Raw genomic sequence first — 56095 nt, 5'->3', positions numbered from 1 at the left:
AACCGGAGGACCCGGAGAAAACCCACGAAGTTGGACAGGCGACCCTACTCTTTGTCACGTACAAGCGGAGAATCGAAACCACGCCAGTTGACTCAATGACAGACCTTGTGATACAACGCGGCGCTAACCATTCGTCCACCCAACCTCCATCTTTCAGTCAGTGAATAGGGACCTGACTCACTTAGCAGGATGTTTATGTGTTCTTTTTTTGTTTTTTGTTTTTTTAATCAGTAATTTATTCAAAAATTGAAAGGGATTAAGGAACATGTATGGTGTTTATGACCTCTCTCCTAAATACACGAATGAATATCTATATTCATGTATAAAAGGAATGAGTGAATAAACAACAAAACAATACAACGAATTCTTACTCAACAACATTTGTATATACATATTTACACGTTGATATCCCGGTTTTGGCCAAGAAACTTCTTGGGTGTCTCATCTGAGTGGTATTTTTTATGGATTTTATTTATGTGTGGCAATCCATGCTGATGTCTTCTTCCGTTTGTACTGCCAAATTTGGATATTGGTGCATGCGCAGAAGATGGCGTTCTGAATAATAGTTCTTCCGTCGTCATTTTGAAACAGTCAAGTGACATATAATTTCTAAGGGGCCAATTTATGTTTTCTAAATCGCAAAACGACACGATTTGAAGAAACTATAGACATAACTTCAGTCAGTTGTAAGAGCGTGTAGACCGACCTTTTCCCCAGCAGCTATACCGATTGGCGCCATTTTTTTTTTAAGTCGCTCACAAATAACTAGTTGTACCAGTCAAATAGGCTTAAGATTTTGAATTATTTGCCAAAATACCCGGATTTTCTAATGGGAGGTAATCTAAAAGGGACGTGCGTCAAATACAGCACCTGGAATAAACGAAACTAAAAATTTCAAAAAGAAAATACAGAAGAAAATCATAAAGTTCTCACAAATACTGAAATTTAAATCAAAGGAACTGAAATCTCAAAGCTAACACAAATCATACTATAAACCATCAATTTTTATAAAAGTTAAAATTCCTTTGAATGTGACTAAGATGCTCAAAATTATGACATTGCTGTCACATAATTTGCCTTTCTTTGCTGCAGAAAACAAATATTATTCTTGTGGTATCTTCTTTTTGCATATTTCAATGTCGACTGCTAAAAAAAACCTAACAAGAATTTGAATAAAAATTCAAATAGAAATAATCAAGAAAAGTTCCACAATATTAGCATTGAACACGCGCATGCAGCTTTCTGAATTCTCCGGTTGCATTTCTGGCTTAGACGAGTGTATTTTAGAGGTGTTATGCAAGAAATGTTCCAAAGCAGGATTTATTGTAATACTCTTAATCTAAAACAATAGTTTTCTCACAAATTTGCAGTCTTTAAGAAGGGTGTGTATGTTGTTTTACAAGACTGTCAAGATGTTTCTTGTGTCGCTTGGCAACTAAACGATCTCTGTCTGAATTTAATGTCCGACTCCACAGAAGATCAAACTATTAGACGGGTCTAGATGTCACTTTTGGAATGCCCTCAACAAATATATAGCAGAAACACAGAATACATTTGAACAGCCATTTTTCTAGTTGTGGATATTATCGACATTATCAAATTCTACTAAATTCAAGCTAACGATTTTTAAGGGATAATCTGCCTTTGACAGTAATGTAGCACCCCTTTAACTTATATTCCGCAAATCTGGTAAAAAAGAAACCGCCCGAAAGCGATGTTTCAACAATATACGGATGAAAGATTCATTTGCAATAAATAAATTTTCCGAAATATGAACCGTTTCGCGTCGAATTGGAAATGGTTATCTGAAATACAATTGGGGAGAAACAGCTGACGGCCCCTTTTTGAAAATATAGAGAGAGTGAAATGGGGTTTAACGTCCACTCGGCACAAACTAGGTCATTTCAGGACTAACATATGGTTTTAATATAGGGAAGAAACCTGAGGACCCGGAGAAAACCCACGAGGTTGGACTGGCGACCCTACTCCTTAATTGTCACGTACAACCGGGGAATCGAAACCACGCCAGTTGACTCAATGACAGACCTTATGATTCAACACGCACGCGCTAACCACTCGGCCATCCAAATCCCCTTATCAGAATATATTATAGTTCGGGTGTACTGGTAGATGTTCTTATCAATTTAAATTTACACCAGATATTTGGCTCAAGTATCTACTGAATAAAATTCAAAAAGAAAAAGCTGTCTGGTGAAATGGTTTAACTCATCGGGATCTTTCTCTAAACAGATTCCTATCCATATCTTGATCTGTTGTTAGGAGCTGTTTGTTTGGCATTCTTATTACAAATACCATGCGATATCTGAAGTTGTTTAAGTTGTTTGAAGATAAGGAGCCACGGTGACTCATTGTGTAAGACACCCAGCCACCAAACCAAGACGTTGGGGATTCCATCCCGATGTTTGCGGATTTTCCAGTGTGGTTTAATTCTCCTTATCAGTGGTGTAGGACGGAAAGGCTGACAAAAAACAGCGTCTAGTCGTTTGGATGGTCCAAAATTTCGAGGCCCCGTATACACAGTGGTATGTACGTAAAAGAACACTTGGCAGTTCGAATTTGTAGTAAGAGTATGCTATAGCGCCGTTATCCAGGTATAATGTCCCTCGTAGCAAAATGAATGACATATACACCCTTTTTCATTAGTTCTCTGCATGGTACACAGAATAGTAGACCTTTCAATCACGGCTTATTTGGGTATCTGGATTGCTAAGTGGGTAAGACGCTGGCTCGCTAACCTGGAGGTCGGGTGTTCGATCCCTACATTGGCCAAGAAAGTTCATCTAGATTTTCCGGCGTGGTTCCCCTTTACAGTGATGCAGGGCGGGGGGGGGGGCTGACAAGGGCAGCTGTCTAGTCGTTCGGATGGGACGAAAAACCGAGGTCCCATTTACACATTGGGGTGCACGTAAAAGATCCCTTATCAGTTGGAATTGGATTTAAGAGTAGGCCTCAGTGCGGTTGTCCCTCGTAGCACACCATCTTCATTAGCCTAGTCGGAGCAGAGCATTCATTTCATTTCCCAGTTTATTTCTTATTAGCATAGCAGAATCCCTGGACAATGACCCCTGACACATTCACCAAGTCACGTTGTCGGTTCTTAAATCAGATATCAGGTACGCTGTTGAGGCCCTGCTAAATATAAACACAGCATGTGTAATACTTGATTTACTTGTAAAAACTCTTTGTTTCATCAGAGATGGGGTTGGTTTCAGGTTATTCAGAGGCTTTACGGTTAAATAAAATGATTGCTAAGTACGGCAACTGACAAACATCAGCATCCTACTTTCCGACTCGACCGTTTGACTTGTTACATTCCAATCACTGACAACATGTGTTTAGTTTATTTGCCGGTAAAAAGAAAACTTTTGATAAACTTAATGTTTCTGTCAGAAAATATAAGAAATGACACATTGACACATTCCCGAAGCAATGGTTTCGAGTTTCTGACAGAACAATATAGGTATTGACATATTCCCGAAACAATGGTTTCGAGTTTCTATCAGAACTATATAGGTTATGACATATTCCCGAAGCAAATCTTTCGAGTTTCTGTCAGCGCAATATAAGCAATGACATTTCTCCTCAATCGGAGTAGAACAGTCGGATGCTAAACTCCATTTTATTTTATTTCATTTCATATTTCCTAAGCAATGGTTTCGAATGCCTATCAGAAATGGCATATACCGAAGCAATGGTTTCGACTTTCTGTCAGAAAAAGATAGGAAACGACATATTTCCGAAGCAATGATTTCGAACAGTATCAGACTATTTCAGACTATCTGATACTTTTCGAAATCAAATCATCTTTTACTGTTCGAAATCAAATCATTTATCTGCACTTAACAGGACTTGGATTAGTTGTCTTTCGGTTGAATCAGTATCAACTGAAAGGCTTAACACGAAAACAGACTTTGTCTAGGGAACCGGGACCAGAACTACTCCCAATTTATCTGCAGCTTAGATTATATGGACAATAAGCTGATAATTCTGTAAAGCTGGGTTGATGCTTGTTATGTTTGAATCACCAGAGAATGTATCGACTATTTTGATAATGCACGCAGTGCTCGTCATCATTGCTTCCTAATCATTGTTTCAGTAAGTCAATAGTGCTCGTAATCATTGCTTTAATGACCTAACAGTGTTTGCAATCACTGCTTCAATGACCTAAAATATCAGTGAAAAAATAGTACTCGTGCTACCGACAGACCACTCGACCACTCAACCCTGCAAATCTTAATGGACAAGTTTAACAAACGACTCCCACAATGGAACGCAGTTTCGGTTTGTCTAGAGAGGGGCAAGTACCCTCTTCACCCCTAAATATATTGTCATCAAACCAGTGTGAACTAGTTGAATATGACACGTCTGACAACAGGGAGACGGTATATAAGAACAAGGTTTGGTGTTACAGTTAATCGATGTCGGTTAATACCCGGATCAATAGCGTGGATTTAAAACCCCAAGTCAACATCCTCTTCCCCTCTCTTCAACTTACTCGGGTCGATATATATATCTGTAGTTAGGGTGACCTAACATTCCATATATGTATATATAAATGTCACCCTGTCTGATCTGCAGGTTTCGATTGTAGTGGCCATTTTGACGCATGCATCGCCTAACATACCAAATAGTCTAGGCTTCTGAACTCCAGGTCCAAAACACATATCCAGAGCCATTAAAATAAATCGCGATCGACCGGTTTCGTTTCTGGTCGTCATTTTCTTAAAACCACCGCCTACCATACCAAACAGTCTAAAAACCCAAACTGTACCTAACAGATCCTTAGGGTAACTGAAAACAAACGATTTCACAACGAAAGGGCCAAATCGAGACAATAAAAATAAGTGCAAAATCATTAAAATACACGAAGTGGTGAAGGTATCCAAGAAAGAGAACGCATGTAGCACCAGCTACAAAAATATCACAAACATAGTGAATAATCAGAAATGAATTGAAATGAGGCCTACGTTTTTTAACCTTCCGAAATAATGAAGGCAGGCATGCGCCATATGTAGTGTGCTGTAAGATAATTTGACCCGGACAGCGTTTCCGCCTATATATCATTGATATTATGATTTTCTTTTCCTAGCTAATTCAGAAATAAATTTGGGTATATTTTAGCGTTTGTTAAGCTAAATTAATATTTCCTTAAAAATGCTAATGACATACATTTAAATATATATTTTTGGACCGGGTTGACATAATAAAAATAGGAAATGGGATGGAGTTTAATGTCCTACATATCTGCAAAAACCTGGGGCCTGTTTTACGAAATTTTAAATAAGATAAAATCCAAATTTTAGTAATTTGTTTGGATAATATTAGATTGATTTTAGTGCTTAGCCAATCAAAATTGAAGTATCTACTAAACTTTGTGCTTAGCCAATCAAAATTGAAGTATCTACTAAAATTTGGATTTTATCTTTAGTTAAAATTTCGTGAAACACGGCCCTGGTTAATAAACATTCAGTATACGTGCAACAATGACAATTTGTTTGCATTGCGGCGGTTCTCCTTGCATGTCTGGCAATGGTTCTATTACAAGAACGTCAACTTGTATACACGGTACCTCCTGACTAGTGATCAAGCGTTGGATAGTCTGATGCGTACGTTTTAGACCACAAGGTCTGTTTTTGCATGTTCATCGGGATTTTCCTATGTGGTTACCCCTTGTCAGTGATGCAGGACCGATGGCCTATCTAGGACGATGGGACGAAAACCCAAGGTCCCGTGTATACATTGGCATGCGCGTAAAAGATCCCTGACAAGGACAGCGGTCTAGTCGTTCGGATGGGACGACAAACCGAGGTCCCGTGTATACATTGGCATGCGCGTAAAAGATCCCTTGGCAGTTGGAATTCGATATAAGAGTAGGCCATAGTGCCACTGCCCGGGCAAAATTTCCCTCATAGAACACTGTATGGCGTATGTCCGTCTTCATTAGCCCAGCGGAGCAGAACAGTAGGACGTTAAATCTTATTTCATTTTATTTCTGTTTTTGCGTGAAGTGACATGGTTTTCTCCCACCGAGAAATGTCCTAGTTTGTGTTGAGTGGACGCTATGATAAATAAGATTCTGGTACCAGATTTCTGGAACTAGATTTGGGGTTGTTAAACTCGATATCAGTATCATCCCCAACTGCAAGTCAACATTGAAACTGTGAATATTTTCACTCCACTTTATTTACACTGAAGTTAAATATTGTATTTTACTGGTTACAAGTGAGTGAGTTATTCCCCCTGCTCATTTCAGTATCAATAACATCGAGACCAATTCAAACCCTTTACAACAATATCAGAAATATTTGACAGAAATGATGTTGATTTTTCGTGTGCAAGAAGCTTTAATATGTTTTATTTGGCTTTCGTCAAACAAGATGTTGGATGTTGAAATAGAGCGCGGAATTCCCTGTTTACGGCACGTAAAAATATTAAAACAATTTCCGATATGAGGCGAACTTTATTTTAATATTGTATAATGTTTTAACGTGTCTCTGAGTTTAAACTAATAAACTAATAATTGATATTTACCATTGAACCGTTTACATATACATGTATCTCTAAGATACTTTTATGGAGTTGAACAGTTCTTAGTGATATAGATCTTCACAATAGAAATGCAATGGTTAATTTACCGTGCACACGGGACCTCGGTTTGTCTTCCCATCCGAACGACTAGGTGCTATTTCTTGCCAGGAACTCTGTCTTCCCCCACTGACAAGGGGACGTCACGCTTAACAATCCCGAAATGTTTTCTCGCCAAACACCGGGATTAAATTACTCACTGAGCCACCGTGGCTACGTTTCACAAAAGAAACAAGCATATTGAGAGAGAGAGAGAAAGAGAGAGAGAGGGGGGGTGCTGTTTAACGTCCACTCGACACAAACTAGGTCATTTCAGGACAAACATATGGTTCAATATTATTTCATTAATCCACTAGCATGTACGGAGTCTTTGGCAGTGGCAGGAAACCGAAGAATCCGGAGGAAACCCGCGAGATTGGACAGGCGACCCTACTCCTTGTCGTGTACAAGCGGGAAATCGAAACCACGCCAGTTGACTCAATGGCAGACCTTATGATGCAAGGCGCGCGCGTTAACCATTCGGCTACCCAACCCCCATATGTTTAAAAAGTGAATCAAGCGTATGCAATCAATGTCAACAAGACATATTTTTAGCATCTGTTTTATTTTTAATTCTGGTAGCCGGACAGGTAAACAAAAAACAGCATATCATTAAAACAAGGCTTTGATTTCATGAACCCGCTGAATCGCATGTTACTTGGTATTTTTTTATACAGAACAAATTACGCATGTTACAAGGATAGCAGATCAAATGTTTATTCTTGCCAATTCACCTTTTTTGTCGACCAGGAGCTTTGTCAAAATTTCTTTGAAAGGAAAGAGATTTTATTCTAAATGTAGGTTTATTTGTATGGTTAAATATTTAGATACGGTTGGATTATCCGTTTATTTACCTACATTTGTTAATTTAATCGCTGGTGTTTGTTTTTAATTGATATAATATCTTTCGTGTTTGTTTTTATACGCCCATATTTTCATGTGGGCATATTATTGTCGTTGCCCCTGTCCGTCCACATTTTGTTTGTGGAGACCCTACAGCACACAATTTTTATCCGATTTTGACGAAACTTGAAATACAGGTTTACATCCCAAAGATATTGCTTCGTTTCGATATTGGCGTATATCGGACTGTAACTGCATGGATTATGACCCCTGATTGTACAAAAAACGCGTTTTGAATTTGCGGACCCTCTAGCGGTCACAATTTTTAATCAAGTTTAAAAACAGTTCAAATATATCACTGTTACACCATAATGACGAGTGAGTTCGAATTTCGTGAAAATTGCCCGACAAAATGGCCGCTCCCCGTACGCAAATAGTGTAAAAGTATGTAATGCCATATCGGACCGTAACTTCCTGGATTATGGCCCTTGATTGTACGAAAAATCACCTTTTTAGCTTGTGGACTCTCTAGAAGTCACAATTTTTATCCGATTTACAAAAGCGTTTAATTGTATTACCGTTACACCATAATGACAGTTGAGTTCAAATTTCGTAAAAATCAGCCCAAAAATGCCCGACAAAATGGCCGCTCTCCGTACGTAAAAAGTATTAAAAAATATGTAATTCCAAGGTTGTGGAACCTGATTGTACGAAAAATCACCTTTTTAGCTGCTGGACTCTCTAGAAGTCACAATTTTTATCCGATTTACGAAAGCGTTTAAATATATTACCGTTACATCATAATGATAGTTGAGTTCAAATTTCGTAAAAATCAGCCCAAAAATGCCCGACACAATGGCCGCTCTCCGTATGTAAAATGTATTAAAAAATAGGTAATTCCAAGGTTTATTTTTTTTCAATTGATATAATATCTAGATTTAATTGGTATAGGGTTTCGTATTTGTTTTTAATTGATATTAGCATTTTTTTTTTTTAAATTGATATTAGCATTTTTTAAAATTGATATTAGCATATTTTTTTTTAAATTGATATTAGCAATTTTTTAAAATTGATATTAGTATTTTTTAAAATTGATTAGTTTTTAATTGATATCATCATTTTTCTTAATTGATATGTTATCTTGTAATTGTTTTTTTATTGATATAATCTCTCGTGTATGCATTAATTGATATTGTATCTTGTATTTGGTTTTCATTGATATTGTATCTTGTATTTGTTTTACATTGATGTATGCTCTTGTATATGATTAAATTTGTATGTATTGTATTGTGATAATCATATGTTTAATACATGTAAACAGGTTGGTGCTGTGTGTCATTGAACTCCCATTTTTGAGAGAGAGAGAGAGAGAGAGAGAGAGAGGGTAACGTCCACTCGACATAAACTAGGTCAATTTAGGACTAACACATGGTTCAATTTTATTTCAATAATTCGCTTGCGCGTAGGGGTCTTTATCAGTGGGAGGAAACCGGGGGATCTCCCATTTTTGATATTTCAGTTTCGTTCATCATAATTTACAAAGTTTGTCATAAATTTAACGAGTGTCAACCAAGACTATAAATACCCTTTGGACAATCGACAGAATAAAATGGCGGGGATTAGTTTTGTTGGTTTAGCTGTTAATCTGCTTTTAGCCTCGTTTCCATTATTTTCCTAGTCCCCACGTGTTGTCCCTCGGATTGGAGAGTAAATCGAGAACATCTAACAAGTCTTGTCGTTGGTGAATTAACGGATTATCTCCTTGGATTACTGGCGCTGGTTTTCGTTAATTCCACCAAAATAAACAGAAGAAGAGAGAAAAAAAAAGAAATGGATTTGTTTGCGTCGGTGTCCACGATCTCCTCGCATTCCCCATTTTTAAAATAAAACACATTTTTTTTTCTCAGAGCGACATGGCAGTGGGTTGGCAGTGATTAGGTGAACAATGGGTGTGGATTGAGTTGACATTGAACAAGGACTGAGCTGACAGAAACTGGGCGGATTGTGGACATAGATTAAGCTATCATTGGACAGGGACTGATCTGACAGAGACTGGGCGAACAGTGGACTGGGTGGACAGTGGACATAGACTGAGCCGACAGTGGACATAAGCTGAGCTGACCGTGGGCAGAACGCCCAGTGGACAGAGATTAGGTGGAAATTGGGAAAAGCGGATAGTGGACCGAGACTGGGCGTACATTTGACAAAGATTTAGAGGGCAGAGACATGGCTGACAATGGACAAAGGACTTGGATGACCGTGACGGGTGGACAGAGGACGCAGACAGAACATACAATGGCCAGTAGGATTAGGGATCTGCAAAAACACACAACCGCGGTAGATTATCATCAAGTAGTGAAATCCACAATAAACAATCGATACAATAAATGTTCTGAATTCTTGTTGACCATCTTGGTTATTTTTCACTACTATAATAGACTGTCTCTCTGACTGTGTCATGGTTAGAACCAGACACCCAATGACCGTTCCCTCTTGTCGCCTCGATCAGATGTAACACAGTTGGTACTGAAAAGATTGGCATTGCATTTAAATCTGATGAAACTTAAATCGACCCGAATGCGACTTAAGGCCACATTGCTGTTAAAAAAAATGCTTAGGTGTATTGTACGGACGGGACCGTTAATACATAGAAGTGGGATGCTTAGGGGCCAATAGCTATTGGGTACCCTGTAGTATCCCGGATAGAACCAAGGTTTAGGTATTTCCTATTAAATTGGACGCGTGAAGGATTTTTGTATTAATGTTGTTGTTTTTTTCGGCCATTTGTTAAGACGTTATTATAATGTTTAATTTTTTTTTAAAAGATGGGTTGCCAGGCAATGAAATATACGACCACATCAGTTAAATCCTCCGGGCAGTCGACCTGGATTGCCGTATATTTATTCTTTTGTATGCAATGAGAGCATTTACAAGGCACTGATATCAATTTCTTATGGATCGGATGACAAGTTTTGTCGTTCGAGCGTTCGCAAGGTTCTACAAAGTGAACCAAGAGCAATACCTCTAGAGGTAATTGACGGAAATTGTTGATATTCGATAGGCCTCTCCGTTTTATTAACTTAAATTATGCATATAAATTCCATACAGATGGGGTCATAACTTTTATCATTAGGGCGTTCACAAGGTTCTGCTTCTACATGTGGGCGTATAAAAATTGTCACAGAACAACCCGACTAAAGAAGATAATAGTGGATACCTAGATGACAACGCTGGATAAAAAGGGCCCCTATAAAATTGCAAGCTGTAGGACTTAAAATAAGTAGGTCTGACATTGCCTCTTTGCAATGAAAGTTCGAGGAGATTCCGCACACAAACTGCTGTCTGGGCAAAATTCAGCTCTCGTGCATTGCAAACGTATATACGCACATAAAATACGATTACACATGTTTTAATTGTTATAACATAACCAAGATTGATGACTAGAATCGCAGGTAATGCACAACGATGAAACAATGAAATGAAATGGGGTTTAATTTCCTACTTTTCTGTACCTACTGGGCTAATGATGACGGGCATACAGAATGCAGTGTGTTATGAGGCACATTATGCCCGGACATTGGCGCTATGGTCTATTCTTAGGCGTATATCGAATTATTTTACGTGCAGGCACGTGCAGGCCAATGTGTAGGTTGCATGACTGACACGGTGAAACAACACCGGAAAATCCCGAAAACGTTCTCCGCTAACAACACTAGGAGCGAACTCGAGACCTCCAGGCTATCGAGTCAGCATCTTACTCACTGCGTCACTACGACAACCCACAAAGATCAGGTCGAATCAACAACGGGGATGAATAAACACTATACTTCTCCTGGTTTATTAATCCCTTGCAAACTACAATAGTGTAAAAGGAATACCAGTCGGTACAAAGACATGAACAATTGAAAATTTGTCAAATTCCGGCGTCTGCTGCAGACGATATATAGGATATGGTCAGCATAACCTAGTGGGAGGGAGGGCCTAGTGGTCTAGAGTGCCGCGCTTCGACCTCTAGCTGGCCGATCACCTCTGGCTTGCAGCTGTGGTTTCGATCCCTAATGTGAGCGTATGTACCATGGAGATAGGGGGGGGGGGCGCCTTCAAAAACCTCGTGGGTTTACTCCGGGTACCCGGGCTTCCTCCCACAGGAAAGACCCCTGCGCGTGAGCTAAGATAATAAAAATAAGACTTGTCTGCGATATTTCCTTCGGTGGAAGCGGATGTTAAACACTAAGAACACCAACATAACCCAGCGCCACCTATGATTTTTGTCGAACTTTTAATTGATAGGCCACGATTTATTCCGTTTGAATACAAGTCGGAAGATTATCTACCGTTGTTTGTAGTTTTTACAAGATGTGTGCATTGTGGTATATTCGAGACTTAGCCTCGCTTTTCAAACTTTTAAATTAAATTTTTAAATGGCGAACCGTTCGAACCTAGTAAAAATCTCGAGTATCCGATGCCATCGAGAGTTGATTATGGCCTGGATAAGTTCAACATGCATTATGCAAGAGCAAAATCTGCTTATTACAAGTCTTTCTTTAGGCCTGAAATGTTATCTAAATTATCAATTAGACATTAATTAACTTATCCAGGCCATAATAAACTCTCGATGTGAAGGCTAGCCTTCGATGTTGGCTGGATTAGATTCCTATATGCCGCTTACGGCCAGTGATAATTAAATCAATAAAAGTGGATAATCGAGACTATGCTGTTTATATTAATGATTTTAGTAATAAAGACCGAGACTATGCAAAAATTTCACCCGCTTCTTTCTCGGCTCATAGTGGATCAATTTGACTTAAATTTTCAGCAAATTACCTTTACACTATCTAGTTTTTAACTATTATAGCGAGAACTGCCATCTCTTTATCTTATCTCCCATAATGTATCTTTAATTAATGTTTAATTAATAATTTAAAAAACATTTCAAGCCTAAAGAAAGACCTGCACTAGGCAGATTTAGCTCTTGCATAATGTATGTTTAATTAAATGTTAAATAAAATTAGATATCCCGAAAAATCCAAATGACACACATGTAACAATATCAGTGATAACAAAGATCAGTTTCGTACATATAGGATTTATTTACATCGGGAACAGAATATGAAACAACTCAACTACATAAATACAACAGGAATATACATACATCAGGAACCTAAACCAAACATGAACACGGTGCATCAAAAGTTTAAGATATCCATTCAGCTCCCGATGTTGACCGAGAAAGTTCATCAGAATTTTCCAGTGTGGTTTCCACCTGTCAGTGGTGCAGGACGGAGGGCCTGACAAGGACAGGTGTTTAGTCGTTCGGATGATACGAAAAACCGAGGTCCTGCACGTAAAAGAACCCTTGGCAATTGGAATTCGATATAAGTGTATGCCTTAGTCCCTCCGTCCAGGCAAAATTTCCTTCATAGCACATTGTATGGCTTATGCCCGTCTTCATTAGCCCAGTCGGAGCAGAACAGTAGGACGTTAAACCCCATTTTTATTTCATTTCATTTCATTTCAGTTAATACTGAATGGAAATTAACCATTTTAGGGCTATTTCTTTTAGAGACTCAACTTTCATTTCATTTCATTGCATCTACATAAATGCTAATATTTTATATGAGAGAATAAAGTCTAACTTTGATGAAAGTAATGGAGCATTTTGTCACAACAAACTAAAATTTCCAACAGTCAGTATACATTGATCAGCATAGTGAAAGGCGTGCGAAATATTTTTAAAACTGAAATTATGGACTGGAATGTCTTACACAAAGATTATTTTAGGGCTCAGCACACTTCAGTGTGGAATGTATAGGAAGTAAAGACGACTGAAGATAAAACGATCGTTTGTTGACCTTACTGTAATCTTGTACAATTCGTCAGCACATTTTCCATACAAATCATATTTTCAAGCAAAGCTGTGCATTCAATCATAAATTCTTTTAATAATCCGTCATAGTGTTAGAATAATCTCGCTATACTGGTCGAATAGTGTCGACTAAACATAACATCACGCGGGATTGCTACCAATGGCGTAGCTTGAAGGGAGCGCATGGGGCGCCTTTGCAAAAAAATTCTTTTTAGCTTTTCTGGTCAAATCTCTTTTTTTTTTTTTAAGGGGGCGGGGTCTTATTTTTTTAAAGTAACGCCGTTTCAAAAATGTTTCTAGCTCTTTGGGGTGGGGTGGGGCGCTGTTGATTGCATGTGGATGTAGCAACTATGTACAATGTACTTCCTTTAAAACTGTTTCTTTCTTGTCTTTAGATACAAAATAACAATTCCGTAAGTCATTAAAAATTATATACTCAGGGCCGTCCGTAACTAGCTCAGAGCAACGAAGGGATCGGGAAGTGTTCTCAGGGGTGATGTAAAATTGACGGACAATGTATATCTCTTGTTTTTATTGTCGACAATTTTTTCACATGGGGGCGGGGGGCGAAACTTTTTGCGCCCCCCCCCCCCCTCTTAGTTACGAGCCTGTACTGTATGTTCCCTATGGTTTGATTTTTAAAATGTATAAAGGATTCAAAATCTATACAGAATTTAAAATGCCATGGCGCCTTTATTTTTTAGTTCGCTCCTCATGGCCACACCCTTCATTCAAAATCTATACAGAATTTAAAATGCCATGGCGCCTTTATTTTTTAGTTCGCTCCTCATGGCCACACCCTTCATTGGTACTATACTTTCATGGTTTGAAAATCGATAAGAATTTGGCAGTGAGATTTATCGGTCAGCTGATGTGGTAACCGGAAGTTTAGGATCTGAAGTTGGCTTTAAGGAAGAATTACACTCGCCTTAAACTGCATACGCTAAGCTCAATGCAAATGACGAAAACAATTAAATCGCTTCTAACATCAAGACTGTTTTAATCCCTGTGCCTATAAGATTAGCTTAATATGTGAGCAGGATCGGCACAACAGTATCGATCAGTAATTGGTTTTAGTCAAACACTGCCCTTCGCCTAGTAGGTGTTTGACATCGGGTGGTATGACCAACAAGAACGTTAATCTCTAAGCTAACCATTTGTAGTACAGTAGAGCAGTGTTTAATAGTAAATAAAAGTAATATAGACTCTTGGGGTAAAGACGGTGCACCCCAATCTGTTCAATAGCGGTAATGCGAAATCCTTTTTAACTCTGTAGATAATGACTGACCTCTAAGTTCATGTACATAGGTCGACGTGTGAAAGCACATCACACGGTCTCGATGGCACGTGCGTTAAATACATCCAACATAGTAACACAGATTGGTCCAGGCAGAATTGGTGTGTTTTACTCATTTTACGCCTTCGCGTATTATTTTATGTACCCATCTACAATAAATAGAAATATTGTTTATCCAGAGATACTTCTAACACATTTATTTTATTTTTTATTAATAATTTACAAAATTGTTCTAGAATTTAGTTTGTAGATAGTGATAGTAGCGGCCAAGCGAATATTTACTGCCAATCAGTTTTGGTGCATCCAGCATTGTCGAACAGATTGCAGAGTTTTGGAGCAGAAAAGTAGGACTTTAAACCCCATTTGTTTTTGTATCACCGATCAGCGCAAGCAAAAATCTTATTTATCCCTCAAAATGGGCGTTATCAGCAGCGGCATCTCATGGCTCGTAAGATTGCAAATTGTTGTAGGCGCAAGCCGCTGTTTTTTGTTTTTTTTTTTGGGGGGGGGGGGTTAAAATAAATTTTTAATTTGTTTTTTATTCTATTGAACTACACAATTTCCATATACATAAATACAATATAACCAACGTAATATAATAAACATGAATTACACGATACACTACACCCCCACCCCACCCCACCACCTTCAAGAAAAGAAAAAAAACAACCCAAAAAACAACAACCTACCAATACCCCACACCCACCCATAGAAAGGTTTATTAAAGAAAACAAAAGAGAGAGGGAAAAAACACCTCGCTATCCCACACAGGAAGAGTAAAGGCATGATATATGATGTATTTTAGATTTCTTCGAGTTTTATTTATTCGTTCGTTCTGATACGCTTTATCAACATAAATATTTTTTTTATTATTTTTATCTTATTGTCCTCTATGCGAAAGTGTGTGGAATTATAGAGACAAATAACCAAAATGTGCGGATATTCGAAAGTCAAAAGTGTAGTATAAGATATCTCCCTTCCGGCAATTTACCGTCCCGCCCTTTTTTTCAAAGGCAAATAATAGGAGGTTCGAAAAGAGGGTTGATAAACATATTGGTTTACTGCTGCAATGTAGGGGGGTTGGATGGCTGAATGGTTAGCGTGCGCGCGCTGTATCATAAAGTCTGTCATTGAGTCGACTGGCGTGGTTTCGAATCCCCGGTTGTACGTGACAAGGAGTAGGGTCGCCTGTCCAACCTCGTGGGTTTTCTCCGGGTCCTCCGGTTTCCTCCCACTGCTAAAGACCCCTATGCGCAAGCGAATTATTGAAATAAAATTAAACTATATGTTAGTCCCGAAATGACCTAGTTTGTGTCGAGTGGACGTTAAACCCCATTTCTCTCTCTCTCTCTGCTTCAATGTAAATTGTTTAGGTGGCATTTAATAACTGGATGAGAATAACAAAATGAAATGAAATGAAATGAAATGGGGTTTAACGTCCTACTGTTCTCCTATACTGGGCTAATGAAGACGGGCATACGCCATACAGTGTGCTATGAGGGAAATTTTGCCCGGGCAGCGGCACTATCGCCTACTCTTATATCGAATTCCAACTGCCAAGGGATCTTTTACGTGCATTCCAATGTATACACGGGGCCTCGGTTTTTCGTCTGGATGAGAATAACACATGACACAATTATATTATATGGAATACAAGTTACTTGAGTCGGGTGTTCGATCCCTGCATTGGCCGAGAAAGTTCATCTGGATTTTCCGACGTGGTTTCCCCTTGTCAGTGGTGCAGAACGGAGGGTTTGACAAGGACAGCTGTCTAGTCTTTCGGATGAGACGAAAAACCGAGGTCCCGTGTATACATTATAATGCACGTAAAAGATCCCTTGGCAGTTGGAATTCGATATAAGAGTAGGCGATAGTGCCGCTGCCCGGGCAAAATTTCCCTCATAGCACACTATATGGCGTATGCCCGTCTTCATTAGCCCAGTATAGGAGCAGAGCAGTAGGACGTTAAACCCCATTTCATTTCATTATTTCAGCGCCGTTTCGAAACGTCACAGAAATAAACCCTGCACGTAAGTTGTATTCCATATAATTGTGTCATGTGTTATGCTTCAATGTACTTTAAAACCGTCGTTATAAATTGTTTTCACGATATAAATTGTTGTCAACATTGGACTATGGTGCGAAGAACAGACCACTTTATAGTGTGTACAGATAACGTATTATTCGTTCAACATATTCCCGGTATGTTAGTTTTTGCAGAAAATGTGAAATGCTAATAGAACCATCTTGGCATTTACAGCACATGATAAAATATTTGGTAAATAGAGCAATTGCCTAACAATTGCTCTTGTTTCAACAAGCGAAAAAGATCGCCCGTACCGTGTGTAGCTAGACTTTAAACAATAAAAGAACGATAACTATTTCTGTTAAACGTTTTTATAAAGGCTTCCATTCTTTTAACTTTAATTTGAAGTACCTAATGCACGTGCAAATGCAATAGACGACATCGTCAGCATTTTATTCTGTATTTTATTTCAAACATCAATAGACTGCTGGCATGAGGTCGGTGTATTTCCTCTCTGATTCGAATCCAAGTTACATGTCGTCATGTTGTTTTAGCATTGTATCATCACCACAAATCTTACCTCATTCTTTGATATTAAATCTCGGCTTTAACCTTCATCCCAAATCTTTTCAACAATTCTAGATGTGTCTATGAAAAAAAGATATCATTCCTAAAAGTAAATTTAAATTGTGCTATAAGAAAGAGTTTGCTATGTTCAAACTAAACCTCTGAGTCTGTGTATATTGGAACCGTTTTCTTTATTTTATTTTAAATTTCAGTCGACAATTCAAAATAAAAATTGTGGATTTTTTTTGTCAAATTCAAAGAGACATTATTAAACTCACCAAGAAATGAATCTATTAAATTTGGTATGATATATTCAAAATAAACTTCAATCACCTAAATGGATGGCCAGATTTGTCTCAAATGTTTCATACAATCTAATTCAATCTTATTAAAATACAGATCTAAATTTCGTTTGTTTTTTTATACTTTCGATGACTCACATGAAGATCTGACCGGTTGTAGCGATAGGTCGCATCAGGGGCTTTTGACCCTATGACGTCAGACATTTGATTAACCAATCAGCATTGATGTTACTAGTGGATTACCCACAGTTCCGTGTAAAACACGCCTAAAGCTTGCCGTAACAGACTGTTTCATTGCTTAATAGCTCACATCATTCAGAACACGTCAATGAGATCAACTCTTCCAGATCCTAGTGTAGTAAAGACAAGTAAAACGAAATTTTAAACTATAAAAACGAAACGAAATAGGATCTGTGTTTTAATCAGACTGAATCTAATTTGAATATTTCCTGTATAACTGTATAGTCACATTGCATCAAATCAAAAGTAATATATGATTTTTGTCCAGCTCTTGGAATCTATAGTTAATGAAATGGAGTTTATAATGCCATACTGTGCTGTGAAGGAAAATTTGCCCAGACATCAACTGAATTATAACTGCCAAGGGTTCTTTAACGTACACGCCAAATATCCTTCACAATTGAAATCCTTACACAGATTTATTTATAGAGTTTATAACGCATTCTTCAAAAGCGTGTCCGATTCGTAAACTGAACGTCAAAACGTCCTTTTCTTAGCAACTGCTGGGGATTTGTATCAGATTTTATATATATTACAATCAAATCTCCAATCTGTTTCAAAGAAGATTACGAAAGTCTTCTAATATCCCTGTAAAAGATGACTACCTTCAACACGTGACGTCTCATCACGCGGCGTCAATCGTTGTCTCAATGGCGCGTGCATTGTTTACATAAGACGTTACTGGTTTGGGCAGAATGGTGTCTTTTACTCATTTTAATACCCATTTACACTATATAGGAAATAATTTTTACCTACAAATACGTCAAACGTATTTATTTATTTTTCTAATACATAAAACAAATGTTTTAGAATTTAATTTGACGGAGGAAAAAAGCTAATATTTGTGGCTCATTAAGTCGCATCGATGTCATCCTTATCAGTGACTGTAGCGGCCTAGCCAATATTCACTGCTGATCAGTGTGTCAAATCTCATTTCAACATCGCCAAGGTAAGTGTTTGACCAATCACATCAAATCTATTTGTTTCCCAGCAAACGACGAAATCCTGAAAACCGGTATAATGTCACTTTAAAGATGAGAAGCAACATATTTTGATTTAATTATCAAAGGGAGGCTTCACGTGTCACACTGCACAGACCCACAGTCTATTAAATAGTTGATTGTTTTTTTGGGTTTTTGTTTTGTCTTTTTTGGTCGCTTTTTTTCCAATGATTACTGTAAAATCGTTTTCCGCCCACTTAAAACGAAATGAAAATAAAGTGAAACGAAACATGGCTAATATTCCTGATGGTGTAGTGCTCTGAAAAAATGGAGTAGTGCTCTGAAAAAATGGAGTAGTGCTCTGAAAAAAAAATGGCGTGGTGCTCTGAAAAAAAAAATGGTGTAGCGCTCTGAAAAAAATGGTGTCGTGCCCTGAAAAAGTAAGGTAGCGATGACTCCTGACGCTTTTGGTTGGTTGTACCCTTGTTACTGATAGAATTTAAGTTTTGATGTTGATGTGATGATAGAATTTGAATTATAATTTAAATATTATCGTAACAAAAGTGGTGAGTTATCTTCCTAGTAGTGCTGAGTTTTCATGCCAAACAAACGCTGGCATAGCCCAATAAACACCTATGTAAACTGCGCCAGAGTAGTCAATTTTAACACTATTTAGATGTCAAATGGATTTGTTTTCGGACAGTAAAGATGTGCATGGTCGTTGGGATGGGACAACAAATGTTAATACAAGTAGAGTATGTCGGAGATGGAATCCATAAAATAGCCATAAAAACCTCCACCCACCGAACGAACTCGCACCATTTCTTCTCTTTTTAAAGTCGCAAAACAAACTGAAAAATACAGGTTGAGTTATCGATATTATGTCCAGATCATCCGGTACCATTCGTTTATTTCTGTTATAATATGTTATCTATAAGCTTATTGATATGGCCTGTTTACAAATATTTTATGAAATTAAGATTTATGAAGAATCTGCTGTTAAAATACAAAGAGTGTGATAAACCGCTAGATATGTGAATATCACAGTTAAAAGGTTTGTTATAAATCTGTCTTCCCGCCAAATATCTTGATCGCATGTTTGTGTTACCATGGTGTTACTGTGTGTTAGCGGATTATCGGATTAACGGATATAGAGAAGCTCCACATCAACTCAGAATCTTAGTAGATGAAAACAGTGTTGTTTATTTTTCATTAAGACTAAAAGATAGGAGATGTTGACAGACTTATAACTGACAAAAACTCGTCATTGTTTCTGTAAAAACTGTAATACTATCGTTGTTATGGAAACAAATAAACCTGATTTCTTTTGTCTTTTTAAGACGGGATTTTACTTTTCCCACATTCCATTTGGAACGTGACGTCAATTTTTTGAGGAGCTCGCGAGTTGCCGTTAAAAAAAAGTTGTTCGTGCTGGGCGGGGGCTATCGTGGATGTTTATGTTTGTTTAAAAATCTAAGCGTAATACAGCTTTTAACATACTTTATGCAAGAGCTAAATCTGCCTATTGCAGTTCTTTCTTTAGGCCTGAAATGTTATCTAAATTATTAATTAGACATTAATTAACCTATCCAGACCATAATCAACTCTCGATGTCATCGCTAGCCTGATTAGGATCCGATTTGCTGCTCAACTTCCATTCATTATTTAATCTAAAAGTGGATAATCGGGACTATGTTTTTTTATCGTACCGACTTTAGTAATGATGATCGTGGCTAGGCCGAAAATTCAATCGCTAAATTCTGGGTTCATAGTGGATCAGTTTGAATGAAGTTTTAAGCAAATTGCCTTTACATTATTTAGTTTTTAACTATTATAGTGAGAACAGCCATCTTTTTATCTAATCTCCCATAATGCATCTTTAAATTGTTTTAATCAATCCCCGACCAGTTTTGTGTTAAAGATGCATTATCTAAGATTTAGATAAAGAGTTATCCAAAAATAGATAATGAAAAATTATACTGAACATTCCATTCAAATTACTTTATTCTGAGCGAAGTTATGACTGTTTGAAGATGTTACGTAAATTGTTTATTTTCGTAGCAATGGTAGGCCTATTTGACAATCGAGGTTAAGTCTCGATTATCCATTTTATATTTAAATTTTTAAATCTCACAGGTTTTTTACTCCATTTAAATCATGGTCTAGCGAGTCACGTGAATAAACGTCTAAATATTAATTTATATAACATTTGAAACCAAAATAAAGACACTCACTAGGTAAATTTTGTTTTTACATAATGCATATTTAAGATAATATTTTACACTTCCATATTTTAAAGAAATGAATGTGATTATACGTCTTGGTGCAAAACGGTGCCTCGGTGAGTATATTGTTGGCAATGCCCGACTACATTAGTCCGGTTTGTTCGGAAAAGTAAGACGCTAATTAAACATATTTCGTCCAATTTTCCAACACATTAGTATACGCAAAGCAAGATGACGAATTTTGCCTAAAGAATGTCTTTCCGTCTATAGCTTCATTTAACGGTGTGGTCTTCGGCTTTAATAGTAACCGGACGACTTGGCACACTTCTCTTTTTTACTTTTAAGCCTGTGATAGATATTTGTCCTGTGATTGAAATTTACGTGGCTAACAAATGTTGTTTTTTTTGTGATATTATTTTATTCTGTCCGGTTATATTTACTACATATATTTGGGTTATATACTATACCCCGATTCGAATCTAAACCTTGTTGAATTGCATAATAAAAGGGGGAAAAGGGCAATTTAAGATGAAGTATATTTAATAATTGTACTGAATGAATCTTCTTTGATTGGCATTTAGTAAGTGGACACATTAAACACAGGGTACAATTTTATGGATACACAATAATTGTGTATCTATAAAATTGTACCCTGTGTTACCGAATAAATGTTATGGCACGTATAATGGTAATATTGTCACCGATTTGACCAGAAATATCATTCTGGAATAAAAAGGGGAAAGCATTATTTTTTATTAACGAGTATTATAGACAAGTGTTCACAGGAAACCATGTGCCCTTTAAACCAACTCAGGTCCTTAATTGCATATTAAGCTGTGTAATAAATGTGACTTAAACATTACTGTTCTCTGTGGTCTAATCCCTTATTTATTTCGAAAGAGTTGTATTTCCATCCTCGTCCTTCACCTTCAAGGAAGTCTCAAGGTCGTTTAAGCAGTCGACTGAAGTTGAAGTTTAGTTCAGTGTTTCGGTTTGTTTTCTATTATACTCAGTACATCAAGAACCCTCCACCGTCTCCTGACAATAAAATTAATTCCAAATGCAAACGAAACTTGACATACGGTCATACACCATCAGATTAATCTCCAGGCCATTCATCTTGTAAATTCAATTTTAGTTTCCGTCTTCACGGTCTTGTCTGCTTGAACTTTGAAGTTCTTCATGATTGATCTTCGTTAGGTTTGAGTTTCAGTGCTCGGTCCGTTATTTTGTATAGACATGGCAACACAATGCCAGAATTTCCAGATATGCGAAGTTAATATGTCAAAAAAGTAGAATATAGGCTACCGTAGCCGCTATTGCCAGTAGAAACTACCTAGTTAGTACCTCAGAGTCTGCCTTAATAGGGGTCCTGTTTGTTGCTACCACTAGCTAAAACTGTATTTCATAGTCAATTTCCATCCCCAGATACGAAAATTACGCACAAAATCGTCTGGAGTTATAGCCACATTTCAGAACACAGCATGCCACAGGTCTGTGGTGTGATGGTTTATATTTATAAGGGCAACTTTGAACTTAATGCAATCTGACCGTTGTGAGATAGTGCCCTTATTAAACTGAAAATCAGGGATCATCTGAACAGTGATATAATTAAAACCTTCACTGATTAAGTATTTATAGGCATCTCGCAATAACACAGCTCTGTAAATGGTGAAGTCCCAGTTCAGTGTAGTAACAAAGTCTGTTCACATCAACCTTAGGCAAATTTCATTGCTGAATCACTGACAATAAGCACATTAATTTCATAAGAGTTCTAAATTTATTTCAGAAATGTTGTCAACTGCCCGAACGAGATGTTTGGGTATTTTAAGCCAGACATGTAACCGCCATCTTGTTCCTGTGGTGTTTGCTTCCTCCACCGCTGATGTGAAGCCATTTTATTATCAAGATATCTTACAACAGACCAAAACACCAGATGTACCCTGGAAAAAACTCTCAGGTAACTTACTGAATTGAACCATATGTTAGTCCCAAAATGACCTTGTTTGAGTCAAGTGGACATTAAACCGTGTTTGTCCCTCTCTCTCATTAATTTGGGTTGTGCAGAAAAGTAGGACCTTAAACCCCATTTTATTCATTCATTCCTTCAAAATCAATAAATACAAAGATATCAACCAAACCTGGTTGGCTATTTGAACTCAAATAAGAAACGGTATTAGGTGTTCTAGAAGTGATACGAATACCCTGTCAATTGCATGACACTGGTCACTGTTTGGCCGAATGGTTAACACGTGTGTGCTGTATCAAAGGTCTGTTATTGAGTCAACTGCCGTGGTTTTGATTCCCTGGTTGTACGTGACAAGGAGTAGGGTCACCTGTCCAACCTCGTGGGTTTTCTCTGGGTCCATCGGGTTCCTTCCACTGCTAAAGACCCCTACGCACAAGCGTATTATTGAAATAAAAATTTAATTGAACCATGTGTTAGTCCCAAAATGACCTAGTTTGTGTCAAGTGGATATCTCTCTCTCTCTCTGTCTCTCTCTCTCTCTCTCTCTGTAGAGTCCATTAAAGTCTTTTAAAAGTGTGAGCAAGTGCCTTACTCACTGAGCCACTGTGACTCCCTATTTGGACTAACAACCCTTGTTTATTTGATGTCAGAACACACGCTCATCTCTAGAAGCATCATAAACATATTTATAACATTATCTTCTCCTAAAATGGATTATGTTCATATATACATGTACATCAATATTTTTTCAGGAGATTTTGTGTCAACGTTTGATGTAAATGGTAAGAAAGTTTTAAAAGTTGCTCCGGATGCGTTAACATTACTGGCAGAGCATGCTATGGTTGATATCGCTCATTTACTACGCCCAGCTCACCTGCAGGTAAATATTATTTAATCCCCATTTTCACCTTCAGGTAAACTTTAATTACTCCACCCTGATTCCCTTCAAGTAAACATTAATTACTCCACCCTGGTTCCTCTAGGAAACTTTAATTACTCCACCCTACTTGTCTCCAGGAAACTTTGATTAATCCACCATGCTTCCCTTCAGGATACTTTAAATAATCCACCCTGCTTCCCTCCAGGAAACTTTAATTACTCCACCCGGCTTCCTCCAGGAAACTTTTAATTACTCCACCCTGCTTCCCTTCAGGAAGAATCTATTATCACTATATATCAATGGTTAATAATCTCTTGGTTAGGATTTTAAACAGTCTGTGCCTTCAAAAGATTTTACCCAACACTCATTGTTGGCACTGGCTTGTTTATAATGTCTGCTGAATCTTGTATAGTTTTCAAATCATCATATCTTTGTAAATACTGAAAAGAAATGAACCCCCTTTTGGACTGATACTGCTTTTGGAAACTCAACTTTCGCAATATCGTACTTCGCAAGAGATGGAAATTACCTAAACTGGCTATCAGAGACTTTAATAAATAAAATGTTGCTCTTGCTGTCATATTTTTCAGCAACTGGCAAAAATTCTAGATGATCCATCTGCTTCTAGTAATGACAAATTTGTGGCATTAGAATTATTGAAGAATGCAAACGTAGCTGCTGGTATGGTTCTACCTGGTTGCCAGGATACAGGAACAGCTATTTGTATGGGTAAGCAAAATGAAATGAAATCAGGTTTAGGATCCCTCTTTTCTGCAGTGAATGTGTTTAGGAAGATGGGAATATGCCATGCAGTGTGCTATCTATACTAGTATTTGTGACTGTTGTTTGTCTGTTTGTCTGTTCAGGGGGCTACACTAGGACTCTCCCGAGCCTGAAATTTGGTGTATAGGGTAGCTCGGACCGGGAAGTAACATAGGCTAGGTGGCCCTACTGCTTCTGGTTTATGAGGCACATCCCCCCCCCTTAATATATATTGGACCATTGGATAGTAAAACCCATCTAATTGATCATTGGTCTTTGTCCTTATATATATGACACTGTTTGCAGTCCACTGTTTGCAGACCAGGTCATTTCTGGACTAACCGATGGTACAATTTTATTTCAATAATTTGCTTGAAATGGGAGGATCCCACCAGGTTAGGCATGCAACCCTCCTCACATGTCACATACAAACTTGAGATCGAAACCACGACCCAAACAAAAATAAAGTTTATAGTTGTTTATTTTATTAATTAACAGGTAAAAAAGGTCAATATGTATGGACAGAAGGTCAGGATGAAGAAGCGATATCAAGGGGTATATACAATACCTACACTAGAAAAAACTTAAGATATTCACAGGTAATTATACTATAGACTGTGATACGATTACTTTAGACTATGATACGATTACTTTAGACTGTGGTATGATTAGCATAGACTATGATAGGATTAATATAGACTATGATAGACTATGATAATTATTATACTCAAACGTATTATACACAATATATATTACCTACACTAGTATAATTATTGTACTCAAACGTACTATACACAATACCCACACCAGTAAACGAGGGACGAAGGCCAGGAAATGTTCAACGTTTCGTCGTTCTGCTGGGAAGAAAACTGAGGTCCCATGTACAAATAGGATGTTAAACCCCCTTTCATCTATTGTAAGAATGAATGAATGAAGTAGGGTTTAAAGGTCACCGGAAAAGGTTCATAAATTTTTTAAATAAAGCAGGTAATTATGTCAACATATCCTTTCCATAAGTATAACACGAACCCGAATGTCAATATTACCTGCAACAGGTAAATTTCAACGTTAGCAATTTCTGCCATTCTCCGTGGGTAGTCGTAACTTTCCGTAAATGTGACGTCATTTTAGTCCTTCAGCTCATATTCTAGTCTATATTTCTATGTGCAGAAGGACTAAAATGACGTCACGGATTGCTTATTGACGGAAATTTCCGACTACCGACGGAGAACGGCGGAAATTACTAATGTTGAAATTTACCTTTTGCAGGTAATATTGACGTTCGGGCTAGGGTTATACTTATGGAAAGGATATGTTGACATAATTACTTGTATTATTTAAAAAAAAATTGATGCTTTTCAGGTGACCTTTAATGTCCTTCTTTTCTGCATTATAGTAATAGTAGATTATAGTAATAGTAGATTATAGTAATAGTAGATTATAGTAATAGTAGATTATATAGTAATAGTAGATTATATAGTAATAGTAGATTATAGTAATAGTAGATTATAGTAATAGTAGATTATATAGTAATAGTAGATTATAGTAATAGTAGATTATATAGTAATAGTAGATTATATAGTAATAATAGATTATAGTAATAGTAGATTATAGTAATAGTAGTAGATTATAGTAATAGTAGATTATAGTAATAGTAGATTATAGTAATAGTAGATTATAAATGTCCAGTATAGGATTTTATATAATTATGTGATTATTGTATTTTTCAGGTAGCCCCGTTGGATATGTATCAGGAAGTCAATACCAAGACTAATTTACCTGCTCAGATAGAAATATACGCCACTAATTCCAGTCAATATGACTTCCTCTTCATAGCTAAAGGTGGAGGTTCCGCCAATAAAACATTTCTTTTTCAAAAAACTAAAGCTGTTTTAAATCCTGAAAAACTTCTCGCTTTTGTTAACGAAAAAATCAAGGTAAGTTGGAACATAGTAGACTGATTACAACAAGAGGATGGGGCTAATTAGGGTTTTTTCATTCAGAACCTTTGATAACACTTCCTATTGTGAAATAGCATGGTATAGGGTTTAAGGTCTCATCAACACCAATGTGATTAAAACACAGATCCTGTTTCGTTTCTTTTTTTTATAGTTAAAAATTTTGTTTTACCTGTCTTTACTACACTAGGGTCTGGAAGAGTTGTTGTATAACCTGTGTTCTGGTTGATGTGAGGGATTAGCCAATGAAATGGTCTGTTACAGCGAGTTTTTGGGTAACCCACTAGAAACATCAATGCTGATTGGTTAATCAAATGTCTGATGTCATAGGGTCAAAAGTCGCTTCTATGACCTCTGACGCGACCGTCCACTACACCCAGTCAGATCTTCGTGTAGTAGGGGCTATCGAAAATATAAAAAAAACAAAACGAAATATAGATCTGTATTTTAATCAGATTGCATCAACACTATACGTCAACCATATGTGTGGAAAGATTTGTGACATGTGACATTTATGGAGGAAGCAATTCTGTGGAATATAAATACTGTTTATTACTAATAGACCAGTAGTCTTTATCAATTAGAAACATCACTCAGTAATAAACGGTAATGTTATTCAATAGACTAGGATTATCCACTGGTAGTCTTTATCAAGTAGAAACATCGCTCAGTAATAAACAATAATGTTATTCAATAGACTAGGATTATCCACTGGTAGTCTTTATCAAGTAGAAACATCGCTCAGTAATAAACAGTATTCCATATACTAGGATTATCTACCTGTAGTCTTTACTAGTAGAAACATTGCTCAGTATAAGTAACAAGTAATTGTATTCAATAGACTAGGATTATCTACCGTTAGTCGTTACAAGTAAAAACATCGCTCAGTAATAAACAGTAATTGTATTCATTAGAATTGTGTCCTTTGTGTTTCCAGTCAAATTACTAATGACATTGAAACTGCTACAGATAGTATAGAGACATTCAATTAATTAGGTATGATTAGATAAAGAGCTGGCAGTTCTTACTATAATAGTAAAAATTGATAATGAAAAGTGAATATACTGAAATTTTCAGTCAATTATTTCATTCTGAGTCTTGTTATTGGCAATACAATGACAGTGTAGCCTCGATTGTCATTGCTACCATTGTTATGATAATAAACAAAGTCTCGATTATCCATTTTTATGGTAAATCATCAACCGCAAAACATATTTGAATTAACTTAATATCAGAGCCATCCGATGGCATCAAGAGTTAATAATGGTCTAGATAGGTTAATTAATGTCTTATTAATAATTTATATAACATTTAATACCTAAAGAAAGACCTGCTATAGGCAGATTTAACTCTTGCATAATGCCTGTTATTATATATTATATTAAGAATGTTGTTTGTATTTTCAGACGTTGGGTACAGCGGCATGTCCCCCATACCATTTAGCTTTCGTTGTTGGTGGAACATCAGCAGAGTTTAATCTAAAAACTGTTAAATTAGCTTCCACTAAATATTTAGATAATCTACCTACTTCAGGTAGGACATCTACTTATTAACGGTATAATTACAATATAATCAAGACTACATTTATGATTATAGTCCCAAGGTTAGACAATCCATTGGTTACACAGTTCTATGCTGACACTTTTTCTGTACTATGGTTAAACAATCCTAGGTTAGACAATCCATTGATTATACAGTCCATGCATGATTACACGGTTACAGTCCCATGGTTACACTGTCCCATGGTTACACAGTCTCATGGTTACACATTTACATCCCATGGTTGCACAGTACATTGGTTACATATTTATGTTGCCATGGTTACACATTTGTTACCATGGTTACACATTTATGTTACCATGGTTACACATTTATGTTACCACGGTTACACATGTATGTTACCATGGTTACACATTTATGTTGCCATGGTTACACATTTCTGTTACCATCACATGGTTACACATTTATGGTCCCATTGTTGCACAGTACATTGGTTACACATTAACAGGCTCATGGTTACACATTTACGTCCAGGGTTGAACGATTGTATGGATTGGTTGTATCGTGTAAACGCCACTTTAGTTTACAAGTAAAAAAGCAAACTTAACAATAACATGATTTGTTACGGATAGCCACTATTCCTGATTTTAGGGTAATAGATGATCTTATTTATGGTGCAGTGTATCTTTAAGTGTGATTTAATGATGATATCTTTAATATGAAATCAAAAGCTTATATAACGTTAATTGGATGATATATGTATATATTACCAGGTAATGAACATGGTCAAGCTTTCCGTGATCCAGATCTGGAAGCTGAGATCCATAAATTAACACAAACAATGGGAATTGGTGCTCAGTTTGGTGGTAAATATTTCTGTCATGATGTACGTGTTGTTAGATTACCGAGACATGGAGCTTCCTGTCCTGTTGGTATCGGTGTCTCTTGTTCGGCTGATAGACAGGTATGTTTATAATGTCTGCTGATAGACAGTTATGATTATAATGTGGTGGGACTGACACTAAAGTCTTCCATTACCACAAGCTGAGATAATGGGACTGTAGTCTTCCATTACCAGAAGCTGAGATAATGGGACTGAAGTCTTCTATTACCACAAGCAGAACTGATGGGGCTGAAGTCTTCTATTACCACAAGCAGAACTGATGGGACTGAAGTCTTCCATTATATATAACATTATTTTGAATAATTGATTAAAATTATAAATGTCATGTAGAGGGTATTTGAGAGTAAAATCATACTTGAAATGTTTTTGTGTACATGTATCTATAATTATACTATTTCAGGCATATGGTAAGATAACAGAAGAAGGTGTATTTTTAGAACAGTTAGAGACGAATCCTGGTCAGTATTTACCTGAAGTTGAAGATAAAGATCTTGGTGGCAATGTCATCCAGGTATCAATTATTACTAATATTTCTAATTCCAACATGGAGTAATAGGTAGTCTTATACTCACCGAGCAACAGTGGCTCCCGGGCACAAATTGGGGAACCAGGCAGTTATTATATTTCTTGCAATAAAGAAAGCGAGAGAAGTGGGGTTTAACATACACTCGACACAAACTAGGTCATTCCGGAAACAACATATGGTTCACTTTTATTTCAATAATTCGCTTGCGCGTAGGGGTCTTTAGCAATGGAAGAAAACTGGAGGACCCGAGGAAAAAAACCCACGAGGTTGGACAGGTGACCCGACTCCTTGCCATGTACAGCCGTGGAATCGAAACCACGGCAGTTGACTCAATGACGGATCTTATGATAGAACACGCACGCTATAACCATTCGGCCTTCCCCCCCCCCCCCATAATGGTGTAGAGATAGAACATGTTGGTTGGCTTATAGTCACTGATTGTTATTTGAATTTTTCGGACAATGTATAATTGTTCATGACTTAATCCACGCTAACATCTACTCAAATAGATTTTTTAAAATTTTAATTAAGAAAACAAAATATCGGGATCATCTCCTGGATTGGATTTAATCGATTAAAAAGAGGCCCATCAAAATGATTTCAGCGAAATTCATAGGCGACAATGGCTTGCGTTGATTATATCCTATAATTGTCTGCAGTTGATACTGACTGTTGATAATGTTTCAATTCACCATCATATCTGTGTTAATACTGGATGACAAGGACAGCTGTCTAGTCGATCGGATGGAACAAAAAAACGAGGTCCCATGTATACATTGGCATGCACGTAAAAGATCCCGATAGTATTTATTACGCATGCTCTCCAGATAAGAATATGGCGTCACCGTTTGACATGACTTGTGGAATATGTCTAGCCTGTCAAAGACTTTGGATGATATTGAGTTAGAGACTTTGCTACTTTAACTTAGTGATGTATATTGGATATATTTCTACTGTAGGTAAATTTAAATGAACCAATGGACCAAGTATTAAAACAGTTAAACCAGTATCCTATTAAAACAAGATTGAGTTTAACAGGGACATTAGTCGTAGCTAGAGATATAGCTCATGCTAAATTGAAGGAGAGACTGGACAATGGTGAACCAATGCCACAATATATGAAAGATCATCCAGTGTATTATGCTGGACCAGCTAAAACACCAGAGGTAAGTAAAAGTTGTTTGTTATGTTGCTGCCATCATGGTTTCTAAATAAAGGGAAGTAATTCCAACTCAATCACTCCACAGCTACAGGCCACAAATGGAAAAAGAGAGATAGAAATGGGGTTTAATGTCCACTAGACATAAACTAAGTGGTCATTTTGGGACTAACATATGTTTCAATCCTATTTCAATAATTCACTTGCGCGTCGGGGTATTTAGCAGTGGGAGGAAAAAGGAGGACCCAGTGAAACCCCACGAGGTTGGACAGGCAACCCTACTCCTTTTTATGTACAAGCGAGGAATTGAAACCACACCACTTGACTCAACTGACAGACCTTCTGATCCAATGCGCACGTGTTAACCATTTGGCCACCCAACTCCCCACAATGGAAGATTACAAATCATATTCTAATATACAGGATCAATTTTTTATTTCTCCTAATTCTCGTCTGTGATATCACTACTTTGGAAGCAAACCTGTCAGTCAATTACCACAGAGGCTGATGAAGAAAAATGTGTCTGGCTGTCGTTGTTAGGAAAGCATAAAAAAAATGGAGAGGTGTGTGCACCTTGTCGTTATGATCCCTTGGCTGTTAAAATTTAAAGAATATTTTTATTAAATAATTTTTAATGTTTCTTATTAGGGGTATGCTAGTGGATCATTTGGACCAACTACAGCAGGTAGAATGGATTCGTATGTAGGAGAATTCCAGGCAGCCGGTGGCAGTAAGATTATGTTAGCTAAAGGAAATCGTAGTAAACAGGTAGGATGTTGAATATTTTGATATAAGACTCACATGTTAACTATAATACTTAATAAAAGTCTCTAAGTGTGTAATTTCCATTTTTCAGAAAATATCAAGTTTTCCATGGCTTAATCCATGTCATCCTTCCAACCTTGTGGGTTTTCTCCGGGGCCTCCGGTTTTCTCCGGGGCCTCCGGTTTCCTCCCACTGCTAAAGACCCCTATGCTCAAGCGAATTATGTAAATAAAATTAAACCATATGTTAGTTCCGAAATGACCTAGTTTGTGTCGTGTGGACGTTAAACCCCATTTCTTTCTCTCTCTCCATGTCATCCTAGGTATCCCCCCCTGATATCATTCCGTTCTATTCCACTATACCCTTTGTTGCACTCAATGAATGTTTAATCTTATAAGTCAAGATGAAATGTGTAACATATGATATAATCCTTAAGTGGCATTTAGCAATTGGAAACATAACAAAACTGACACAGTTATATAGGACAACAATCACTGGTTTATTATACACAAGCACAACGTTTCAATAAGTATTCTCTTATCGTTATCAAGCACAATGACATTTAGTAAACTTGACCGTCAAGTTTACTAAATGTCATTGTGCTTGATAACGATAAGAGAATACATATCGAAACGTTGTGCTTGTGTATAATAAACCAGTGATTGTTGTCCCATATAACTGTGTCAGTTTTGTTTTTTTTAACATATGATATGTTTGTTATTAATTATGTTGTCTAGGTTACCAAGGCTTGTAAAGAACATGGAGGATTTTATTTAGGTTCTATTGGAGGTCCAGCGGCCATATTAGCTCAGAATTGTATTAAAAATGTAGAAGTTTTAGAATATCCAGAATTAGGTAATTACTTGTACTATTTATGTGTAGTTTAATGGTCGAGTGCGAGACATTAAGTAATATATTGATATTGCACGAGTGCGTCAGCACAAGGGCTACATCTATATATTACACAATTTCAATGAAATACGTCATGCGGTTCCAATATTTCAACTAGTATAATGTACGGTTGGTACATTGCCATACCATTATTTGAAATAATGGTGCCAACATCAAAGGATGACGTCACATCTGTATTTTAAATGTGAATTAGTAATATCCGCTTTAATTAGACACCAAAGGATCCAATTTTTGAATATATCTTGCTAATCTCTGATGTACAAAATATTGAAATAGAAGTCCTAAAATTGAATTGTCAATGCTTTGATGTATTTATGTAATTATTATTTTAAAATTTTGTTGTTACAGGTATGGAAGCCATTTGGAAAGTTGATGTAGAAAATTTCCCAGCTTTCATTGTGGTTGATGATAAGGGAAACGACTTCTTTAAAGAGTGGCAGGTGGAATAAAATATCTATCCTTCGGTATATTTCTATTCGATTTAAAAAAAACATTATGGAAAAAGTTGTGGTGTATTTAAATGTAGTCAAGCATAGACAATATCAGTTGAAATTTTCACTCGAGAAGAACAGTAAAATTATGCAGTTAATGTGAACAGGTTGCTTCTGGAGTTCCCGTAATTATCAATCTGATTACAATACAGATCTATATTTTGTTTCGTTTTGTTTTTTTATACTTTCGATGGCCTACACTACATGAAGATCTGATTAGTTGTTTTGGGAGGTCGCGTCAGAGGTCATACGAGCTGCCTTTGACGTCAAAAAATTTGATTAACCAATGAGTATTAATGTTTCTAGTGGATTACCCACAGTTCTGTGCACCACACGCCGAAAGCTCTCCGTAACAGACTGTTTCATTGCCTAATCCCTCACATCATTCAGAACACGTCAATAACAACAACTCTGCCAGATTCTAGTATAGTAAAGACAAGTATTTGATATAACTATCAGCTTGATGGGCCTAATATATTTTGAAATTCTAAAAAAAAAATCTGAAGTGACTTCTCTGTATGGGATTAAAAATAAGATTGTGTTTAAAGATGGATTTCCGATTTTATGGTTTGTAGATTTGAAATTAGTGAAATCTAATTAAGACAGAAATGTTGAAGTATCTGTTTATTGTAGTAATCTGAATACTACATTAGGGTTTCAGTGTAATGCTGATATATATACTACCCCTGTTGGAGCGAGACCCTATCAAGATAAAAATGTATTACTATTAGGGTCCAAATATATACTACCCTTGATGGAGTGAGACCCTATTGAGATAAAAATGTATTAGGGTCCACATACTGCTTGTGTTGGAGCGAGACCCTATTAAGATAAAAATGTATTAGGGTCCACATACTACTCGTGTTGGAGTGAGACCCTATTAAGATAAAAATGTATTAGGGTCCACATACTACTCGTGTTGGAGTGAGACCCTATTAAGATAAAAATGTATTAGGGTCCACATACAACTCGTGTTGGAGTGAGACCCTATTAAGATAAAAATGTATTAGGGTCCACATACTACTTGTGTTGGAGCGAGACCCTATTAAGATAAAAATGTATTAGGGTCCACATACTACTCTGTTGGAGTGAGACCCTATTAAGATAAAAATGATTAGAGTATGTAACTATTGTATATATAAAGGCAAATTTTGTTTAGGATGCAGCCAGCAATTAATTTATTTTATTTTAAAGTTTATTACTTAATGCCAGGGGGGGCCACTATCTTATCTGGGCAGATAACTCTATATCAGTGATTCTCAACCAGTGTGCCGCGAAATTTTGAACAGCACACTAAGAATATTTCTCATTAAAGAAGCCAGCTATTTGACTGATGAAATTCGAAACACTGCAATAAAGCAAATTCATAGCTGTGTTTTTCTTTATTTAGTTTGAGTCATTCTATGTTTCTATGACTAGTCTGTGTCTACAGTCCTATGCCGTCTATGACTTGCCATGTTTTTATTTTGCAAAATTCAAATATTTTTCATATATATTTAGCCAGGTGTGCTGCCATTTTTTTTTTCATGTGTTCCAAGGTGTGCCGTTCGCAAAGAAAGGTTGAGAACCACTGCTCTATATGATAATTAAGAGTGGGTACAGTATAATATATGTCTAACTTGATACTAGTATACATGTATGTCTTTGTAATAGAGGATGATAAAATGAATGTGGTGTTAAACCCAATCTGATTAAAACACAGATCCAATTTCATTTCGTTTTTATAGTTCAAAATTTCGATTTTACTTGTCTTTACTAAACTTGGATCGGCAAGCGTTGTTATTTAACTTGTGTTCTGCTTGAAATGAGGGGTCAGCCAATCCAATGGTCTGTCGAATCGATCGTTTGACCTTTTTTGCGCGGAACTGTGGGTAGACATTAGCGGCAATAGAAATCAAAACAAAGCAAAAGTAGATAAAAAATACATGGCGGTCGCTAATTGGTTAATCGAATGACTGACGTAATTGGGTCAAATGTCGCTTGCTTGGTACCTGACGTCATAGAACGTGAACTCCCATTATAACTTGTTAGATCTACATGTAGTGTAAACCATCGAGAGTATAAAAAACGAAACGAAATATAGATCTGTATTTTAATTAGATTGCTGTTAAACCTTAAAATATTTATAATCATGAATTATATAACATTGTACATAATTTTGTATATGATGCGTTGAAATATACAATAAATTATATATCATTGTATAATATGTGTTAAACATTACAATAAAAATAATATTGCGGATATCATGTAAAAACATCTTCGATCTGATTATCTCTACTAGCATTTGAATTTTAGTCCTAGCCTCGATTATCATCAAATGAGATTCAAATCCAGTGAAAATCGATTTAAAACAAACATTATGGAAAAAGTTGTGGTGTATTTAAGTGTAGTCAAGCATAGGCAATATCAGTTGAAATTTTCACTCGAGAAGAAGAGTAAAATAATGCAGTTAATGTGAACAGGTTGCTTCTGGAGTTCCCGTAATTATCAATCTGATTACAATACAGATCTATATTTTGTTTCGTTGTTTTTTTATACTTTCGATGGCTTACACTACATGAAGATCTGATTAGTTGTTTTGGGAGGTCGCGTCAGAGGTCATACGAGCGGCCTTTGACGTCAAAAAATTTGATTAACCAATGAGTATTAATGTTTCTAGTGGATTACCCACAGTTCTGTGCACCACACGCCGAAAGCTCTCCGTAACAGACTGTTTCATTGCCTAATCCCTCACATCATTCAGAACACGTCAATAACAACAACTCTGCCAGATTCTAGTATAGTAAAGACAAGTATTTGATATAACTATCAGCTTGATGGGCCTAATATATTTTGAAATTCTAAAAACAAAATCTGAAGTGACTTCTCTGTATGGAATTAAAAATAAGATTGTGTTTAAAGATGGATTTCCGATTTTATGGTTTGTAGATTTGAAATTAGTGAAATCTAATTAAGACAGAAATGTTGAAGTATCTGTTTATTGTAGTAATCTGAATACTACATTAGGGTTTCAGTGTAATGCTGATATATATACTACCCCTGTTGGAGCGAGACCCTTTCAAGATAAAAATGTATTACTATTAGGGTCCAAATATATACTACCCTTGATGGAGTGAGACCCTATTGAGATAAAAATGTATTAGGGTCCACACATACTGCTTGTGTTGGAGCGAGACCCTATTAAGATAAAAATGTATTAGGGTCCACATACTACTCGTGTTGGAGTGAGACCCTATTAAGATAAAAATGTATTAGGGTCCACATACTACTCGTGTTGGAGTGAGACCCTATTAAGATAAAAATGTATTAGGGTCCACATACTACTTGTGTTGGAGCGAGACCCTATTAAAATAAAAATGTATTTGGGTCCACATACTACTCTGTTGGAGTGAGACCCTATTAAGATAAAAATGATTCGAGTATGTAACTATTGTATATATAAAGGCAAATTTTGTTTAGGATGCAGCCAGCAATTAATTTATTTTATTTTAAAGTTTATTACTTAATGCCAGGGGGGGCCACTATCTTATCTGGGCAGATAACTCTATATCAGTGATTCTCAACCAGTGTGCCGCGAAATTTTGAACAGCACACTAAGAATATTTCTCATTAAAGAAGCCAGCTATTTGACTGATGAAATTCGAAACACTGTAATAAAGCAAATTCATAGCTGTGTTTTTCTTTATTTAGTTTGAGTCATTCTATGTTTCTATGACTAGTCTGTGTCTACAGTCCTATGCCGTCTATGACTTGCCATGTTTTTATTTTGCAAAATTCAAATATTTTTCATATATATTTAGCCAGGTGTGCTGCCATTTTTTTTTTCATGTGTTCCAAGGTGTGCCGTTCGCAAAGAAAGGTTGAGAACCACTGCTCTATATGATAATTAAGAGTGGGTACAGTATAATATATGTCTAACTTGATACTAGTATACATGTATGTCTTTGTAATAGAGGATGATAAAATGAATGTGATGTTAAACCCAATCTGATTAAAACACAGATCCAATTTCGTTTCGTTTTTATAGTTCAAAATTTCGATTTTACTTGTCTTTACTACACTTGGATCGGCAAGCATTGTTATTTAACTCGTGTTCTGCTTGAAATGAGGGGTCAGCCAATCAAATGGTCTGTCGAATCGATCGTTTGACCTTTTTTGCGCGGAACTGTGGGTAGACATTAGCGGCAATAGAAATCAAAACAAAGCAAAAGTAGATAAAAAATACATGGCGGTTGGTAATTGGTTAATCGAATGACTGACGTAATTGGGTCAAATGTCGCTTGCTTGGTACCTAACGTCATAGAAAGTGAACTCCCATTATAACTTGTTAGATCTACATGTAGTGTAAACCATCGAGAGTATAAAAAACGAAACGAAATATAGATCTGTATTTTAATTAGATTGCTGTTAAACCTTAAAATATTTATAATCATGAATTATATAACATTGTACATAATTTTGTATATGATGCGTTGAAATATACAATAAATTATATATCATTGTATAATATGTGTTCAACATTACAATAAAAATAATATTGCAGATATCATGTAAAAACATCTTCGATCTGATTATCTCGTAAAAACGATAATTTATTAGGGAGACAAATTTTCCATCAAGTAAAATGGTTGGATGAAACCCAAGACTAGCAACAAATGGCTATACAGATCGAAATGGGTTCACAATTAGGAACTTTTGCAACAAATACCAATTTCATAAAATTTAGTCCCAAAGGGTGCCCACATTCTTCATATTTATATCCAAGACTTGTATGTATTAGACCACCCATGACCAATTCTCCCAAACCACTTCCAAACTACTCTTTAAAGTCGGACACATATTTCCATAGAGATAAGTCTAACCTTAAAGGCTTGATACAGACATGGGGTATAGCATCAACCCATTAGTCAATGCCCTTCTCGGTTTGGAGCAGAAAAGTAAAAGGACTAAACCCCCTTTCATTATTGGTTGAATAATATTTACAAACAGTAGAAATGAAATGGGGTTTAACGTCTGACTATTCTGTTCCGAACTGGGCTAATGAAGACGAACTGGGCTAATGAAGACGGGCATACGACATACAGTGCTATGAGGGAAATTTTGCCCGGACAGCGGCACTACGGCCTACTCTTATATCATATTCCACCTGTCAAGGGATCTTTTACGTGCACGCCAATGTGTACACAGGACCTCGGTTTCCAGTCCCATCCGAACGACTAGACAGCTGTCTACTGACAAGGGGGAACCACGCCGGAAAATCTGGATGAACTTTCTCGGCCAATGCAGGGATCGAAAACCCGACCTCCAGGCTAGCGAGCCAGCGTCTTACCCACTTAGCCACCGTGATCCCCTTACAAACAGTAAAATACCAGTATATGGTAAAATACCAGCCTTGTCAGTACCATAGAGTTTCAGCAGAAACTTTGGTGCAAGACGGAGATCTTTATAGCCCCTGGTTGCATTTTAAGATTATGAATACCTTGTAAACGACAATATTGTGAAAGCTGAATCTCCATAGGGAATATCAGTCCATAATTGATTCAATTCCTTCAGTATTTACAAGGTATGACAAATTCAAACATTTCCCAACATTGGGTGCCCACTGCGGTACAGGTGATTAAACAAATCAGTACCACTTATAAGTTGTTGGGTAATTGTTTTGATGGGCCTCTTTTTAACTGATTAAATCCAAGCCCGGATATCTACTGTTGACATTTTGATTTACCAGGTAGTACCAGTTGATAAGCCATGCCCACTTATAGATTATGTAAGCGTCTTTTTAATAGACGCCTTTCATGGCAGAGATTATGTAAGCGTTTAATGGACGCCTTTCATGGCAGAGATTATGTAAGCATTTTTTTAATGGACGCCTTTCATGGCAGAGATCTATACTCAAAGTAGATAGTTCTTTACGTGCAGAATACTAGCAGCTTTAATTACTTGTATTCAAGGATAATCTTCAAGTTTTGTGCCAGACAGCATCTGTTTTATTCTGTTCAACCTAGGGGGTTGGATGGCCGAATGGTTTAACGTGTGCGCATTAGATCATAAGGTCTGTCTTTGAGTCAAGTGGTTTCCATTCCCTGCTTGTACGAGACAAGGAGTAGTCTAGGGGGGTTGCATGGCCAAATGGTTTAACGTGTGTGCATTGGAACATAAGGTCTGTCATTGAGTCAAGGGGTTTCCATTCCCCGCTTGCAGGAGATAAGGAATAGGGTAGTTAATTCTGGGTCCTTGCACAGTTAAAGACCCTACACGCAATGAATTATTGAAATAAAATTGAACCATGTTAGTCCCAAAATGACCTAATTTGCATTGAGTGGATATTAAACCCCATTAGCCTACCATAAAGATTTCTGCATATATAATAACAAGTTTTGGTATATAAATTCATATGAAATATATTTCTGAAATGCTACATGAACTAGATCAATGAAATCCACTCAATCAATACATATTGACCTTTTCACGTTTTCTAAATTCTTCGTGATTTTTTAAATGTGGAAATTTTTCAATCATTCTTTTTCTATACTGGTTAATGAGTTGGTTCTCTTTACTCTGTTCCTTGCGTTTCTTTTCTTCGTTCAGATTAAAAAATCGCACAAAGTATTTATCGTACTTCGGATGTAGAAGGTTAAATAAACGATTCATAGATTTGGGTACGCTGTGTTCCTCAACCGTACGTTCATATTTTAAACCTAAGAAATTTCTGATTGTCACTTTTTCTGGTTGTCCAGTTTTTCCTGTTTCTAATAAATTAAAAGCGATGTCACGTTCTTTTACAACATCTAGTATATTCTCCATACTTTCCTCCACCTACAAAATACCACAACATGATATGATTAAAGACATCCGTTATTAATGAAATAAAATGGGGTTTAACATCCTACTGTTCTGCTCTGACTGGGCTAATGAAGACGGGTATATGCCATATAGTGTTCTATGAGGGAAATTTTGCCCTGCCAGTGACACTACAGCCTACTCTACTTTTATGTTGAATTCCAACTGTTATGAGAGAGAGAGAGATGGAGTTAAACATCCACTTGACACAAACTAGGTCATTCCGGTTCAATTTTATATCAATAAATCGATTGCGCGTAGGGGTGTTTAGCAGTGGGAGGAAACTGGATGACCCGGAGAAAACCCACAAGGTTGGACAGGCCACCCTACTCCTCGTCACGTACAACCGGGGAATCGAAACCACGGCAGTTGATTAAATGACTGACCTTATGATACAGCGTGCAGACGCTAACGCTAACTATTCGGCCATCCAACCCCCCTGACTGAGCTAATGAAGACCGGCATACGCTATACAGTTTTCTATTGAGAAAATTTTGCCCGGCCAGTGACACTACAGCCTACGATACTCTTATGTTGAATTTCAACTGTTATGGGATCTTTTACATGCACACCAATATACATTGTCCCTTGCCAGGCCCTCTGTCCAACACCAATGACAAGAGGGAACCACACCGGAAAATTCTGATAAACCTTCTCGGCCAAGAGCGGGATCAAACACGTGGACCTCCAAGTTATCTTCCTCACTGAGCCACTCTCGCTCCCAGTTGTTAATGAGAAATAGAAATGGGGTTAGGTACTGGCTTAAACCCATCTGGTCACAAATGGTCAGCTGCCACTTTCTCCATTCATGTCTATTACATTTTGTCATCACTGTCAGATTATAAAGAGAGAGAAAAATGGTGTTTAACATCCACTTGACACAAACTAGGTCATTTTGGGACTAAAATACAGTTCAAATTTAATTCAATAATTCGCTTGAGTGTAGGGGTCTTTAGCAGTGGGAGGAAACCGGAAGACCTTCCCATGCCAGTTGATTCAATGACAGACTTTATGATACAAGGTGATAAGGCACTAACTATTCAGCCATCCACCCCCAGCCAGATTATAAAATACCACAGAGTTTTTGTGTATGATTTAAAATATATTCACCAATATACTGTATGTATAATTTACCTTAAATATTCTCTCTGGACTGGGAAATAATTCACTTTCCTGTGTATAATGTTCTTCCATCGTTAATAACATATTTCTTTCCTTCAGTAAAACATACCTACCACAGAAAAATATATAACTGTTAATACATTAAACCTCTTGAAAATATTTTATTGTCAGTTTTAAGTCACTGTGGTAGGGTTAGTGAGAGACACTCGATTGTCGTTTAAACATACATTATGCAAGAGCTAAATCTGCCTTTTTCAGGTCTTTCTTTGGGCCTGAAATATTATCTAAATTATTAATTAGACATTAATTAACTTATCCAGACCATAATCAACTCTCGATGTCATCGTTAGCCTGCGATATTTACTGGATTAGGATCCTATTTGCTGCTCAACTTTCATTCATGATTTAATCATGAAATGGATAATTGAGACTATGTTTTTATCGTACTAGTAATGATGATTGCGGCTAGGCTGACATTTCAATCTTTAAATTCTTGGTTCACAGTGGATCAATTTGCCGGAAATTTTCACCAAATTCCCTTTACATTATCTAGTTTATAAACTATTATAGTGAGAACTGCCAGCTCTTTATCTAATCTCCCATAATGTATCTTTAACTTGTCTGGTAAGAGTTAGTTAAGGAACCAGGGAAACAAGAGACATCCCAAATCAATAAACTCATGTCCTTTCCTTTTCAGACTTTCTTAATGGTGAGAGGAATCCACAGAAAACCTACAAGGTTTAGTGGCCGACTCCACCCTTGTCCACAAAGAATGCATGTCATCAAAACTTTGACACTATTTTCAAGCTTGAAATAAGGCACCTGCCACAAATTTGTCAGACACTAACCTCTGGTGCCTGTCATTTTGTCTGGCACTGATATGTACTTTTTATTGATATTATTAATACATGTCCAGCACTAAGTGATTCTCAACCAGTGTGCCGCGAAATTGTGAACGGTACACTAAAAAAATGTGAAAAGCCACTGAGAATTCACTGGTCTCTAGCTGTGTTTTTCTTTATTTAGTTTGAGGCATTCTATGTTTCTATGACTTGTCTGTGTCTCCAGCCGTATGCCATCAATGACTTGCCATGTTTTTTATTTTGCAAAATTCAAATATTTTTCATATATATCTAGCCAGGTGTGCCACTATTTTTTTGTGTGTTCCAAGGTGTGTCGTTGCCAAAAAAAGGTTGAGAACCAGTGTACTATTTCATCAGTGCCTGACATTTTGTCAGGTACATCTAAAACCGTTATTTCCAGGCCTGACTATTTTGCATCGATGCAAAGTCCCACGCACAAGGAACGGGAGCATATGGGATGTACGGGTAAAAGCAAACAGTGTAATTCATAATTACCATAGTTTATGAAGATCAGAATTACTTTTTATTCTTAGTTCATCTACCCTCCATGGTCGTCCTGTAAAATAAAGTTTTAAAAATAAGACTGCAGGGCAATGAAATGTAAATTATTCATAATTTGCAAATAGTGATAAAAGATACCTGTATTTCACTCTTTGGACTAGTGCTGGCACGATATATCGTTGAATTGATGTATCGCGTTTCTCCAGTTGCACGTGACAAGGAGTAGGGTCGACTATCCAACCCCATGTGTTTTCTCCAGGTACTTCGGTTTCCTCCCACTGCTAAAGACCCCTACGCTCAAGCGAATTATTGAAATAAAATTGAACCATATGTTATTCCCGTAAGGTCCTAGTTTGTGTCGAGTGGACGTTAAACCCCATTTCTCTCTCTCTCTCATGATCATCAATTAAAATTTCTCCACCTACCAACTTTTACTGTTCCTTTTGGCCAGTTCTCTTCATCATCAAAAAATTCATCTAATCCAAATCTTGTAGTCGTCGTAGAAAACGATGCTGTGGTTGGTAACGGTGAGTCGCCATGAATTCTAAATAACAGATTATACAAATTAATAAATAGACAGACAAATTAACATCTTATTTTCAAACTTCTGAAATCTATTAATGAGATCATCACTAACGCTGCAATATACATCCACATTCCAGCTTTGATTGATATGGTATTTCTTTAAATGAAGAGGATGAAATATGAAATGGTTGTAATATGACAAGACGCAAAGAAGGATATGTTTTGCCAAATTTACAGACAAAATATTAACAAAAAAGTGGGAGTGACACTGCCCCAGGAGATCAGGGCAAGCACCAAAATAAATAGTTGCAATCTTTACGGTATAAGGAACAACAACTTTTGGTCTTCGAAGGAATTATTAGTGAGCAGAAATTCGCCAATGTATCTGTTATAACTCGTCACTTCAGTCAGTTATATAGAGGGATAACTCATGTTTTCCTTTTGCGTTCGTCACTTCCGGTTGTTCCAGCATTGATTACGCATCTATCGTAGCAATGATCTCTGTGATAAAATAATATTTGGAACATGCTTAACCAGTTTTATCACATATGTGATAATGACTGGCACCAATATTGTCCTTTAATCAAAATCCACAATTTAGACAGACTGACATATATTAATATATCTCATACATGTATACATCGATAATATTTGCAGCTGTGTGCAAGTATTAATTGTGCTTGGTACAAGCCATACTGGTACGAAATTACCTTAAACATGTATTATGCAAGAGCTAAATCTGCCTATTGCAGGTCTTTTTTTAGGCCTGAATTGTTATATAAACTATTAATTAGACATTTATTAATATGACAAGACCATAATCAACTCTCAATGCTATAGGATATCTCCGATATTAAGTAGATTACGACAGTTCAGTCATATTTTGGCACACTAATGGATCTTGACCGATCTGGAGAATATCTGTCAATGTTTATACCCACAATTGTACCCAATTCTAACCTTAACCCTTCAGAATAGGTTTAGCCACAATCCACCATTGTTACAGCTTCAATTTGTTCGTTTGACATGCATATATAAACCTAACCCGAACCCGAACCCTAACCCTAGAGAAAGATATTCTCCAGATGAGTCAAAGATCTAGTATTATGCCATATTTTGATTTAATTTAAAAATGGAGAAGCAAGGCTTAGCTTTGAACAACACGTCTTGCCAAACCTTCAAAGGCTAATATCTACTATAGCAACAAATGGCTAGCTCTTTATATAAATCTTACGTAATGTATCTTTAATACACGCCCTAATAAATAAACTTTTTTAGGAACTTTTTCGAACTTCTAGTAGATAGAGCTGTATGTATGGAACCCTGAAATATTCAATTATGATGAGGGCCTACGCTCAACAGTAGCCTACAACGATAGCCTATACCTTTTATTTAGTGTAAGCTGGTTGGTCAACAAAGACAGCTGTGGAATTCTGCTGAAACATCTGACAAACTGAAAAGAACTTTTGAGAAAAGCCATTTCATAAAAAAACCATATTCCTAATCCGAAAATTCACCCAATTCACCTTCCGGAAGACTGTCGAGATCAAGTTAGTCCTTACTAACCCAACCGTCACTAGGGCTGCTTACCCTTCACTAACTGGGCTAAATCTATTTGTTAAGGCCAGTTTAATTTTTATCAAGGTCGCTGCGATGAAAATAAGGTTAGGGCACGTGATTGTTGGCGAAATTGTAGGTTAGGATTAGGGTAAGCATTCGTGCTTGGTCCAGTGCTAGGGTTTGGGTTTGGATAAGCGCTAGCCCTGTTTACATCTTGTGACATTTGACCAAACTTGAAGTTGGCCTTATCAAATAGATCTAACCCACTAACTGCGAATCAAGATAGCCCTCACTAAGGAATTCGCTGGATGACCTTGACTTCAGTGAAATCACGTGCTCAGTATGGACTTATCCCACTGATCTTTAATAAATAAAATGAATTGAAAGTAGTTTATTGTTAGTAATCAATTTCTTTGCTCAAAATAAAAATGCTTTTATCTCTTCTAAAGTATGTAATCATGAATGTGCCAGAAATTAATAATTAGGCTAGATTTAAAGAGTCATAGAAACTGTGACGGTGTAGACTCTGTGGGTGCCTGGTGTGTGGTTACTGTTTGGCGCATGCGCAGTTGTAGGAGTAATCTCACACCGGTAAAGTCGCGGTCACTCGGCAAACCTCAGCAGATTCCAGTACAACGGAATCTACCGAGGTTTGCCGAGTGAGACGCGGTGTGCATTGACTCCCCGTGATAGGATTACCCTTACGGATATTCTTGCGGTCAAATCGGTTTCTACACTAAATATCTACCTAGATTTACAGTATTACCATCAGTATAGGGTGTCAGATTTCTTTCATTAAAAAGTTGTTGGGTTTTTTCAAATTTTTTAAAATACAAATTGACGATCTTTATAATTATAACGTCAACAATTATTTTGCCAAAAAATATCATGACTGGAACAGCTATTCAATATTTCTACCCACATGGCAAAAATTGAATCCAAAATTTTTCTTGTATAAATGCCGATTTTGCATAGGCTAAATATTTGAACCCAAATTTACAGGGAGTATTTCTTACCACTGTCCTTTATTTTCTTTAAGTGTAGGAGATGGGGAGAAAAATACATGTTAAAAAAACTAGTGTTTTCAAATTTAAGTCCCATGATTTGCACGACAAAAGGCTTATATTTGTGTAATCAAACGCTATAGGCTTTACTTAGAAGTTGTTAAAATTTTAATAAGAACTACAAAAAAAATTGGAATCAAAATCGAAGTCAAGCACTTAAATCGATAAACCTAAAAGTCAATATTCGATCAGCAAAATAGTTATTTATTTCAGCACAAATATAAACAACAAACAGTTTTAAACAAAAAAGATTCTACAAATAAAATGAAATGAGGTTTAACGTCCTACTGTTCTGCTCCGAACTGGGCTAATGAAGACGGGCATACGCCATACAGTGTGCTATGAGGGAAATTTTACCCGGACAGCAGCACTACGGCCTACTCTTATATCGAATTCCAACTGTCAAGGGATCTTTTATGTGCACGCCAATGTGTACACGGGACCTTGGTTTTTCGTCCCATCCGAACGACTAGACAGCTGTCCTTGTCAAGCCCTCCGTCCTGTATCACTGACAAGGGGGAACCACGCCGGAAAATCTGGATGAACTTTCCCGGCCAATGCAGGGATCGAACACCCGACCTCCAGGCTAGCGAGCCAGCGTCTTACCCACTTAGCCATCGTGACGCCCCAAGATTCTACAAATAACCATTGGAAAGTGATCCCCTTTCATGTTATTTTTCATTTATTCAGCACTACAAAATTAGCAAGAACAATAATCAAAAAATTACAGATTTAATAATAATTTATATAAAATTTCAATAAATACGTATAGTTCATGTAGAAAGGACCTTCAAGGGCTTTTCAAGGCTCGTGTTCCAGATTAGTAATGAAATGAAATGAAATGTTGTTTAATGGCACGTCAGCTCCAACCGGGCTATATTGCGCCAAACATATGGTGAATCTAACGAGACAAATTAAAACGATATCACATAATTGAATTTATATATGTAAATAAAACAAATATCACAGAAAATATATTAATTAAAAATAAATATAACAAATCTTTTACATATATAAATATTTAAAACGATATACATGATTAAATATAAACAATTAAAATTGAGAATAAAAGTTTGTCTTTTTTAAAAATGTTAGCACTTTATCATCGAGCTCCGGTTGAGCAAATAGCTGACGTAATGACTGGCAACTTTAGTATTTAGATCTAATATACTTGAGATGTTTGCACTCAATCGAGATGTGTTTTACTGTCAAAGGAACTTGACAGCGAGCTCATTCTGGTTGAGGCTCTCTCTTCAAAATGAAAATATGAGTTAAAAAAACTATGACCAAGTATCCCTCCTGTTGGTTCTGTAGGAGTTTGGCCAGTCTCCTAAGAGAGGCTTAATGTGATGAAGTTTGTTTGTGTCTGCAAGATCCCAAGACCGTTGCCAGTGGTCATATATAAATAATTTAATGGACGATTTAAAATCGGTAAAAGGTAAAAGAAATTGTGATATGGGAAGATCTAAAGCAGACTTGGCAGCTAAGTCTGCTTGGTCATTCCCTTTAATATCAACATGAATGGGGAGCCAGCAAAGGACGGTGTCCTTGCCGTTAAACTCGTATGATGCCAAAGGGTGTACAAGCTGCTTATTGTTTATTGCCTGCAAAGAGGACAAAGAATCAGTAAATATAATGTGTTTTAAGGATGAAGAGGATTTGATATACTCCAAAGCCTGAAAGATGGCCCGGAGTTCTGCAGTAAATATGGGAGTAGCAGGAGGAAGACGAACAGAAATGGTGTCAAATGGCGTGACAGTAGCCGAAGCTACCCGATCGCCATCTTTGGAACCATCTGTATAAATTGGAGCATAACCACTATACTTAAACCTTAACTCTCTGAAGAGAGACTGAAACACTGTGGAAATAGTATCTTTCTTTTTGTTTTTTGTAAGATCGAGATCGATCTTGGGAGGGGATATATCCCATGGTGGTGTCTCAAAGAAAGGGGTATTCGTAATACTGTCTTCACTGATACCAGCCTGAGACAAAAGGGGTTGATTGCGAATACCGAATGATGGAATAACATTAGTTTTCAGTGAATATAGATGTTTATGATAGGGTCTAAATATGGTGTTAAATGAAATATGATGAGGCAAAGATGCAATTTTTTGTAGCATACTGCAGTGCAAGTTTATCACGTCTGTCGTGCAATGAGGGCTCGTGCGCCTCGACGTATAAACTCTGCACTGGAGATGTTCGGAATGCTCCTAAACTGATTCTAAGTCCTTGGTTGTGTATGGTGTCAAGCTCTTTGAGATAAGACTCGCGGGCTGACCCATACACAATACACCCATAATCGAGTTTAGATCTTATTAATGCTCGATATAATCTGAGCAGGATTTTACTATACGGTCTGGTCCCCAGTCAGTGTTTGATAAGACTCTCAATATGTTGAGGGCTTTTAGACATTTCTTCTTGAGGGTTTTGATATGGGGGATAAATGATAATTTCTTATCAAATATCAAACCCAAGAATTTCGTTTCATCTACAACTGGAATGGGACTACCATCCAGTATAAGTTCCGGATCAGGATGTAAACCTCTTCTTTGACAAAAGTGCACACACAGTCTTGGATTTCGAAAATCGAAATCCATTGTCAGTTGCCCATCGTTGAATAGAATTCAGGCAAAGCTGCAACTGACGTTCGATTGTCTGCATACTTATCGATCCGTAGCACAACATAAAGAGAGCCATCGACCCCACGTTTAAGGCACGTCGGTATTGTATTTATTTTGATAGATTAATTAGTTTGAATATGTTTTTAATCTAAATATACATGTATTATCAAATCACACAGTACGCACGCGGTAATGTATCTTTAAAACTGTCCAATTAGTCTCTCATGGTCAACGGTCATTTACTGTTCAAGCACCTGTTTATGACGGGCGGATGCGGTCACAATGGGCCATTTATATGACTTACTAATTCCATTTATATGACTTACTAATTCCATTTATAAAGCTTTATAATTAATTACTTACTTAGGCACGTGCGAACGCTGAAACCCCTCGAAGCGTGTGACTGAATTGAATATTATTTTCATAGCTTGATAAATGATTTATAAAGTCTTGTAAATAATATGGTAGCTATATAAATCTATTTTCTAAGTCTTATAAATGAATTATCTAACGAACTAAATATTCGGGAAAGTTCGTACATCTGCCCGGAAATTCCCGAGGATGCTTCGGCCAGCCAATCACAGGTCGTCTTACTGAATGGCAAGCCCCTCCCACTCCCGTCCGCGGTTTTCGAGTTGTGTGCGTCGGTGTCATAGGGCCTACATCATCCGACACGATATTTCGGCAAACTCGCAAGAAATTGTGAAAAGAACTACCCCGGTCGGTGGGTGGAGGGGGAGCGGTAACCTTAGCAAAGTAAATTGACGCTAGGATAACTAAAACATGCATAAAACTTATTCTCGTCATTTTATGTTTACAATAGCCGCCATGAAAGGTAAAACACCGCTATATGTAACGAGGGATTTGATTGGCCAATTGGCCGACTCAACGAAGGAGTACGGAGATTGCCGATTATTTTCTAAGTTATATAAATGGATTTATAAGACTTGATAAATAATTACGTAGTTTCATAATTATTTATCAAACTATGAAAATAATATTCAATTCAGTCACCCATTTCGATGGGTTTCAGCGTCCACACGTGCCTAAGTAAGTAATTAATTATAAAGCTTTATAAATGGAATTAATAAGTCATATAAATGGAATTAGTAAGTCATATAAATGGCCCATTGTGACCGCATCCGCCCGTCATACCTGTTTAATGGAATAAACTACCTATTATTTTATAATCTTGTAATACTGTTTATAGTTTTAAGAAAAAAATTGTAAACACATTTATTTTTAAGAGCTTTCCCGTCTTAGAATATTTTTATTATTGTTGGTTATGTGTATATTTTTAATTTATTTGTATTCTTTTAATTGTAACATTGTAAATCTCATTTGAACACGTACGTGAAAGAGGTGGGGTTTATCAATTTTGTAATGATAAAGAAATAAGCTGTTTTGGCTGAACAGATATGCAATTCCATGTGCTCGATAGTATTATATTGAGTCATGAAACTTAGTGCATAATTTCATGTCCACATGCGGGGTTGGATGGCCGAATGGTTAGCAAGTGCGCGCTGTATCATACGGTCTGCCATTGAGTCAACTGGTGGGGTTTCGATTCCCCGGTTGTACGTGACAAGTCGTTCGGATTGGAGTAAAAATCGAGGTTCCGGGTACACATAGACGTGCAAGTAAATAATCCCTTGGCAGTTGGAATTGAATATAAGAGTAGGCATGATGTATGTCCGTTTTCATTAGCCCAGACGGAGCAGAACAATAGGGCGTTAAACCCCATTTCATTTCATTTCAATTCATATATAAGTTTAACGCCGTACATCTTAGCAAGACCTTCAGGAAATACTGATTGGCTACTGACCGAGCTGAGGACCTCTCAGATTCCTCGATAGAAAATATCATCGCGAATACCCAGTCTCTCACTTTCAGCTAAAATGTATACTTGTGATAATCGACTTGCAAAGTTCAAGGTTCGTTCAATGTCAAGGTTTCCGGGTTAGATCTATTTGATAAGGCTAACTTCAAATTTGGTCAAAGGTCACGGGATTTAAACAGGGCTAGCGCTAATCCCAACCCTAACCCTAACCCTGGACCTAGCCCTAATGCTTACCCTAACCCAAACCTACAATCTCGCCAACAATCACGTGCCCTAACCTTATTTACATCTCAGCAACCTTAACGAAAATTGAGCTGGCCTTAACAAATAGATTTAGCCAGGTTTCCATGGAGGTCGCTGTAGTATTCCGCTCACAGATGAGTCGCCCAAACGGGAATAACAATGGATATTATTGTTATAGAATGTGTAAGATTTTATGCACATGGTCGCCGCCACACTATTACATACTCAGGGAAGTCACTCTCATTTAGACCCGAGTAACTCATAACATTACAACATTAGTAACTCACTACAATCCTTCCTATCTTCAAATAAAACCATCCATGGTATTTAAAGGATACCAAAAATCATATAAAAGTTCACCAAATACTGAACTAAAATTACATACTCAGGGAAGTCACTCTCATTTAGACCCGAGTAACTCATAACATTACAACATTAGTAACTCACTACAGTCGCCATATTTGATATGAGTGTGTTTGCGTCACGACCTCAGATTGGACAACATGTCTGTGGTAAAGAGGGATAACGTTCCTATAAGTTCGGGAATGTCAGACCAATCTTTATAGTCCAGTGGCTCAAGGGGAAGTAACGCCATCTTTATGTGTTTTGAATGATATGTTTGGGTGGATTATGGCAAATCTTGTCACTTTAAAAAGCTAAATCTTACTGTTCTACATATAAAACGTGGTATTATGGGTGAAATCTAGCCAGGGCAGCTGCTTTTCCGTCAACTCATCGCCAAATTAGGGTTAACAAAATACGGAAAATAACATGGATGACTTACAAACACAGCAACTTCAGGGTAAACAAAATAAACAACAAAGAAAGGACAAACTGCTTATTTTTCCATCTGGGTACATTTTAAAATCTTGTACTTGTTGGTTTATTGTTTTCATAAATACAGATGAATATATTGTAGTTATTGATTTAGATGAACATATTGTTGGCTTAGAATTATAATTTATAAAGAAAGAACTAAATATAGTTTATTATATTAAAGCATATATCAGTGGTTAAATGTCGTCTATAAATAATAGTTATTAATGTACAATGGGTTGGCATAACATCATTAGTTTACTAAAAACAAAACGGTTCTCCACATTTAAAGTATGGAAAATACAAAACATGGTTTATTATATTATCAATAAATCATTCCTTCAGGAAACTCGTTCCGTCGAAAAGCCAAGTCAGAAAATGAATTTATATAAGAAAATAAGATTCCTGGGAAAAGCAATATGTCAGTTTTACAGCATAAAGTTTAAATATTATGTTAATTATTTTGATGGATTGAAACGAGTGTTTGACGACACCATCTTGGTAAGATGACCGAATATTCCCTGCGTTGACCAGAGAGTCCATATATGGATTTACTCACAAACATGTTATACGCGAGGGCCACGGTGGCCGAGTGGGTTAAAAAGACGCTGACCCGGAGGTCGCGTGTTCGATCCCTGCATTGGCCGAGAAAGTTCATCGGGATTTTCCGGCTTGGTTTTCCCTTGTACTTGGTGCAGGACGGAGGGCCTGACAAGGACAGCTGTCTAGCCATTCGGATAATACGAAAAACCGATGTCGCGTGTATACATTGTCTTGCACGTAATTCGATATAAGAGTAGGAGTGTCGCAGCCCGGGCAAAATTTCTCTCATGTCTTATATCAGAATCATTGTCTTTAAAGGCCCTTTCCTATTTTAAACATTTTAATGACTTCCATTCTGAATCCTATTCAATCGAAATGTTCGTGATGTGGAACATTCACCCCACCACCCACCACCCCATCACTCTCACCTCGCACTCTCACCCACGACGATTTGTACCAAGTACATTAAATTAATGAATCACATGTTTGTAAAACGAAAGTGTATACGCATAGTATACAATGGTAGACGATTAATAACATTATTGGGTGAATATACTCAAAGTCATAACTTGTTTGTTGTCATGACGAGGAGTGCTCGAGTATTTTGTCTTTTTCAAATAAAGATGTTAAACAAACCAGGGCCTTGTTTCTCGAAATATTAACTTAAGACAAAATCCAAATTTTAGTAGATACTTCAATTTTGATTGACTAAGCACTAAAATCAATCTAATATTATCCAATCAAATTACTAAATTTTGAATTTTATCTTAGTTAAAATTTCGTGAAAAAGGCCCCAGGCCATATTTATAAGTAATTATACATAGAATAGTGATATTATTTACCTGCACAGTATTTATCATCACCAACACCAGCGAATTTCTTGTCTTTACTACATGGTTCTATAAAAATAAATAATATATCATTACACAAAACATCAAACTATTTGTCAAGAAATAGGTGAAATATCGACCAATACTTTGATTAGAAAGCGGTGATCTTATATAATGTTATCTATATAATGTTATATAATGTTTATTATAGACCTCACAATGTTAGTCTCAATAGAAAGACAAATGAAATGAAATGAAATGGGGTTTAACGTCCTACTGTTTTGCTCCGAACTGGGCTAATGAAGACGGGCATACGCCATACAGTGTGCTATGAGGGAAATTTTGCCCGGACAGCGGCACTGCGGCCTACTCTTATATCGAATTCAAACTATCAAGGGATCTTTTACGTGCACGTCAATGTGTACACGGGACCTCGGGTTTTCGTCCCATCCAAACGACTAGACAGCTGTCCTTGTCAGCCCCTCCGTCCATAATATTTGAAACCGGGTCTGAATTATTTCAACAATTGTATAGCTGGAGACTGCCAGGCTATATTGTACATGATGATCACATCCGTGAGAGTTGTACTCATCACAAGAGAGAGAGAGAGAGAGAGAAGGGAGGGAGAGAGAGAAATAGGGTTTAACGCCCACTCGACACAAACTAGGTCATTTTGGGACTAACATATGGTTTAATTTTATTTCAATAATTCGCTTGCGCATAGGGGTCTTTAGCAGTGGGAGGAAACCAGAGGACCAGGAGAAAACCCACGAGGTTGGACAGGCGACCCTACTCCTTGTCACGTACAACCGGGGAATCGAAACCCCGCCAGTTGACTCAATGACAGACCGTATGATACAGCGCGAGCGTGCTAACCACTCGGCCATCCAACCCCCCTGTACTCACCACAATCCAATAGAGTTGAGTTAGATTTACAGATTTCTAGACATAAATACATCGGCTTTGTATAAATGACCCACTATCTATCATAACAAGCGGTTGCCATGCAAGATATGTCCGCATTTTGCAAGAGATGGGCGATTTGTTTTTAACAATCCAGGAAGTTACGGCCGGATATGCGCCAATATCGAAAGGAACCGTAATCTTTTGGGGATAAACCTATATATTTCAAGTTTCGTCGAAATCGGATAAAACTTGTGACCTTTAGAGTGTCCTGAAACAAATTGTGGATGGACGTCTGTCCGGACAGAGGCGACGACAATATACGTCAAGATGGAAATGTGGGCATATAAAAATGATATTTACCGAAACAAACGCCACCGAAACAAGAACCAGGAGACTCTCTGCCGCAAATTGTGCCATTATCCTTTCCACTACAGCCAGCTGTACCTATAATAAATATAATTTAAAATATGTTTAAGATAATCTTTCAAAAGAGAGAGAGAGAGAGAGAGAGAGAGATGGGGTTTTACGTCCACTCGATACAAACCAGGCCATTTCGGGACTAACATACAGTTCAATTTTATTTCACTAATTCGATTGTGCGTAGGGTCTTTAGCAGTGGGTTTTTCGTCCCATCCGAACGACTAGACAGCTGTCCTTGTTAGACCCTCCTTCCTGCATCACTGACAAGGGGGACACTACGCCCGAAAATCTGGATGAACTTTCTCGGCCAATGCAGGGATCGAACACCCGACCTCCAGACTAGTGAGGCAGCGTCTTACCCACTTAGCCACCGTGACTCCCCGTAATAATTATAGAAATTGTCGTGTTATGAATAACATATATCTATATTATACTTACTCCGACACGTGCCATTTATACATTTGCTACCCAAAACTTTAGTACAGTATTGACCTTCCCCACATGGGTCACCTGAAACAATTGAACTATTAAAGTGCTTTAAGCTATAACAGTACATTTCTGATTTGGGACTATTTATTCCTCGGGCATATGATGAGGTTATCAAATTAATAATAGGATTCTATAGATTGTAGTTATTAACTATTAAACATACATTATGCAAGAGCTAAATCTGTCTATTGCAGGTCTCTCTTTAGGCCTGAAATGTTATCTAAATTATTAATTATACATTAATTAACTTATCCAGATCATAATCAACTCTCGATGGCATCGCTAGCCTGCGATGTTTATTGAATTACGTTCCGATTTGCTGTTCGACTTCCATTCATAATTTTATCCTACCGACTTTAGTAATGATGATCGAGGCTAGCCCCAATATTCAATCGCTAAAATCTCGGTTCATAGTGGATCAATGTGACTGAAATTTTCAGGAATTTGCCTTTACATTATCTAGTTTTTAACTATTATAGTGAGGATTGTCAGCTCCTTAACTAATCTCCCATAATGTATCTTTAATTAATATCCCCTTCCTGGACTTTCAACACCTCGGATCGCGATTACTGTGTTATCTTAGTGCATTATGCCATATTATCAATTCATATTGTTGCTGTGGTTCATGTTCATTTATATTTGTGCCTGATTAACGATAAGAGGATGCTTATCGAAACGTCGTGCTAGTGTATAATAAACCAGTGATTGTTGTCCCATATAACTGTGCTAGTTTTGTTTTACATTTCTGATTTATTTACATTTTCTCTCACCTAGGCTTAAACATGAATATAATAATAATAATGAACTTATATGGCACCTCTCATCTAGAATTGTTCTACTCGATGGCGCAGAGCCACAATGCCACGTTTAGTATACACAATTAAATAAGTGAGTTCTGACTTCCTTTAATGGTGCTAGGAGTTTATTCCATTGGATGGGTGCTGTTACTGAAAAGGCCTTATCATCTCAAGACACTTTCAAAGTTTTTGGAACGACAAGATCGTGTTTTGACGTTGATCGAGTTGTTCTTTCTCCATTGTAAGTTAGTAAAATAAACCACATACCCGTTTTAGAACACCTGGTTTGTACGCCATCACTATTCTTACCATAACAGTTTGTATCTGAAATATAAAACAAATATGAAATAGAGTTTATAAATAGAACGCCCAATTAACGTATTGTGACATGTCAATAAACCATTTGTGGGTGCTGGCAGTGTCTTACAGGAATTCATGGACTGTGCTGATCAACATATTAAAGATGGGCTCACCCTGTTTCGCGAAATTGTTATACAATTTATGAAGTCGTTGTTAAAATATCAACAATTTATAAACCTTGTGAAATCTGGAAGTCTCACAGTTTCATAGTTTTTACTTAGATTTTAAGACTTGTGTGCCGCCTTGACAATGTTTGAAAGTAAAGATTTTTTTAAACTAATATTCTCACAGTTTTGATTAAACTTTACATAATTGTATTACCGAGATGGTTTCATTACTTCTATTGCAATTTGTGATCTTTTGAACTTGGGGCCACGTGTAGATTTCTGCAGGTGGCCTTAATATTTAGTTTTAACCATGTAATACGTTATACAAGTACTTACGTCTGGATGCACAAGAACCATTAATGCACACTTCTCTATTAGCTTTATTACAGGTTTTACCCCCACAATCGTTAGCTGAATATTATAAACAAATTACAGGTTAGAAGATTGACAGATTAAATATTTTAGTCGAGGAAACAGTTACAATTTACCTATTAAGCCATTTTAAAAAATGATTACAAGAAATATGACAAAGAAATGCACAGAATGTGTTTAGTTATTTGGTAGATTAATCCACCGAATATATGATAAAAAGTTAATTTTATAAATAAATTACAAGATTATAGTTCTTTGGGTGTGATGCATCCTCAATACTCGCTTTAACTAAGTACATCTTATCAATGCCTTCACGTAATACCCTGCATATTTCGGTACTGATTTCCATTGGAAATGGCCCACCTGTCAGGTCATTGACCAAGGCCCACACAAGTACCCGCCGAAGGCGTGTCACGAGCGTGGTCTGAGGGGGGTCTTTTTTGGGGCTCTTCCCCCAGGAAAATTTTGAAAATTGACAACCGCAAACCCATTTTC

General features: G+C 37.0%; 2 protein-coding genes across 2 annotated transcripts; one reads left to right on the top strand and one right to left on the bottom strand.

Annotated features, from left to right (window-relative positions):
• The first annotated feature begins 21857 nt into the window (after positions 1–21857).
• LOC126827319 (fumarate hydratase class I, aerobic) lies at positions 21858–37288 on the top strand. The gene is made up of 13 exons (XM_050556600.2): positions 21858–21943; positions 22742–22912; positions 23674–23801; positions 24392–24530; positions 25062–25162; positions 26294–26500; positions 27928–28054; positions 28795–28985; positions 29326–29436; positions 30411–30617; positions 31259–31378; positions 32113–32230; positions 32636–37288. Exons 2-13 carry the CDS (start codon positions 22744–22746, stop codon positions 32734–32736), a joined length of 1719 nt encoding a protein of 572 aa, XP_050412557.1. The 5' UTR covers positions 21858–21943; positions 22742–22743; the 3' UTR covers positions 32737–37288.
• A 1878-nt stretch (positions 37289–39166) lies between these two features.
• On the bottom strand, positions 39167–44209 carry LOC126827330 (39S ribosomal protein L47, mitochondrial). Its single transcript, XM_050556611.2, has 5 exons — positions 44018–44209; positions 42533–42651; positions 42102–42162; positions 40756–40852; positions 39167–39597 (listed from the first exon to the last, which is right to left on the bottom strand). The coding sequence occupies exons 1-5, from the start codon at positions 44110–44112 to the stop codon at positions 39229–39231; spliced, it is 741 nt and encodes a 246-aa protein (XP_050412568.1). The 5' UTR covers positions 44113–44209; the 3' UTR covers positions 39167–39228.
• Positions 44210–56095: the final 11886 nt, after the last annotated feature.

The sequence above is a fragment of the Patella vulgata genome, chromosome 7 (assembly GCF_932274485.2).
Source record: "Patella vulgata chromosome 7, xgPatVulg1.2, whole genome shotgun sequence".
In the NCBI taxonomy this organism is placed as follows: domain Eukaryota; kingdom Metazoa; phylum Mollusca; class Gastropoda; family Patellidae; genus Patella; species Patella vulgata.
This window is presented reverse-complemented; position numbering and strand designations above follow the sequence as displayed.

Bases quoted from the DNA above. Each gene is read 5' to 3' on its own strand.
- LOC126827330 (XM_050556611.2), bottom strand. From the start codon at position 44,112: ATGGCTTTTCTCAAAAGTTCTTTTCAGTTTGTCAGATGTTTCAGCAGA. The intron at 40,853-42,101 runs GTAATTATGAAT...TTTCTGTGGTAG, and splicing joins TCTGATCTTCATAAACTATG to GTATGTTTTACTGAAGGAAA. The intron at 39,598-40,755 runs GTAAATTATACA...GGTATTTTGTAG, and splicing joins GTCCAGAGAGAATATTTAAG to GTGGAGGAAAGTATGGAGAA.
- LOC126827319 (XM_050556600.2), top strand. From the start codon at position 22,744: ATGTTGTCAACTGCCCGAACGAGATGTTTGGGTATTTTAAGCCAGACA. The intron at 23,802-24,391 runs GTAAATATTATT...CATATTTTTCAG, and splicing joins TACGCCCAGCTCACCTGCAG to CAACTGGCAAAAATTCTAGA. The intron at 28,055-28,794 runs GTAGGACATCTA...ATATATTACCAG, and splicing joins AGATAATCTACCTACTTCAG to GTAATGAACATGGTCAAGCT.